The sequence below is a fragment of the Osmerus mordax genome, chromosome 26, assembly GCF_038355195.1.
Source record: "Osmerus mordax isolate fOsmMor3 chromosome 26, fOsmMor3.pri, whole genome shotgun sequence".
NCBI classification, from domain to species: Eukaryota; Metazoa; Chordata; class Actinopteri; order Osmeriformes; family Osmeridae; genus Osmerus; species Osmerus mordax.
In genome coordinates, this window is record NC_090075.1 from 2674952 (window position 1) to 2744798 (window position 69847).

The following is a 69847-nucleotide window of genomic DNA, read 5'->3' on the forward strand; positions in this document are numbered from 1 at the left end:
ATGCTTTGGATTCCGGTGGTGAAAGTTGTCGTGGTGAAATCCTATCATTGTCTTTCGAGCCAATTGAATGGCTTACACCGTAGGGATAGAACCCCACAATCCAGCTCCGGTAATCAGCGTGCAACTACTTTCTCACGTCGCAAACCTTTGCTAGACTGTTCACCTTTAACAGCTTTCAGTATGACCACCAGTTTATCAATTGCAATGCAGAACAAGTCTAACGGGTGCCCAATCACATCGTTCTCACCTTCTTGGTGGAAGTGACACGCTCCGGTGTCTCTCTGGAGTCCACAGGAATGTAGCAATGTCTCCTAGGATGAAATTCGGTTTGTAGAAATCAGTGCAGGTGTTCCGATAACCGGAGATCACTAGATCTAAACCATACGCGAAAACAAAACTATCTAAGAAAATATAGTAAAATAAAAAGCTTAACGTGTTTTGGAGAGCCCCCAAAACAGCAAGTAAATCTGTCCGTCTTGCCGATATAGTCTTGCGTTCCTTCTAGGTAGGCTAGCAGCCGAGAACTGAGGAGCGCGCGAGAGTGCTCACCTCCCCAGCAGCCAAGTGATACTGAACAATAGAGCGCAGATGCGCGCGGGGTGCTCGGGTCTCTGCAGACTCGCTCTCTATTCAAATTAGCGGTGAGCAGCAACGGAAAGGGGGAGTCGGGAACTGAAGTGGCCACGGATGGTGTTGGGGGGGAGGGGGTCCTCTAGCGAGGGAGATTCGGGAGAGGAGGGGGGGGGGGGCTGCTGATAATATTTGGCACATTTGCTTTGGGTGTTATATCTTATAATCTCGTTTGTGCCGTTAAAAGCAAAAACAATTATAGCCTGAAGTACAGTGTTAGGCCTACCTTGCATTGCAAATTTGCTTTGACGTCGAATATTTAGTTTCAGGTGCACATAGTTCGCTACGAAGTTAGATTCATTAAAAGTCCCGATGGGTTTATGAAGGATTTCATTAAAAAAATTCAAGAAACGCTGAGTAGGCCTATAAATCAACTAATAGTTCTTATGCATAGACTCCGTACATTTCGGTCACCATGGGTCACTAAATGTTACTGCGCCTCATAATTCTATAGACGCAAAACACATGATAAAAAATCCAAGATCCTGATCGGTAATTGCAATTATGCTTTCATTACCGTACTACGCATAAAATGATAAACGGCCCCACCAATAATAATTGCCCCCCATGAGACTCTACCAGAGCCACGCGGGAGAAATTAACGCTGCATCGTCCTACTAATTGACGGCCCGCACACAATATTGGTCTGAAGAAAAATAATAACTTTATTATTATCACCATTAAACCTTTTGGGTGGTCTTTATCATCTTAACGTTAAAATTATTAAACAAATGTAGGCCTTTGTGAAGATAATTGATATTTCAAATAATGTGCGCCTATGGCTTGCAGTCTACTATCAGTAGTGGTTAACGCGCTGTCCATGGTGCTGGAAACTGCTCGGTTCGCCTCGCTTTCGCAAAGTTCTAACGCGAAGCAAAGTTTGTTGCCTGGACGCAGGGTCTAACTCAGGGAGCGCTTTCAAATCTAACTTAAGACAATAATATAATATTTTGAGCATTTACAGTAACAGTCAAAAGTATATGACTATAAAATGGTCCACTTGGCCAACTTTCACCTTCACCGGGAATCAAACACACGACCTCCAACATCTTACACGGGATAACTACCAGTTACGCCAACGGAAATGTTGCTAGTCACTGGCGCTTCAACCGATCTACATCTGCTCACAAGAGGTCCATATTGATGTCATCAGAATATGTGACCGTCAGAATATGTGACCTCTCTGTTACATGTCTGAAAAGGTCTGACACACCAACCAACGTACAAACAAAAGACAGTCACTGATCTGGTCAACAGCTAGACCGGTGCATAAGAGGTCACATACTTCATGCCAACGGCATAGGCCTAATAGCAGTATTTGACTTCCAGATAATCGGCGCCATTCTAATGTTTGTTTTGGCTGCTTCAGAGCCCTTTTGTCTGAAAGAGTCCCCTCTCTGTGTGCCCTGCTAGAGGCTTTGAACCCAGAAGTACTCAAGCACCCTCAGCCTGATCAGATCACTTCACAGCCAGACACTTCAAAAGACAAGGTCCTTATGCACGATGGCGAGAAACACAGATTCACCCCCCCACTCTCTCACTCTCTCGCTCCGCCCTCTCTCTCTCCCCCTCTCTCCCGTCTCTTTCCTGTGCCAGCCAAACTGGCATCCATGACAGTGAGGCAGTGAGTACATCGAGTCAACACGGAGGCAGTGTGTATTGATCCCCAGGTCACACAGCCAAGGGTAAATGTGTTTGTCTATCTCCAAGCTCCAGTACATAGTAAGAGTAAATCTAGCGCGGTGATGGCTAAGTCAAAGACACAATCGGAGTGTTCAGTACTGCGAGGCCTATTCTCCACCGCGATGACCAATACTGTTGGTTAATACCTTAATTAGGCTGCGGAGTCTACGGTCACTGTTGGAGAACAGTCTCAAAGGAGAGAATTTAGAAGAAAACCGTCTTACCAATTCTAAATCTCAAAGGAATGATTACAGTAGTGGGTAATGTTCCCCAAAGAGGATTGTAAAATAACGTTAGGTCTGTAGGGGATTGGGGAAAGCAGAAAGAAGCATTAAGCTGTGCTTTGTCCAAACACATCCCATTCTGCAGGCATTACAATCAAATGTGTTAGCACCAATGACAACCATGCAGGCTTTTCGCGTTCTCCCAAAAATCCTCTGGATAAAAAAAATGGCAGCTGCAAAGAAGCCCATCCACAAGAAGAACAACACAAACAACAACGACACAACACGGCAGGCTGATATCTGGACAGAAATATCGACGTAAACAAATAAATTGGCAGTTCCTTGTCCCCCAGTAGACAGAGTCAAGACACAGGAGGCCGGTGGACTCGCAGACACCCAGTCTGACCTACACTGCGATATTAAACTCTTCTATTTTTCTCATATCACTCAGAAGATCCATCACCCCCTGAGCAGGCTATCAAATATGATATATGCCTCTCAGGGTCTGACAGTCCGAAGCTGAGCCGATTGATTTCCTTCTCAGAATGCAAACTGTCGTTTCGCCCTCAAGTTTTCCCAGAATATTGGACTTGGTAACTTGTGTGCTATGACTGAGTAATCATAACAGGTTTTATTTTCCTTCCCTTTTAGTTCAAGACAGGCCTACAAGCTTGTACTTTTCAAATGACTCTGACCTTTGATGAAAATGAATCGAGTTTTGATCCTGAGTTGATAATTTTTTTATGAGGAGACAGAGTTGGCTTTGTTGGATTTTGTCTTTTGAAATCTTTTAATTAACGCAAATAATCCTCGCTTACTAATCACTGAGGAAAAAGTAAGCTTCAGAAAAACAAGATTAAGTGGATGTTTTTAAGATATTGTGGAGATTCCCTCCAGTGTCTCTCATCGGTGATACATGAAACAGCATGAGTATGTACCATACCATATCTTGCCGGTACTGTCTGACTGCCTGCCAAAACACATGTTTGAGTCTCTAAACGACTGCAAATTTGGGTGTTAAAGTCAGCATGACAAACACAGGACTACAATGTACAATTCCAAAACATCACTGAATTAGCCAGTTGCAGATGTATGTCAGAACATAGGGGTTAGGGGTTTTGGCATCTGCACTTGTCAAGGACGGGGGTAAGAGAAAGGTCCTTGGAGAAATGACCCTGACTGATTGCGATCCATACATTTCCACATAATCCATTTATCAATTACCACAGTCAGGGGGGGGATGTAGGACCATGTCTTGGAGAGACAATGGGATGGAGGCACGGAGAATAAAGAGAAACATAACAAAAGAAATAGAAGGAGCGAACAGACAGTCTGCACAGATCCTGTTGTGTGTATTAATGTCAACTATTTACAAAAACGAAGAAACTACAGGGTTTTTTTTTTGGGGGGGGGGGCGGAGGAGAATGGAACGGGGGGGGGGGGGGGGGGGGAGAGAATGATAAGACAAGAGAAGACAGCATGGAAAATATAAGTCAGATTTAAACAAAAGGGCACGCGACACAGGAGAGAGCAAAGGACCGGAGAGGAGATGAGAGAGGTGAAGAAGAGGAGAGGGGAAGAAAGGAGAGGAGAGGAAAGAGCAGGACATAAAGGGCAATGCCAGAAGAGGAACAGTATTGTGTACCATCTGTGGAAGGATAGGAGAGGGTCTCTGTGTGTGTATATGTGTGTGTGTGTGTGGGGGAGGGGGGGTGGGTGGGTTCTGGCATAAATCCAGCCACCACAACTCATTGACCCAGAAACGACTGACACAAGCACTTAGAGGCAATCAACAGACCGCACTTGGTCACTCGCCATCACTGTGAATGCGTGAGGGGGTTAAATTACGCTGGAGTGAAAATGAGAGGGAAGGATGGGAGGGGGGGGGAGCAGAGAGAGAGAGGGGGAGGAGGAGGACAAAAGCGTGGGAGGACTTGGCTGGGGTTTGTCTGTTTGGCTGGCCGGTGACAGGCATTGTGGGAGCACTGCGGGGCCCTGAAGCGCCAGAGAAAAGCGAGGAGTCAGCAGGCGGCGACCGACGCCGTAAACGAGGGCGAAATGAAGCTGTGCAGGTGGGGGCAGGTGATCCATAACGAATGAGAAAAGGGACAGCAAGGTGAGGCACAGTAGTGGGGCCCCTACCCAGCCCGGCTCCTGGTAAACAACCCCTGCGAACCCCATGCGGCCGTCTGCTTAGGAGGTCTTTAGTTGTCCATAACGTTTTGCTGATCGGGTCTGGGTGGAGGAACAGGTCTGTGTGGCGTCTGCAGTGGGAGGTTGTTCCCTTGCCTCGCAGACCAGGGCAGAAACAGGGCCGTCTTTGGCATTAGTGGATCTCTAAGCAAATCCATCCCAACCGAGCTCTCGCTCACCCTGACAACCGAGTCAATGAGGAGAACGGTGAGCTGAGAGACAAAGAGACAGAGAGGGATCGAGAAAGACAGAAAGAATGTTACTGTGCACTTAAGGGAGATGATGTTTTACCAGGAGTCAGCCAAACAACCCAATCAGATAACTGGAGCACAGATTACCGCCAAGATTACCTGGACAAGATAGGGGCCGAGAAGATACGTGTGTGTCTCTCCAGACGTTCCACTTTCCCTGTGTGTCTTTAAATTTAAAGAACACTAATTAGGTCGCTAATTAGATATGAACTACCAGCGCCAAGCAGACAGGCACTAGCCACTGCAGATGTGCATGTTCCAGTTTAGCAGGACAGAGGGCAAACAGAAAAAAAGATTGCTAGATGCCGCATATTGCTTTATGTCTTTTTACATGGGGAAAATACAGTTGCCATATTTATATTATTTATTTGGTTGGTAATGGAAGTTTTGTGTTTAAGCAGCAAGCCACAAACATCATCTCCTGGTGGGATACCTAGTCCAAGGTCCTATTTGATGCTAAAACTTCCTGTTTACTTTTATGTTTTATTGTCTCCCTTAGTTTGTGTCTTATTAACAGGCTAATGGAATGTAGAATATGAAGAATAGCCTCAGTATAGTCAAGCCGCTCAGGTAAAAACAAACAATTATGTGAAATGCAAGACATGTGAAGATATATCCCAAAAGCCAAACACTGACACACCAAGATTGGTGCAGAAGCTGCCCCGGGACTAAACCTGTGCGCCAGTTATGTTGTAACTACTGCAGACTCACCTTGAAATGCTGCAGTCCCTGGTCATAGTACCAGTTTCATAACACGAGCACAGCCAGCAGAGCCAGCAGAGCCAGCAGAGCCAGCAGAGCCAGCAGAGCCAGCACAGCCAGCAGAGCCAGCAGAGCCAGCAGAGCCAGCAGAGCCAGCACAGCCAGCAGAGCCAGCAGAGCCAGCAGAGCCAGCAGAGCCAGCAGAGCCCAGCAGAGCCAGCAGAGCCAGCAGAGCCAAGCCAAGAGCCAGCCAAGAGCCAGCAGAGCCAGCAGGAGACCAGCAGAGCCAGCAGAGCCAGCAGAGCCAGCAGAGCCAGCACAGCAGCAGAGCCAGCAGAGCAGCACAGCCAGCAGAGCCAGCAGAGCCAGCAGAGCCAGCAGAGCCAGCAGAGCCAGCAGAGCGTGGAGCTGGTTAGGGGAAGATGACACTGTAGGTCCCAGCTGTGCTGAGTGACTGGCCAGAGCCTCATCTCACCCACTGTCAGATAGCCAAACCCTAATTGACAGACCCGTGCCCCTTGCTGCAGTCAAAACTTGATTCTCAACAATGGCCCCGAGGCTGAGGCCGTGTCAGGATTTATAGCCGGCGTCCTTGGGTCAGGCTGCATTACAAGCGGAAATGTGGGGGAGTGTGGGAGGGTGTGGGGGAATCAGCACTGACATTGGACACCCTGGCAAGACGGGTATCACCACCTAGGTGGAAGTGAAAGAGATTGAGAGAGGGAAGGAGGGCGGAGGGGGGGGGGGTAGTGTGGGAGAAGGAGATAAAGACAGGTGTAAGGACAGAGAAAGAGAAACCGAAAGAGAGACAGAAAGACGGGCCGGAGAGAGGTGACGAAAGTGAGAGAATGGGAGAGACTGCGATTGAGAGGGAGAAGGAGGAGAGAGCAGGAGGGGGGGCAAGAGATATGATAGACTCAGATAAGCTCTGCCCCGGACACAGCGTAACGGTGAGGGAGTCAGGTGGCTGAGCGGTGAGGAATCGGGCTAGTAATCCGAAGGTTGCCAGTTCGATTCCCGGTCATGCCAACTGACGTTGTGTCCTTGGGCAAGGCACTTCACCCTACTTGCCTCGGGGGAATGTCCCTGTATTTACTGTAAGTCGCTCTGGATAAGAGCGTCTGCTAAATGACTAAATGTAAATGTAAATAGCGTTTAGGTATCATTTCATAGCAACATCTCCTCTTTAGCAGGCCGTTTAGAGAGAGTTAAACAAACGGCCGTTTGAGCTGCACAGTCATTCCGCTGCAGCGTGAAGGCTGAAGCCTTACTGTAGCCCATAAATGTTAAGAGGAAACCCCCCCACTGGGCTGAGTGGTCCGCCATCCCTAGGTAGAGAGAGAGAGAGAGAGAGAGAGAGAGAGAGAGAGAGAGAGGAGGGGTGAATGGAGAGGGATAGAGAGAATAAGAGAGAGAGAGAGAGAGAGAGAGAGAGAGGAGGGGTGAATGGAGAGGGATAGAGAGAATAAGAGAGAGAGAGAGAGAGAGAGAGAGGAGGGGTGAATGGAGAGGGATAGAGAGAATAAGAGAGAGAGAGAGAGAGAGAGAGCAGGGCAGAAAAGTCGGAGTCCAGCTGCGCCTTGATAGCTGGACAACATCCACAAAAGCACATTGATAAACATTGCTCTGCACCTGGTACACTGTTACCTTGAAGACAGAAAACCACTTTTGACAACCACTAAACACTAGAAGGCCAAACTCTGTATAGGTGTTCCACAGTAATACAATGCACCAATCCTACATTTTAACCTTGAGGGTTGACATTTTCAATGTATCGATGTATGTAATGAACATCTATTTTTAGATTTCTTTTTTTGGGGGGGGGGGGGGGGGGGGGGGGGGGTTCCATAAATAGTGTGATTCATGTAACAAACAGAAGAGGACTAATTAATGAAATTGTGCTCTCCCACCTCCACCTCTACAGTTCAGTCACTGTTAGCCACACCATCCATCCCCGTAACGAGCCACGATTCAGTCCTAATCAGCACATGTGGAGGCCGTCCACTGGCAGGGCACAACTGTTAACGCAGTGGCACATAACGTATATAATCCATAATCCACATACTGTGGTGCTAACCACAGTATTCTCTCTCTATCTCTCTCTATCTCTCTCTCTCTCCCTCTCTCTCCTTCTCTCTCGGTCTCTCCCTCTCTCTCTCTCTTGATCTCTCCCTTTTCCTCTCTCTCTCTCTCTCTACCTCCCTCTCCCTCTCTCTGTTCGTCTGCTTCCCTCGTTCTTGGTGGGAACCATTATTGGGTCTGTCTGTCTCTGCACTGTGACTTTTACAAATGCCAGAGGCCGTCGCCACCACAGACAGATGACGGATGGCTGTCGGTCTTGGACGGTCCTCCTCCTCAGCCATGTCACTGGGGGGCGCGGGAGGGGAGAGGGAGGAGTGGTTAGGTGTGTGACGAACACCATCTGATGAATGGGCCTCTTTAGGGAACACCGGTTATTATAGTGCACTTCTCAGTGCAATGCAGAGACTGGAAAATATCCAGAGGTTGCACTCAGTCATCCCCCCCCCCCCCCCCCCCCCCCCCCCCATCTCTTCCCACCAAAGAGGGTTGTGGTCTTGATGCCAGATGCTTTTACTGGCGTCCATGAAAAGTGGTTTACACAACGGTCTTCAGACGAAGCGACGAGCTCTCATCATTTCAATCGCCCGGGTACACTGTGGTAGGGTGCTCACCATTAACACGGTGTGCCAGACAATCGTCATCCTTGCCCAGATTCTGTGTGTGCGTGCGTGCGTGCGTTCGCGCACACATTCACGACGCTTGGCTCAGTGAACAAACAAGCCATTCATTCTCTCTCTCTCTCTCCCTCTCTCCCTCTCTCCCTCTCTCCCTCTCTCCCTCTCTCCCTCTCCTCCAAGAGACTCCCCAATGGACGCCTGACTGACAGACAGCCAGGCTGGGGTCAGAGTCCAGCTAGTGGATGAGGAGGCTCTGCTGTCAGTGATGCTTGGCCACTAGACAACAAATACTCGGCAACGAGGCACCAGAAGTGATCTGCTGGCCGACAGGCAGCCCTCCACACTCTTATTTTACGGACAGTTTTAGGGCAGGGAGGAGGTGATGCTTTTCAACCTACAGAACACGAGTCCAGCTGTGACCTCGTTAAGACGACAAACTTTCCCTCCGCTTTTCGTCCGTTTCTTTTTAGAATCTGCAATTATCTCATCCATGTAATTTAGCTTGAGTTCCCTTTCTCTCTCCTCTCTCGTGCGCTCTCTCTCCCGCTTTCAACATCCTCTGACTCACACTGCTTTTCTTTGACTACATTCAACATCTTTAGCTTTTCACAAACTGCCTTTTGCATATATTCACGCCATAGTTTTAGGACAGGACTATTATTTATGACAATTTGTGAATTCAAGAAGTCTTGAGAACACTAATAAAAAAGAGTGAAAGTGTCTACTCTGGGGAAAACTCTGCCATTAATATAACATGTTTTGAGGGCTTTGGATATTCACATTCACGACAAATGTCAGATTCAAGGTTGAATAGATAGGCGGCAAATTGCACCACTTAGGAACTTATGAAGCCTATGCGATTCAAAAATAAATACTAACCCGCATACAAAATCATATGAATTCTTAGACCAAACGTTCAGAATAGGTTCCTGACACTGTAGGTGTTGGTGGTTATCCAACAGTTTTGTGCTCTTACCTCTGAGACATCTGGGTGCTTGTGTTCAGATGGTTATTGTGACTGTGCAGTTCCTCAGTGGAGGCCCACGGGACAAACGAGACAATAACGTGTTGTCTTCTCCTGTTCTTTCGTTTTCTTCCTCCGGATTAAGGCCTCTGATCCACACGCACCCGGGTACACAGGAACACTTCCAGGCTGGGAGGATCACAACAGCGGGTAAACAGTGACAGCTCAGACCTGTCAGGCTTGAGCGAGCGCAACAGATCCTCCACTCAAACTCGGGGGATGACCGGACCATTCAGCTCATTCACATCGCACAGATAATCGCCCAGGTGACAAATCTCTTCAGGGAAACTGTAGCGCACAATAGAGTGGTCTTCCCTCTCCTGTGCCTTCCCCACCACCCCCACCCAACCACCCCCACCCCACCACCCCCACCCAATCACCCCCACCCGACCCTCCCTACCTGCATGTCACACATGCATCCCACAGGGTAAACAGCTAAATTATGCGGATTTGTGTGTGTGTGATTGTAATGTGTATGGATGAGGGCGTCTCACACTGTCATGACTAATGTAGAGAGTGATATATTTGACGGACGAAAAGGGGAGGGATGATGGGGGGGGCAGTGCAAGGAGGATGTATCAATCTAGTAAGTTACACATGAGTCGAGCTCAATTGTTCTGGCAGTGTATATTAGTCCCCTCAGTGCTCCTTCCTGGCAGATCTGGAGTTGACAGAAGAGGCTGAGGGGGGAGGAGCCTGTGTGTAGGAGTCAGGTGGCTGAGTGGTTAGGGAATTGGGCTAATAATCCGAAGGTTGCTAGTTTGATTCCCGGCCAGGCCAAATGATGTTGTGTCCTTTGGCAAAGCACTTCACCCTACTTGCCTCGGGGAGAATGTCCCTGTACTTACTGCAAGTCGCTCTGGATAAGAACGTCTGCTAAATGACTAAAAGTAAATGTAAATGTAATGTGTAGGGGGAGGAGTCAGAGGAAAGATAAGGTATAAGGGAGAAAGCAGCTGGGGGAAGGTGAGGGGGAAGGGGTGGTTGAGAATGGGGGGGAGACAAGGGAGGCAGAGGCAGGTTGAAAATGAGGCGATGGAGAAAGCTGCGGAAGGCGGGCGAGGATGGAGGCTTGGACAGGGAGAAAAGGCTTACGGGGGGGGGGGGGGGGGGGGGGGGGGAGGGTAGGATGGGAGGAGGGAGGGGAGGATGGGAGAGGGAGGAAAGGGTGTCTGTGGAGGGAGGGCTGCAGTGTGGAGATTGGGCTGAGAATCCCAGGTCCTGTGGGACCAGCCTGGGCTCTGAGCAGCTCCCAGGGGCCCTGTGGGGCTGAGGCTGATTCCTGGTGCATGGAGTAGACCAATCCCAGCCTGGTGCATGGAGTAGACCAATCCCAGCCTGCCTGGTCTTCTTCAAATCCACATTCCTGTCAAAAACAGACCTCTGATTCGGTACATTCAACATCATGTCTTTTAATTCAACATATCATCAACACTATGTTATTTTCGTGGTTTAAACCTGAGCTTAAATCGTAAATTATAGTCCAAGCAGCACAACATCCAATCTGTTGTCGTGCAAAGCCCTGTGCAGTTTCCTTAACCATTTTTTATGACATAAAAGAAAATCCTAATTGGATCTTAGCACTTTGAATAAAACTTTATATCTTGCTCCAGGGGCATTAATTTAATTGAATCCAAACATCAAATGACCAATTCAAGTTTTTGTGACTCTGTGTGGGCGATCAGTACAGAACTGTACAGGGTGTTCAAAACAGAGTAGGGGCCTCCACCACACGTAATGTTGTCTGTTCCTTCACATTCTCTCATCCTACTTTCTTTTCTGTCTTTGTCCACCTATACATCCATCCACCTACCCCTCCTTTCCTCCATCTATACTCCTATCCCTCCATCCATCCAACTATACATCCATCCATCCCTCCCTCCATCCATCTATACTCCTACCCATCCCTCCCTCCCTCCATCTATACTCCTACCCATCCCTCCCTCCATCTATACTCCTACCCATCCCTCCCTCCATCTATACTCCTACCCCTCCCTCCATCCATCCATCCATCCATCTATACTCCTACCCATCCCTCCATCCATCCATCTATACTCCTATCCCTCCATCCATCCAACTATCCCTCCCTCCCTCCATCTATACTCCTACCCCTCCCTCCCTCCCTCCATGCCTCCACCCTGTGAGGATAATTATACAAAGAAGCATTCATGCTTCCATCAGACATGCTTTACTCCCTGCAGGGAGTCTCTTGTCAGTGCCGCAGCATCACAAGACTTTAACTTGACAAAAAAACTCCCCACCAACAACTTAATTGAGTTTGAATTCTTAATTGGCTTCACCGCTGGGGGTAATTAAACCGATGATTCCTTTGAACAAAACGCTGTCTGGCGAGCCAAATAGGACAACAATTTATTTTTCAAAGGTGCCGAATATCATTTAGAGCTTCCTTCTTTGCAATGCTTTCTGGGAAGAATAAGTGAGCAGGGAAAATCCGGGGCCCGACTTGATTGTCTTCCTCCGTCGTTTGTATACCTCCTTGGCAGCAACTTGCTGACTTGACTGCACTAATTGCAACCGTCGATGGCCCTCTTAAGCAGACTAGCTTCTCCTTCTCCCCTGCTCATCAGATTACCTCTCTGGGTTTCTTTACTTGTACACAGCTTATTGTCGGACGTGATTCGAAAGTTATGGATGAATTCTCTTTCAAGACGCCGTCTCACATCTCACGGACGCCGTGCCGTTTGAAGCTGCGGAGGGAGATGATTAAGGATGTACAAGACGTGACTCTCTCTCTGTCTCTCTCTCCCTCTCTCTCGTGACCTCTCCCTCCCTCCCTCTCTCTCCCTCCCTCTCTCCCCCTCTCTCTCTCTCTCCCTCTCTCTGTCTCTCTCCCTCTCTCTCTTCCTCTCACTAACCTCACGTGTCATCCCCTTTTCTCTTCCGATCTTTCTCTCTGTTTCCCTCTCACACAATTTTTTTTTACCCCCCACCGCCCTCCCTCCCTCCCTCCCTCCCACCCACCCACCCTCCCACCCTCCCACCCTGGTCTACAGGCTGGATTTGTGCTAATCAAAAAGACACCAGAGGAGGAGGGCGGTGCAGGGGGGGTGGGGCAGAAGCAGGGGGTTGGTGCTGTCCTTAAAAGCGTGCAGAGGCAGACTGAAGCTCTCTGCCTCAGCGTTTCGCGGGCTCCGAATCCCGTTCCTGAAGACGAGGTGCGACTCTCCGCCAAAGTTCAGAGTCGAACCAACGGGCTAATAACCGCCTCGCTCACACCGCATACATGTTCTGTCAGGATACCCCGTCTGGAAGCCTTCCACACCTAGCCCATTTGTTCCTGTCAGGAGAAATGCATTTATGGATGAAGGGTTACGCGGATGCAACATGACAGGCAAGCACACACCCACACTGATGTTTACACACATACATGCACATAGCAACACACACACACTGATGTTTACACACATACATGCACATAGCAACACACACACAATGATGTTTACACACTTACATGCACATAGCAACACACACACCCACACTGATGTTTACACACATACATGCACATAGCAACACACACACAATGATGTTTACACACTTACATGCACATAGCAAGACACACACCCACACTGATGTTTACACACATACATGCACATAGCAACACACACACCCACACTGATGTTTACACACATACATGCACATAGCAACACACACACCATGATGTTTACACACATACATGCACATAGCAACACACACACACACCCACACTGATGTTGACACACATACATGCACATAGCAACAGACACACACACAATGATGTTGACACACATACATGCACATAGCAACAGACACACACACACTGTACGCTCAAACAGGCCTGCCCGCACCCCCAGAGATCATTTTCACCGTGTTCATGATGACATGATCAGTTTGTGAGTGTCTGAGTGTGTGTGTGCGTCTCTGTGTGTGGATATGCGTGTTCATGCATGTGGATGTAATCCTCCTCAGTAAAACTACAGGGAACAGCATGAAAGGCTGTCAAAGCCAGCGCTGTGTGCCAGCCCAGCCCAGCCCAGCTGATTATCCTCCAAGCCCTGATTTAAACCCTCTTTATAATCTATATTCTTGAACCAGACTGGGAAGTGAGCTAGCATGAAAGCCAGCGTGATATAGTAGTTCCAATAAAAGCTCAATCTGCTGATTGGGTGGTGATCTACATGGCAGTGTGAACGAGGTCCGCACCAATGGGATCCGCTAGAGCACGGGAGAGTCAGAGACGAGGAAAGGCAGGGGGGAGAAATTGGAAAAGAGAGGCAGGAGAGGAGAGGCAGGAGAAGCAGGAGAGAGGAGAGGCAGGAGAGAGGAGAGGCAGGAGAGGCGGGGGAGAGGAGAGGCAGGAGAAGCAGGAGAGAGGAGAGGCAGGAGAAGCAGGAGAGAGGAGAGGCAGGAGAGAGGAGAGGCAGGGGAGAGGCAGGAGAGAGAAGAGGCAGGGGAGAGGAGAGGCAGGAGAAGCAGGGGAGAGGAGAAGCAGGAGAGGAGAGGCAGGGGAGAGGAGAGGCAGGGGAGAGGCAGGAGAGAGGAGAGGCAGGAGAAGCAGGGGAGAGGAGAAGCAGGAGAGAGGAGAGGCAGGAGAGGCAGGGGAGAGGAGAGGCAGGAGAGAGCAGAGGCAGGGGAGAGGAGAGGCAGGAGAGGGGAGAGGCAGGAGAGGGGAGAGGCAGGAGAGAGGAGAGGCAGGGGAGAGGAGAGGCAGGAGAGAGGAGAGGCAGGAGAGGCAGGGGAGAGGAGAGGCAGGAGACGGGAGAGGCAGGAGAAGGGAGAGGCAGGGGAGGGGAGAGCAGGAGAGAGGAACGGGGCTCCTATGTTAATGGGAGGTTCTGTTTCATTTACCCAGCCAAAGCCCACTCGAGATAAGAGGCGTGATAGGTTGGACCTTGAAAGCTCATTCTCACAGTGGGGACGCCCAAAGGTGCAAACAAGCATTTGCAGTGATGGTGCCAATATGCTGCTCACTGATGAATGAGCCACTGTGCACGTCTTTGAGGAAATAGCGAGACACTGTGTAATTCTTTTTTTCCCCTCTCCTTCTTTTGGTTAATCTTCGACGAGACAATGTGTGAACTCATTAAAGTTTAGGAGAATTTTCATTCCTGAGGGAAGGACATAGTACGGTGGTCTGAATCTCAGATAATCCAGATGAATCCGTCTCAGCAGGGACTTGCAGGGTGTAAATTAAATCCTTTTTGGTAATCTTATTCACAACCATCACCTAGATAGACCTGAAATGCACAAAGTTAATCCACCTCAATCTAATTACCCTGCTGTGTATAAAGGACCAGGTTGAGAATTTAACATAAAGTTCTCTCTATTTGACAAATTGTGTGTCAAGACGCATTTTTGGGACATTTCTGTAAAGCCTAGAGTTTGCTAACTCACATGAAATGGAATAAAGGGATTCTACACCACTTTATGTTATGCTTGGTAACATGTTTCTGCAGAGGAACCAAATCATATTTCCACTATACTTGAGTCCAGGCTGACAGTGATGTATTACTGTGCTAGGTTTCCTACCTATTAAAAGTTAAGGTAATCCCATCGAGCCCTGTACCTGCAGGGGTGGTAGAATAAAGGCACTAAACAAGCAAACAAAGCAGACGTCCATTACAACCCTCTGACTGAGGAGAAACAGCACAGGTACTGACAACGTTTGTGAAGATTGAGACACAGCCGATGATACAACTGGGAACCCCAGGCTACCAACCCTACTGTTCAATGTGCACAAACATTCAGAATAGGTTTGCAAATGTAATCTCCCACTTTTCAACAAGCGAGCTTATTAGAATATGAACGCGAAAAAGATGTGATACCAGAGAGGCGAGCTCTAACAACACAGATATCCCATGCCAAAATGCATCGCTTGTGTCAACTGTCGCCAGATAACAAGTCAATTCATTATCATTTCCAACACAGGGCCGTTCTGTGGGCTGGAGAAGAGAAGTGCACACAGGAATCATCCAATCTCCTCACATCATGGAAATCCCACTGAATGTGTGTCCAAAGGAGCATAATCGCGGTCTAATCAGGAGATACACGTCGCTAAGCTACAGAGAGATGAGGAGTCTGGTATCAGAGAAACAAGCAGGGAAGCAAAAGAATAGGTCACGCTTTCATGGCTAGACACACACGCCTGGACATACATGCGCAACCGCACACACACACACACACACACACACGCACCAAGCACTCAGGCGCCAGACAAGTACACAGGCACACACACACACACTCACAGAAATACACACACACAGACAAACAGCCCGGCGCCCTGCACACTCACCCGTGCTTTAACGCAGCACAGATTAAGGCCTGGGTTTCCGAATCATTTCCCTCATTCCACATCACAGTATTCCGCAACACAACCTTTTCAGACCCACTGATCCGACTACTGTTGAGGAACCCTTATCCAACCCCAAAATGTGCATACCAGACTAAATGGCCTAGTTCAAACACACACCAAACACAAACTCGCGCAGCAAAACCATCCACACAGAGCTGTTGGTGTATATCACAGGATACTGTGTGTAAGAGTACGACAAAATCCCAACCTCAGCTATTTACATTCAATCAAATAGTTTACAGGCAATACAAATTTGAGACGCTATTTCAATGTTGACAAACGAAAAGTAGTTGGGGATAAGTATGTCAATTGTGTAATGATTGGGCTTAATCCATCTCGTAATATTAACCTTAACGTACTTCACCGTGTCATGAAAGTCAGGTGGCTGAGCGGTGAGGGAATCGGGCTAGTAATCCGAAGGTTGCCAGTTCGATTCCCGGTCATGCCAACTGACGTTGTGTCCTTGGGCAAGGCACTTCACCCTACTTGCCTCGGGGGAATGTCCCTGTACTTACTGTAAGTCGCTCTGGATAAGAGCGTCTGCTAAATGACTAAATGTAAAGTAAATCAGGATCTGATGTACATTCCAGTACTATTCTACATCAGGTCTGCCCCTCTCTAGCCTGGAACTAGGTGAGTGGAGTGGGCAGCAGACTGCCCTCAGAGTGGAGGACCAGAGATGAATGGTCGTGGAAGACCACTTCCTCGGACGGATCGTTCATTGGCCCGCTGACAGAGGAAGTTAATTAGGGCTTGCCGAAGGTAGGGCTCTGATGGAGCCTCTGTGTTCTGTAAAACCTTTTTCCCTGCCTGAATAATGTCCCCTGTTCATCCCTGCTGAAGGGTGGGAATGTGAGCACGATGATTTACACACTGAGGGTTAACATGTTATTATAGGTGTTTGAGCGATTCTCCTTTTTTCTTTCCTTCTTTGTGAAAAAGCTGCAGCAGGGAGACGAGTGATGGCTCTCTTCCCCCGGGCGCAGGAGCCACAGGAACAGGGCTTATTCCGGAGTCGACTCCACAAAGGAAGAAGCCAGAGTCCGCAGAGCATTTACACAAGAGGGGTGACACAACTCAGATCTCAAACGCGCTGACAGCTTCCCCCACCGCTCCACCCAATGTCGTCTGTGAGAATCAACTGAAAAATGCTTTCCAACTTACTTCGTAAACACAACATAATACTCAATGTAACTATTTGTTACATTTACATTTAGTCATTTAGCAGACGCTCTTATCCAGAGCGACTTACAGTAAGTACAGGGACATTCCCCCCAGGCAAGTAGGGTGAAGTGCCTTGCCCAAGGACACAACGTCATTTGGCACGGCCAGGAATCGAACTGGCAACCTTCAGATTACTAGCCCGCTTCCCTCACCGCTCAGCCACCTGACTCCATTTGTTATTATTGTTTGTTGTATCGCCTAAAGCTTCACATGTCTTGGCTCTGCAGCGGTGTTTTGGCATCGTAGAGAGACATTATAGCATTGTAGAGAGAGAGGCATTATAGCATCATAGAGAGAGAGGCATTATAGCACCATAGAGAGAGAGGCATTATAGCATCATAGAGAGAGAGGCATTATAGCATCATAGAGAGAGAGACAGCAGCCAACAGAAATGGTTCTGTGACAGGCCAACTCCATTTGACAAGACACAATCACAAGTCTTAAATTTCCGAGGGACAGATTGACATTGAGAGCAGTAGAGGCACCTGGCGGGAGGGTTGATCTCCCAGAGCTGACAGGAAGCAGGCAGGGGAGGGGGGGTCAGGGGGATTGCAGGGGGACCACATTATGAGTCTGAGGCTCTGGGATGGGATTTAAAGTAAAAGTGTTTGAACTTCATTTGAATGGAAATTGGGAGCACTTATGGCAGTGATTGGAACCCATTCAGACCCCAGCACAATTGGATTTGACCAGATTGAGTGCATGAATAGGTGGGAGACCCGGTGAATCGACCCAGACAATGACGTCGCCATTCTGGCTGACTGTGGAGCCCCCCAAGCCCCCCCTCTAACCCCCCCCTGGCCCCCCCACTAGACTGTGTCATCACAATCCCTTCACCATGCACACGTACACACACACCACCAGTGGGCCTTATATACATTCACCTTCCCCCATCCCACGCTCCCAACACACACACATACACACTCCCAAAACACACACACACACACACTCCCAACACACACACTCCCAACACACACACACATACACACTCCCAAAACACACACACACACATACACACTCCCAACACACACATACACACTCCCAACACACACACACATACACACTCCCAACACACACACACACACTCCCAACACACACACACATACACACTCCCAAAACACACACACACACACATACACACTCCAAACACACACATACACACTCCCAACACACACACACACTCTCTCTCACACACACACTCTCTCTCTCTCCCCTGCAGCCTCATGCTAGTGTTATCAGACGTTCCCTTCACACCAGCCCCCAATTACTGAGCTGCCTGGACAGATTAAAGAGCCAGCCTGCCTGCCCCCCCAAACACTGCAGCTCCAGCATAATACACTCGACCCTGTCAACACCAGACCCTCAACACACCAATCATACACACAAAACACATATACACACACAACACACACATACATACACCACATACAAAACACACACATACCACACACACACACCACATCCATACACACATAAATACACCACACACACACCGATACACACCACACACACATACACACACATCCATATATTCACACACACACAATGCGCACAATGCAGAAGTAGGAGGGGCCTGATTAAGTGGCCATCACACGCTTTCTTGCCACCCTGGAGGTCTAAAGGAGAGTTTTTGTTACGGTGGCCTGCCTGGGCCAATTAGGGCCAATTAGGTGGAGTGGAGCACTTGAACACCTGGCAGCAATCAAGGTCAACCTGCAGCTATGGCTGCTTACATGAGAGAAACAAGCTGTGGAGGGGTCAGCTACGGACTACAAGTACCGTACAACTACAAAATAGGGAGGGATCAAAATTGAAACCGATTGAAAACATTAGCCTGACATTTAAAAATGCTCCTCTCTGCTCCTCTCTCTCACCAACCGTCTCTGGAGGAGGGGATCCCTCTCTGAATTGCTCCTCCCAAGGTTTCTTCCTTTTTTTTTTTCTCCTGTTGAGAGTTTTTTGGGAGTTTTTCCTTGTGTTCCTTGAGGGTTTAGGTTGGTTGAGGGGAAGTTCTATGGGCGTATGTGAAGCCCTCTGTGACATGCTTGCGTGTAAAAAGGGCTATACAAATACATTTGATTTGATAAAAATGGGTCATATGTAATGTATGTCAAATAAGTTGTGGTTGGTCCATTGCCAAATAATCAGTTACTTGCATTGTGCGGTGAATAATAAATGATGTTCTGTTTCTGGTTTGATGGTCACATACACACTCACAGACACACACATGGCTACACACACACGGCTACACACACACACACACACACACACCTATTTGCAGACACACATCGCACAGGAAGCGAGGCAGGTGCCTGCTACTTGCAGTCTGCAGAGCTAATGAGACCGAGGTCTCCTAATTGGAGGTGTTATTTGTAGAACTACATATTGCCGGGGTTAAGCTAAGGTGCCCGGTTCAGATTTCCAGACAAAATTATGCGTGCTGTTTTGTCTCCAGCGAGCATCTTTGACCTCCCTGGAGACAAGCACTGCAGCGCTGAAACACCAAGAGGAGAAACTAGCGGTCTAAAGAATATGACAAGCACCTGTCTTCTCTTTCCCCTCTCTCTTTCTCTCTCGTTTTGCAGTTGTGGACCAATAGCGGATGTTCAGTATAATTGGACGGTGCCCTATTAGAGGTCAGTCCACTTGTGACTGACCAAACACAGCCAGGGTATGGTGAAGCAGAGTGCTTTGTCTGAATAGCTTCTGAAAATCGGTCTGGTCAGAGTCATTGGAGATCACAGCAGACCAGTCTGCTGCTCAGGGTTGAGCAGTTCTAATGTCTTTCAAGCATCACAGTAATGATCTTCCATGCTGACAAAGAACCGACAACACATCGTCACACTAACCTCTCTCCAGAGGAGATGCATTCCTTCTAAACTCGGTACGAGTATTACAGTCAATGGTAAAAGGCTTTAGAGGGAATTGATCCCGCGTTGGCAGATAAAACATGCTGTATGAATGGAGACAGTGAGAAAGTGTGAAGAGAGAGAGAGGGAGAGTCACTACAGTGAAAGGCTCCATGGCGTTGTATGTTTGGCTGAGAAGAGGGCATTGGGGGCACATAGGAGGGGTGAATCTTTCTAAAGAGATACAGACTGTCTGGACTACAGAGGACATGGGTACATGATTCTTCTGTCATTCTCAAACGGCAGAATATTTGGTGAGAGGGGGGAGGAGGGATTAACTGTGATGAAGGACCTTCTAGGACAAAACAGGATAGGAGGTTTAAACGCTGACTGGCTCAGCTTGACGCAACTGGGCAACACACACACACACACCTTCAGTGACTCTCAAATCCGCCCCCCCTCCAGCTGGCTGAGCTAAGGGTGGAACACAGCCAATAGATTTACGGTCAATTCAATGAGCCTTGTGGACCTTGTTCCCTTGTGTAAGCCCTCAGTGACCCAGCATTGATATGACATGCTGTAGGTATACTGGACATGCTTGTCTCTCTCATGAGCCTACACCCTGAGGAGAACCCAGCTCCTGTCTTTACCTCAGACCCTGCTACTCCCTGCTCCTCAAGCCCTGGTCTGGCCCTGCTTGGGGAGGGGACAAGGAGCAGGGGAAGGAAGAGGAATAGGTGGAAGAGGAGTGGGAGATCGCGGGGGGGAAGAACGAGAAAAGGAAGGTTAGAAGGAGGAGGATGAGGAAAGGGGGGAGGGAGTGGAGGAGCAGGAGAGGAAGGAAATGTGCAGGGGGGGAGGGGGAGGGGAGAAAGAGGGGGCTCGTCTGATTGGTCTCACTCCCGTCGTAGGCGCAGTGGGGATTCCGTTCGCTGGAGCGCAGGATCGGCTGGACTTCCATCATTCCTCCAGCTGCAGCCCCTCAGCACATCCATGCAGTAGAGGGCTGCACCCTGTACCAGACAACGCACAAGGGCAAACAGACACATTCAGCTCCATGCCTCCTTCATGCTTTCACTCCTCCTTGGCATAGCCACATAGCCACAGCATACTAAACCAAATAATGTGTTGATATTTCTCCCTGATTGATTCCAATGCGGTCAGCAGCATATAAAACATATTTACAGCTCAGCAGGTGGGTGTTATTCAGAGGAAAGAAGAGGAAGAAATTACAGTCTACGCTGGATCTAATAATCAATCTCCTGCACCAGCAATACACCTATTTCCATTCAGTTCAGTGGCCATATTGTGTTGCCCAGTTCTCTCTTGTGTCTGGTGTAGACTGCATCCACAGGGGACTGTATTCCTCTCTGCTGCCTTGTAGTCTTCAATAGGCAATTAGAGAACACTGTGAAGCCTTACCTGTCCATCAATCTCACTCTGTAATTTAGAGCTGCGAATGCAGGCATTTGCCTGCCTGGAGGAAGAATGGATGGCTGTTCCTATGAAAGGGAGGGCACATAATCATAAACATTCCATGGGGGGGGGGGAGAACCCAGTCAAAAACTGACATCCATGGATTGTTGTTGTAATCGAATGAATGACAAGTGATTGCGCTTTGTAATGAAGGCAGCAGAGCATATTGTGAAAATGCTTTGCTTCTTAATGGCTTTATTAAGGAACCTCACTCAAATTGCAGCGTAGAAAATTCAACCACCGAAATGAGAGAGAGCTCCTTGCCAAGAAACGGAACGGATTCTCCAAGCCACCGCTAATTGCTCCAACAGCGGGCAGATGTGCCTCGCTCGCCTGCCCAGTTTCAACGTTATTAAAATGAAAGGAGCCTCAAAGCGCATGAAATGTTGTCACTAAACCGAATTGATTTACGACCGCATTTACAACATGATCTCACTCACGTTTCCGTCGTTTCTCCCCGGTGTAATAAAGATGTATCTATGGCTCTGAGAAATTAGGCTGTCGTTGTAGCATTAACGACAGCTTTCCCCCAAAACTAACTTCAGCTAAAAGGAATCGGCTAGAGAAAGCTGAGCCTAATCAAATCAACAAGGGCAGACTGTCTACAATCCATTTCAACAGCTTCACAGTGTTACCAAAACCAGCCCAGCAGACCATAAAATGCCTCTGCCATCCTCTTCAGGGTTCATGTCTCCAGGCAGAGTTTTATGTAGCACGTCCGCAAACAAGGTTAGTTCATTCAAACTGTCAGTGTGGTGAGTTACTCTGGCGTTTATGGAGGCAGGGTGAAGACTTAGATATGTTTCCTGCTGTCCTGGCTCCTGTATTCCTCATCCAGCATCCAGGATTAATGACCTCCCTCATCAGGGCAATCTGCAAAAGTGCCCACTGCTCATAACCCCTGGAATAGATGACCGTCGGCCCAAAGGCCAGGCCTTGCTTGTTTCCCTCTTGAATGACAGTCAGCAGACCTAGAGCTTTCATCTCTGCCTCAACACCATGTTTTTCTGTGCATCTGTCAGTATATATCTGCCTCCCCTCATTTTCCTCTTTCCCTGCAAATCTTTTGTCCATCTGTTTTTGAAAGCTACAGAAAAGGTAGCCTATTACACACCTTTCCCTTCTCCGTCTCTCATTCTGTTGCCTGCATTGTGCTTTTCCCTACCACTAATGTCGCTTACTTCTGAAAAAAAAGAACAACAACACATTGCAGAATGTATTTTCTTTTTCTATCCATTCTTGCACTCTACAGCATCTTCTGTTCTATAACAACTAATCCCCCATCCACTCCATCTCTCTCTCTCTTCCACACACACCTCTCTCTCACACACACACACAAGACAATTGCGCACCATCAATCACACGTTACCCTTTAACTGACCAAATGCTTTGACCACACACCTGGCGTTTCAGTCACTGCAGTGATGCTGTGAAACAGAGGCTAGGGGTGGAGGACCCTGTGAGAACAGCTGTTTGAACCCCAAACCACCCACTTCCAAACTGCAATTTTCACAGAGGGCCGTTCCATCAGGTTCTGTAATTCAGACGTATTGATCTCAGCATGAGGTCCATCTGAAATGAGCGAGATCTCCTACAAAAACATCCCACTCCCCCCTCTCCTTACCCGGCAGAAAGCTAGACAAAAGAAAGGCTGCTGTTGACTGACCCTATATCTGTGGCCTGTGGCATATATGGTTATCTAGAAATGTAAATGTTACTCGCGTTTTGTCCTTTTTACTTAGCTATATGACCATGGACATTCTCTACATTCTAGTTCGGTTGTTTACATTATGACTACAATGTGTGTTAACGGATCAATGCTTATCTAGTACGTTGCTACCGCCTACTTTCCTTCTCGTTTAGACGTCCAAACGGTTGCATGAATTCAGCTCAGATTTGACATGACTTTACTTTATTTGGCCCGAGGACAACTCCTTTCAGAGGCAGAAGGTCCCTACTTAATATAGCATGTGAACACAATACCACCGTTATGTAGGCTAATATAACAACAAAAATAGGCATAAGCTAACATTGCCAAATAGGGTGAAATAGAGTATGTTTGGGTATTCAGGTCAGAACATTTAGTTGGCTGTAGGATTTTTAAAAGCACTTGTTGGACGTCTGGTCTTACCTCTTATCTTCATGAAACAATGTTTGTTGTGCCCAGAGCTGATCAAACTGCAAAAAATATTTCCAGGAGAAGGGAAAGTACTTAATAAATTAACAACATTGCCATCTAGTGGACAAAAGGATAGAATAAACACCTGCCATTTCTGTCGTAAAATGTTTTACTTCTTCTGTAGTTAAATACGTCTACTTGCCCTCACTGCAAACATCAGACATGGCTTCCTCGTTGATCTGCGGGGAAACACAGAGCAGGTTTGGAAATGTAGTCGGCTAAATGTAAACACACGTGGTCGTAAGAATTAAACTTCGAGTACCTTTGTGCATGACATTTTTGTATCTATAAACAAAATACATGACTAGCTTTAGGCTACATTTGTCTTGGTAGCATCTCTTGAAAAGCCCACATTTTGACAGTGTTTATAAACTGGACAATTATCATTCACTGTCCCTGTTGTCTACAGAGTGAGTTCGGTTTTGAACAGAGACGTTAAGCAGTTCGGGAAGAAATACATGTTCGACAATAACGAGGAAACATGTTGGAATTCTGATCAGGTAATATGCCCGCTAAAGTTGACGTTGGTGTTCCTCATCTGGCCAGTAACAGTGACACGGCATTTGAATGGCATGCTTTTGCAGGGGGACACCCAGTGGGTTGCCTTAGAATTTCCACAGCCGGTCCAGGTGTCCGAACTGAGGTTGCAGTTTCAAGGGGGCTTTTCCGGAAAAACATGTAGAATGGAAGGTAGTCCTACATTACTGGGTCATAAGGGTTATACCGTTATCCCTTTTACACAGTGGGCTATAATGACCCCTTTCTCGCTGGAGTGCGTCCATGTAGAACCACTACAAAACATACAATGGCTTCTGTTTTCACAGGATCACCGAAAGATGGAAGCTTTTCAAAAATCGGTGATTTTTATCCAGAAGACGACAATTCAGCACAGATATCCTTTACAGTACTGAGCTCACAGGAGATTAAATACTCATTTAAACGATTAACAATTCTGCCAATTCAGGTTGTCATCATGTGTACTTAGTCTGAGTCATAACATATATGTTAGTATGAGGGGGGGGGGAGGGGGGCGCCCACACACTACACTCTTCAAACAATATTTTCCTGAGCACTTCTGTCATTACTGCCATGCTTATCCAGTTCTTAACTCCACACCCACAGCTTTCCCATTCGTGAAGCCCCTGTGGTGCACAAGCTAAAAATAGTGTTTGAGAACAGTGCTGACTTTTTTGGGAGAATTATTGTTTATTCCTTAGATGTCCTCGGGGAGAAAGCTTCGTGACGTTCTTGGATGAGAGAGGAGACAGAACCAGAGGACCATGTAGGGTGGGAGGTGATGGAGAGGAACAGAGGAACAGGGGTTTATGGTGGCACTACCCATAAACTGAGACACAGGAGAGGAATGTGGAACCAACATGACCTGGTTAAGATTGTTACTTTTTTCATTTCTTAAACAAGAGGACTTCTGCACAGACTCAATGTCAGGATTTTTTTATTGGTGTTGAGTGTAAATACATTTTTGAATTTGGAAAGATTATGAAGCAGAGATTGTGCCTTGCAAATGGCATGCCTTCCCAGACAAATATAAAAATGCATGGTTTGGTTTTCAAGCTTGATTACTATTCATTTGTGCTTTTGTTTACAAAATAAAACATTGCAGCTGCAGATTCACTTGAATTAACAAATGTTTGGCCCTCAGAACAGTCAAATGCTGTATAATGAATTGAGTTGGACACAAAAAGTAACAGTATAAACTTCACTGTAATGTTCCATGAATGTTCAGCGCTGACTGTGCACGTACCACATACTATACATTATTATGGAATGCAACGCAACCATGGAACCACTGTTCATAACTGTAATAAATACGTGTTTGATCCTTGTCAACTCCTGGTCCACTCACAGTCTGACAGAAATGTCTGTGGAGCTCCAAGTCCCTGAGAACATCTTGACTTGCTTGGTGTCCCAATACTTTTTACAGGATCTTCAGAATATGATCACCCAACACCTTCTGAACTACAAAAACACACATGAACAAGATTAAGAACAGTGTTTTTTTAATGCAACTATCCCCCTACACTGTTATCCAAATCTGTAGGGATACCAACCTTTTTTGTGTCCCAATGCAACAGCTAGAGCCATGGGACTGTACCCAGAGTCTGCTTCCATGGTCAGGTCTGCACCTTTATCTGACAAAGGATTATGTATAATATTAGCCCATGTCATGAAAGCCATTTAGCCTATTAGTGTAGATAGTAGTAAATAGTTAAAGTGTTACCTACCCAAGAGTGCCTCCACACACCGAACATGGTTACCTCTTACAGCATAGAGCAGAGGAGTACCACCGTTCTGGAATAATGCAACGAGTGTCAAACAGCATATTTCCATGAAATACATTAAGCCATTTTACTTTAGGAATATTAACGCTAGATCCTTTACTCATACATGTCGACAAGTACATTGTCGACATGTGTTTAGTGACCATATATGTGCTATAAATGACAGTTATAACACAAGGGAGTCAGGTGGCTGAGCGGTGAGGGAATCGGGCTAGTAATCCGAAGGTTGCCAGTTCGATTCCCGGTCATGCCAACTGATGTTGTGTCCTTGGGCAAGGCACTTCACCCTACTTGCCTCGGGGGGAATGTCCCTGTACTTACTGTAAGTCGCTCTGGATAAGAGCGTCTTTTAAATGACTAAATGTAAATGTAATGTATAACCCTACCCAGTCATAAGCATTGACGTCTACACCGTATTCCAGAAGACATTTGACAATGTCGGCGTAACCTCCAGAGCTTGCCAGGGTCAGGGCACTCTCTCTCTCCAAAGCCATGGTTCTGGGATCTGCCCCCTGTGGCACAACATCAAAAACACAAGCACTACACTGAAACCACTGGTCAAGGTCATGTATAGGGAGCTTACCAGCACCCCAAGAGATTAAACCGATAAATTCTATAGTTCAAGATGTTCTTCGAAAATAGTCACCGCAGTGATGCTGTGTAACAGCGGCTGCGGGTGGAAGACCCTCTGAGAACAGCTGTTTGAATCCCAAACCACCCACTTCCAAACGTCCGTTCTCTGACCTTCTCCAGGAGGAAGTCCACCATGGTTTTCTCTCCAAACGCCGCCGCCCACATGAGAGGAGTGTAGCCCCGTTCATCCTGACTGTTCAGGAGAGAGAGATCTGCAACGCACCGCAAACACTGTGTTCAGGAACCTCCGAGCCTGTTCCTGAGGAGCTAGCTCTGCTGGTTTCTGCTTGATCCTTTACCTAACGTTCTGTGATCGATGAGAGTAGTCATGTTGATTACAATTCTGGTTGGATGAACACTTTTAGGATGGTAGCTACAAGGATCAGAGACGGAGTGCCTTGGTCTAGTCAGTATGCTTGAGGCAACACCTAGTGAGTCAGGTGGCTGAGCGGTGAGGGAGTCGGACTAGTAATCCGAAGGTTGCCAGTTCGATTCCCGGTCATGCCAACTGATGTTGTGTCCTTGGGCAAGGCACTTCACCCTACTTGCCTCGGGGGATTGTCCCTGTACTTACTGTAAGTCGCTCTGGATAAGAGCGTCTGCTAAATGACTAAATGTAAATGTAACACCTGTCTACATGGACTGTAATGGTCTGACTGATTCACCTCTGTTTAGATGTGTGACCACCTGTGAGACTTCTCCCTGGGCGGCCAGTTGGTGAACAGACAAAGCTGGCGACAAGACAAGTCTCTTGTTAATATGAATAAACCGATTAATAAAATATTGCATTTACATAAATCAAATCCTAACAGTGTCAGAGAAAGGTGTTTGGGCTTGAGCCAGTTTACCATCCAAAGTAGCTGGTCGGACTGTGACCTCGTTCCCTCGCTGCCTGTTGGTTAGTGTGGTGGCGTATTTCAGCAAACTCTCCTCATCCATGTCAGGGTTTTCTGCCACTAGACAAGAATTGGGAGAAAATACATTTTTTGCACAGCTTTCCTGTGTGAATTTTTGGAGGGCATAAATGCATTGCTATACTATTTGCAAAATGTGATTCAGATCACTGGTTAATATTAAGAAAGATTACTGTCTATCAATGTTTTGGAAATATTATTTTGTACTGCTAAATTACAGCAGTGGGGGTTAAACGTAATCAAAAGTCATCATTTTAACTAACTGTTTGGTCGAGGCCGAAATGTAAATATGATAGTTGTCATACCATAGGGCACGCATGGTTCAACAGGTACTGCAAGCTTGTCGTCAGCTTCTTTGTCCTCCATTGTCTCTGTGATCTAAAGAAATAATACATTATCAGCCTACATTAATAGTTTGTAAAATGTAAAAACCTATAAACAGTAATTGCACGCATGCATTATAATCTAATTCATCAAAAATGTGTCACATTTGACAGTAGGCTACTTAAGATATATATTTACTGAAACTAAGCAATAAATAATTAAGTAATCCCTCACTTAATTCGCCATGAATTCAAGTATATTCAGTTACAAATGTAAGCAAATAACGCAAGCACAATTTCCTCTAACTTCCTGAGATCAAACTGAAAGTAATTTTATATAAATTCCCATGATGCAATTCACTTTTTATATTATTATTTTTCAGTTCAATCACATTCAAAAATCCTCTCCGTAGACTTAAAGTGAAGTTTGATACATCTATCCCATTAAACCACAACATTAACGTGATAATATAATATGAGTACGTATCGTTCAAGTGCAATCGTGTAGGAACTATTAATCCCAAACACCGTTTAACCCGGTTTGTGGTAGGTGTACCAGATTAATAACAGGGAAGTCATTCTTAATAGCATTTCCGCTTTTGCTAGTTTGGCCGTAAAATAAGAGTATGTCCAGAGAATGTCTAGAACGTGCCATAACTTGTGAATTCAGTTTAAATTATTTTCTTTACGTATTTATTCATCTAGTAATCTCAATTTTTTTATTATTCCGTTAAAACCACAGAAATAAAGTTTACTTCTGAAGTTCAAATAATAAAAATAATGTTATGACTTTTATGTTGAAGTTTGGAATAAGACAACCGGAACTTAGATTTCTTATTGCAGCCAGTTTTACCCGACCCTGCGAGATGACTACAGTGGTAGGCTGTATCTAGAATCAAAACCTAAATAAAAAGAAGGCTGTATTTAGCCATCGCGTACATTAGCAACAACGCTTTGAGTAGCAACATATTACAATATTAATAAGTGCCGTTTTGTGTATAATATGGAGGACCAGGAGATGCAAGTGAAAGTCAAACGAGGTAAACGAATATGAACGAATCTTAAACATTTAATCTGGTACTGTATCGCTGTCAGACCGATTTGTAGCTAGCACCAGTTAACAAAGCTATCTGTGAGAACGTAGGTTCAGTCAGTTAGCAGCTTACTTGTCATCAGGATCAAGATACAGCTAACCCACATCTGCTGTGTGTTTTTGTCTGCAGTGACTGACAAGTTTACTGAGAGTATGTACGTTTTAGCCAACGAACCATCAGTGGCTCTTTATCGTCTGCAAGAACACGTCAGAAGGTCGCTGCCTGAACTAGTGCAACACAAAGTAAGTATTGAATAGGTCTAAACAAACGGTCACATAGGTGTCTGTTTGCAGCTCGGTCGCTGTTAGCAAATACATTATCTTGTCCTGTAATGATTCAGAAGAATGATATGGTACGTTGTTACAGCTAGAGGCCTCTTACCAGTGATATAGGTTGTGGTAATATGTTTAATCAATGAAGTAATTTCTGTTGATATGCAGACAGATATGCAAAGCTGGGAAGAGCAAAGTCAAGGAGCAATATACACTGTGGAATATGCATGCAGGTAAAGCAAACACAATTTTTATGAGGGTCCATTTCGGAAATAATTCAGACTGTGAATGCGTTTCATATGTGTCTATGCGAGCATTTCACATATGTGGGTGTGAGTTTGCAGTAGTATGGATGTGTGTGTGAACGTTTCATATGTTTATGTGTTTCATGTGTTTGTGTAAGGACAGTCTGAATTATTTCCTAAAAGTCCCCTAATACATTTTCTTCACATATATTATTCAAATAATTCAGTTTTCATTGTATTATTTGCAAAACAATAACACGTGTTTGTCAATCTATTTCTAGTGCTGTGAAAAGCATGACAAATAGCAGCTTGTACTTTAAAAGCATAGAAGGCCTCCTTCGTCAAGCCATCAGCATGAAGGAGCAGATCAGCAACACCCAAGGACGCAGGTAGGAGGCAGTAGAAACTCTGTTTCAAACAAGTGCACCTACTGCAAACGGCACATTTCAAACACATCCGCTATCCACATGTTCCACCACTGCGGACTAAACAATAGTCTTTTTGCAAGGAATGGGCTTCAATTTCCACATTTTGTCATCTTTCGATTTTTTGGTGTTATTTTGTGTGTTGTGTGCTGTATACAACCTATTCCTTGCACTCACTTCCATCATGTTTATGAGATCCCATCAACCAATCCAGCTATTTAACACATCTGGGCAAAATCATCCCAGATTTAACCTAGCACCAACACTTACTGTACATGTCCATTTTATGCTTAAACATTCTTACATCAACCCTGAGAGACTTGGGATTTTAATTTCTCATTTTTGTTCTGTCTTTTCTTTTCCCACCCCCCCTCCCTTTCCTTTATTACCTTTCACCCACTCGTGCATGCAGCATGCACGATGCAACCCTCTCTCCAAGTCCTCACGCAGTCCCACCACATCCCCATGCCACTTCCTCATGACCTTTGGCTGCATTTCTCCAAGGTTAGTAGTTCCGCAGCCAAAGGCACCCAAAGCTATTCTTAGACAGGAGGAGTGATCCATATTTGATGGAAATTCAAGAAAGATGAACGAAAATGACCTTGTCATATGACCGTAGCTTTCGCTCAGGAATTAGGCAACTTTTTTGGTCTGTTGTTTCACACTCGCCTCACATTTATTTTCTTTTTCTTTTAACAATATCTTAATTCAAAAGTTCAGAACAAGTATGCAGACTACATGTTACAGTACACACATTAACTAGGCTTAAACAATGTGAAACCAACACTTTTGACAATGTCTTTCTAGTGTGTTTCAACAACCACCCTTAGTCTTTTATAGCATTGATTGGTAATTTACAGTGGATAATCACCTTGTGTAGCATCACTAATATTCAATACAAACTAAGTCCATATTTGTGTGTGTGCCTCACACTCTACACATAATAATCTACAAATAACTTCATCATTTTAAGTTTTATATTTTCTAAAAGTGTTTGCCTGTAACAAGTGTAGTGATATAAACAATTGAAATCGTTTAAAAAATAATAATATCAGAAACAAGACAGTGTTTAATCCACCACATACTACAGATATGAGCCTATAGAAGTTGCCGATGGTTACCAGGGTGACCACTGTCACAGAGTCTGAGGATGCATTGTCTTACTGAGGCAACCCCGTCAGTAAGCTGTCGTACTCGGCCCAGCTCAGCCTGCATATCCATATCCAAGCCCTGGCCAACCCACTCCTCTCACACTGTCGAGTTACACCAGCGTAGAGTCTTTACTGGAGGCGCCCGACTTGCGAGCCAGCACACTTCTCATCTCGTTGTTGATGCCGTTCCAGGGTTTAGTCTGAGCCTGCAGCAGGCCTGACTCTGTGGACAGGGTCCTGTGCATGCGTGGGACACTGCCCCCACTGCTGTAGCCGTCCTTGTCGCTGCCGTGGCTCTGGGACCCGCCTTGGGGGGAGTACTGCTGCTGCTGCTTGGGGTCAGTGCAGGGCGGGTAGGAGAACTGCCGGTGGAGGTAGGACTCTCCGCGGGGCCTACGAGGCTTGTCCCCCGCGCTGAGCACCTCACAGGGCCGGGCGTCAGAGGGGCTGCCGCCGTGGTCGTTCCGGTACAGGGTGTCGGGGTGGTCTCCGGGGTAGTGTTTGGTGGCGTGGCAAGCTTTGACCAGGGAGTGGGTCACGATCACCAGCAGAACCAGCACCCCCGAGGACAGGACGCAGACGCTGGCTATGCCTGTCTCGACCTCAAACACCAGGAGCATGTATATGGACATAGCTGCAGGAGAGAGACACAGACAGGTATATAGATAGGTCAACAGCCGAGATCGCTCTCCTTGTCTGAATTTTTTTGTGTATTTCTAAATGGCGGGTCAGAAAAAGCCATTGCGTCAGTTGAGCGCATTGTTTTAGTCCATGTGATGAATGGAAACCATGTGTGCAATCTGAAGAGGTTTTATTGGTGTGACTTTTCTTGACTCATCATTGTTTTGGTGTTTAGGAGGCGGGTTGTGGACCAGCCCGCGCTGAAGGAAGGCGGAGAGAGGCACAGCTCTGGGACGTGATCTGCTGCCCTTTGTTCCCCCCTGAGGGTCAGGAGAGGGTTCAGAGGTCAACACCTCCTCCATCACAGTGGAGCTCTGCCCCCACCTTCGTACCCACTCAGTGGAATGGAGGCCCAGCCAGCCTGCCAGGTCCTGCATTAAGACTTCTCAGTCGTACTGCCACTTATCAAAGACGGTATTGTTCGGTCTCGTGAATCGCTTAGTTTGAACGGGACTTGCTCCAAATGGACTTTGGATACTGATCAATCTTCAGCTTGTATTTCACTTTGGTCATTGAAAATTAAATTCTACAAACGTTTTTTTTTGTTTTTTTGGCCAGAGTCTGAATGGAGGTGACGACGAATAAATTAATCAGCTTTTGTCAAAATAAAAGTACTTACACGTGTTCAAACAGTATGAGGGTTTAACATTTATTTTGTACCATTTACGCCTGTTGTACCATTTACGCCTGTTATCTTTCTCATCATGAATGACCTCTTACCTGCCAAGTACACTGAAATCCCAAGGCAGAACAGACCAATGGCCACATGACGGACAGCTCTGCTATCCAATAGGAACCAGTCTGCCCTGTCAAAGAAAATGGGAGAGGGTGCAATTGGATCAGTAACAAATACAACTTGTAAGGTGACCCTATTGCATATAGTTGATGGCTCCTTAATGGTCTTCGATTCTTTATGCCTGTGTCTTTTTGTTGTGAAATATGGTCTTAATCTAATACACTATTAGCTTTATAAACGTGAACTATCCTGCCCACAAACCTTACTGGAGCACATTTGCAACAAACAAAAAAGTTTAACATTCTTGGCTGTGTGCCAATATAAAATGTGTGCAAAACTAAACATGTCGAAAACCATGAATTGTTGATCCCCGCGACCGCGAGTTAAGGAATGTCCTGTCTAAAGCAGGGGCTTTGAGAGGTCCTGAAGCGGGCAGCTAGCTTTCTAAAACAACGTGGGAAAGGGCCAGCCTGGGGCCGTGGACTGGGTGCATAATGAGCGGTGGCCATTGTTTAGGAGTTTAGTGACGGGTGGGGGGTCGACCAGCTAACGACGCAGTTCCCCATCACTCTGAACCAAATATTATGAATGATGAACTTTTAGTTGGATCATCAATAGATAATATTAACCTATTTGTTATGAATGCCATATATTATTTTGAGCTACCTTTTAAGTTCACTGTAGGCTACATGCCGATGGCCTAAAGCTATGACAGGTGTATCAAGAAAGAAATATTATTTTTAATGGTAGCCGGCCAATGATTAATAGATTATGAATGTACCTCTCCGTGTCTTCCTCTCCTCGACATATCTCCGTTGTAAAATAACTGTGTAGAAGGCATACCACGACTGAGCTCAGATTCAGAGTGAGGGACAGAGCGGAGAGGACCGTAGACACTGGTAACAGCATAACCCAAACATGAGTTGGCACAATAGATAAAGGGGGAGAGTCCTTCACGGCAGTTTGTTGTGACTGTAGCTGAAAAATCAAAATGACCGATAGCACAGACATAATCGCAGATAGAATCCCCAGTAGCGATAGGACCATTAGAGAGCGCTGGCTGTATTTGTACGTCATGTTTTGGTCGTAAATCACCCGTTTCGGGACGCTTGTGTTCCTCCAGGAAAAGTTGTCCCAGCGTGGAATCCACTTTATCTTGCTAACTCTGGAAAACTTTACTGAAGTCCTGCGTCAAGTCAAAAAACGTCCGAAGTTTTTTTAATGTTGGAATTCAGGGATCTTATCCCGGATCAAGAACTATGCTAGTTATTTGCCTGTTGCGGGAGCGCACCCGCTACCCTGAATGAACATGTGATGTTCCTTAAATCCCCAGATTAAAAACTTCGCAATAACAAAAGGCTTTCACTCAGATTCTCCTAAACAATACGTTGATGTTCTCCTCCAATGCCGCACAAGCGAATAGAAAACGTAGCCTATTTGCCAATATCGCTCTCATTTCCAAACATGATTGATGAATTAACATTGCTTGAGTTTTTTTTATGTAACCACAGAATTGCCTATATTGACCACAATAAAAAAAAGGGTTATAAAAATAAACTTTGAACTTTTAAGTAAGTATAGCCTTAATAACACGAATTTGATAGTCTGCACACAACTTCATGTGTTTTCATAGCCTATACGTAGGATTAGGCCTATTATTTTATGAACCAATTCTAAAGTTTTAGGCTATAGAAAACATTTAAATGTTCTAGATCTAGGATAATCGTTTATCTGTTGGATTACTTGAAGCCTATAATCAGCTACTCAACACAACCAAAGCCGATTTGATAACCTGACATCATTGGTGTTTTGTCACTTTAGAAAAGGCAATATATTTCTAGACATGTGATTACAAATGTGTAAACAGTCCATTAAAGCCTATAGATTTGTCTTTGTTATTTGATTCAAAAAATGAAAGCAGTAGCTTTTACAACTGTTGTGGTTCTAACGATACACACATTCAACATCATATCCCCAAATGACCACTAAAACCAGTTGATTTTAGGTAGAGTACTATTTTTGTAAACATTCGTAGTCCACTTTACCTGCCGTGTTAGTGGATATAATGTGGCTGCAAGGCCTTCGGGCTAGAGGGGTGGGCTGTCGATGCAGCAGAAGGTGGAGGGTTTGGGGGAAAGGTCTCTCTCGGTGCTGTCACAATAGAGATAAGCATGTGGCTATAAAAGTACACGCAAAAGAATTGCTCTCACACATACACACTGACCATGAAGGTTATTTCTGAATTCGACAGCTTCACCACATGTACTAAAATGGCAGTCGCTGATGTTGTCGAAAGCAGAAGTGAGCAGTTTCAGGAAAACAAAAAATAAGTCTAAATATGAACACTTTCCAAGGTCTCCTTCGTGTGACTTAGGCCTACAATGCACTCAGTTTTAATATTTGGGGTTAACACTTTGGCATCACTAATTCCTGTGGAGCCATTGACAATCAGCTATGTACAACTATACAACATGCATAGACATAGGCTTGTCAGTAGTGTATTGTTCGGGAGTGTAACCAGGTGATTTACCCGGTTAATCTACAGGTAAGGGCTGCGTCTAAACCAATCATTCTCTTCTGGAGTAAACAAGCTACTCCCATTCTGGAAGGCCACCAATAGGAAGGGATATAACAATCCTCTGGGTTGTTGCTAAGTCTTGCATCAGCGTAGCATTTTGCATGCAGTTATAGCATGGACTCCTTACAGTGTGTGAGTGAGTGAGTGTGTGTGTGAGTTTGTGTGCGAGTGCATATGTGTGTGTGTGAATGTGTGTGTGTGCGTGCGTGCGTGTGTGTGCGTGCCCTGGACATCTCCCATGGTTGATTGTTCTATGTTAATAACACTTGTCCTTATATTATTTTTAGGAGTGATGAAAGCAATGTGCCACGTCCCAAGAATAGGCAAGAATAATGTAGCTCATATAAGTGATTGAGTTATTACCTCTAAAAATATCTATTAAGCTAACAGTATGTGGAATATCCTTTGAACCATCTTGTTGATGGGCACATTTATTCTGAACTATATTTGTACGTTGATTGGAGTTTTAGGAAAGTTTAAAAAGTGTATAGGGAATATGCATGAGAAAGTCCATGAGTTTAAACACAATTTACATTTACATTTAGTCATTTACATTTAGTCATTTAGCAGATGCACAATTTAAGTTCAAAATGTCAGTCTAACATTACTAGGACAAGTGAGATATTTGGAAGCTCTTATCGAGACTCAGATAGGAACCGGAAGAGGAAGAGAAGACAAATTTATTCTTCCCATATTTAAAATATTATAGATTTGATGTACCCATCTTGTTTTCATTTTGATTGATTCACCTGCATAGCCTATATTATTGACATTAGGCTTCCAGTCCCAAAGCCAAAATGAGGGAGGCAACGTTCAAGACTATTAGAGCTAATAATCAATCTCATGGTTATAAATAAAACTATTCAGAGAAAATAAGTAAAAATCTGTAAACCCAATTGGTTGGACGCTGCGGTTATTAGGCGCATGTGTTCTTTTGGAAACAAAGCATAGAGACAACAATGGTCAGAAATAGACCAACATACATGTAACAGTCCAAGGCCTGGCCTACGGCGAGTGTGTTGTGTGTGGGTGTGGGTGTGTGTGTGTGTGTTAGCGAAAGAGCGAGAGAGAGAACAAGAATGACAAAAGAGAAGCTTCAATACAGTGTATAATAGTTAAATGAACTGTAGCTATGATAATTTATTATTATAGAGTCATGTATCTCCAAAGCAACTAAGATCACATGGGCTAACAAGACACTGAAAACAAAAAAAATTCTGCATATCCTAGGTCAGTTTGGCCTAAAATGGCTATAGGAACTCACTAGATCACGATTTATAATAACTCTGTTGAAGACTCAGTTCCTGCATGGTGTAAAGATTTGGTTTAGTCGCTCCATCATCTGTATCATTGAACCGGACAGTTGTCAGAAAGATTTAATCGTAATTCGGCTTGCATCATGCCATGAACCTCTATCAATTACAAAGACCAACCCTCCGTGAATGGTAGCCAGAATGATATGAGGGAATGTGAGTTTATAACGGTCGATCTGGTTTATTTTTAAATCACAAATATGTCCTAATAGTAGCCAAAGGCTTTACAACTGTTGTTGGCAAATGTTTTAACATACTGCAATTGCCTTGCCATCTAGCCTACAGTAAATGGTGATCTAACAATAACATAAATTAGGAACGAACATATCAGTGTGGCATATCGCTATTTAAAGGTACTGTTGTGACAGACTTCATTGAATGGTAGCTTACTTCTGGAGCGTTGTCTCCTGAAATGATCGCTGGCACGGAGGCGGATGACTGTGTCGTCGCCGTAAACCAATAGCACCGATGAGAGGGCGGTTTATGCTAATTTAGAGGTGGGCTGAAGCCAGCTGCTGCTGGTGATGTTGAGCGCGGTCGGAGGCAGCGGTCCTGAATCAGCTTCGAGCATCAGGTGGACGTCTCTCTAAACCAAGGCTGGCAAGATTTACTCTAGAGACAGCGACAACGCACCCTGATTTAAAACACAAGATATCATATTAACTGTATCAGTTGCCATATTTGTAATAACCGTATCAAACATAGCAGTCAAGGGGGGAAAGAAACCGGAGAAACATTAGACAACAGGTGAGCATGAGATTCATTTGTTTTTTTCCCTTTGATTGGAATCCTGTGGTCTCATAATATTCATTCTTCGCCGTCTTTCTAACATTTGAAAACCGAAGGAGGGTAACATGTTACTTACGCGGTGTAACTGTATTATTTTGCCTTTACGGAGGCAAACAGCCTCCCCAAATTAGATGGGATGCTTGGTAACTTAGAGACAGACCAGTCTAATATTAACTCGAGTATTTTGAATGACGTCAGTAAATTAGTAATTATTTTGAAGTCTTTGGGCCACTTATTCTTAGCAAGGACAGTCACAGAGGCTTTATTTTTAGTGCTGAAGCTTGTCCTCGTGTATCTTTACAGATATGGGATGTTAGTCGTACTGGTACTGTACGGGCCTTTTTCTAACGGATCAAATCACAAGCTATAGCATTAAGTATTTTGTTCACAAGTTCCAGTTGTTTTCAACGTCTGAAAGGAAAAAAAAAGTAGCCCATTTGGAGAATGTTTGGCTTCAATGAGACTGATATACTGACCTATAGATTCAATTCATTATTGAGCTGTTGAGGAGCCATTTGTAATTCACATCATTATACTGACAGTAGAGCTCAGCAGTAATTTTAAACTAGTTAATATTCAAATTGTGATTCCCCACAACATAACCAGTTAAGGACAAATACTCAAAAGACAGACTGAAATTGAAGCCTTGTTAATACCATAAATCGTATTTGATTCTTAGCGTGTAGATGTAGCCATCATACCAAGGTCTTGACTATCTCTGGTCTTCAAAAATCCCATGACCTTTTTAAAACGATCAGATGTCCTCAATCCAGCCTCCACCCTCTCTATTCTTACCCTATCAGAAATATCCAGGCAATTCGATTATCTCCTGTTAAAATAAGCAAAATATTTCTTCACCTCCGCTTTGCAAATGCCTGGCCAGTGCAGGGACCTGGTGTAAATAAGCCCACATGCTTTCTTACCGATTGACTTTCTGGACTTAAAATACACAAGAGACATATAAATGAAGACATATTAAGGTTTCACAGCTTAGTTATAGTTTGCCTACAAATGCTACCGCTTACCACAGATAGTATGAAAGACTCAGTGACAAATTAAGTGTAAAATTTGTGGGGGAAGTTTTGCTAAACAACAACACTTCCCCTTCTATCATCCAAAGTTACAGATTACGGGTATACAAGTCATTCATTAGACCCTTCAGAGTGTCCGTCTTGACTTTGGGTTTTTCTTGCGAGTCAAGGATATGCAAATAGGATTCCAACTTTCTATTTCAGGCAACGGTTTTAGGCCCATTTTCTCATCTTGCCATTGAGACGGAATGACTGACATGAGAAAACAGACCCCTGGGATGTTTTCTCAGGTGTTATCAACTCTACTGCATGGTTTCGAATGAGCGCTATTTTACTCGAGTGCAAACTGTGCCTTGCCTTCTACTTAGGGCAACAATTCGCAAATCGAAATCATCGTGTGGGTTGGACGGCAAAACAGTATTGTTCATTATACGTGTGTTTGTTTACCAGACGCTTTTATCCTAAGGGACGTGCAAAAGTGCAAATGACACAAAGCAAACATTGTACATGAATCTCATTTAAAAATTCAGTAGTTAAAGGTATTACCTGTGTGTCAGGGTCAACGCCGTTCACATCAAGATGTTGTTGATGCCGTGTTGTTATAGCATCGACATGGTTCGTGAAGGACAAAGCTGTTTGTTGTTGGATATCACGCTGTGTTGTCCCTGTGAGACATCCAGCAATTAGTCTGGTCCTCAAACCCCAGGGGGCAGTTAGTCTATGAGAGAGTGGGCCTGGGTTACAGTAAGAAGCCTGCCGTGTTTGTGTGTGTGTTTGGTCTTTTCCATTGTCTGACCTCTGGGAAGGCGTCAGAGGAAGCTGGGCTCCCCCCGGGAGCTGAGAGCCCTAGGGTGGCCGTGCGAGTGCAATGATTGCACAATTACAGGGTCCTCTCCCCGGGTGCTAGCCTTATTATAGTGCGTCGATCAAGCGGCGTTTACGTTCATCAAGGATTCTGGGTTTATTTCTGGAAGGCCAGACTTTCTCCCCCTGACTTGAGACACATTTTCACATTTCACAAACCAGTCAGCAGAATGTAAAACTTGACAATCCATTTTTCACTGGACTCCCCAAGACTGTGTGTAAAACACAGCTACAACCTTAAAAACCTCAACTGGTAGTGCTACTGTCTTATAGGACCTCACTACATCCCATAATGATCTGATATGAGGAGTGAGTGTTCTCGGTGTACCAGCTCTTTGGAGAAGGTTTGAAAGAGCTCCACAACCACAACGAGGTCCCCTTATCCTTGCTGTTAGAGTGGAGGTGACATTGGCCCCCTGAGAGCGACTGGTTTTGTCTGTGGTGAGTTGGTTATTAACTGAGTGACAGGAACATTCTGATAATGATCTTTTTCCCTCCCCTGAACCTCACATCTCCCCACTTGCCTCTATTCTCGGCACACTGGCTGAAGATACTCTGCTTTAGTATAGTCTTCACTCCAAGGCTCAATGAGTCAATCAAACTTTTCAGTGGATTTTAAGTCCTGTTAAACCTTAAACTTCATTGTACTTGTACATTTTCTTAGTTTGACAGACGATTGGGTCCAAAACAACATACAAAATGATCCCAGTTTGAATCCAAATCAATTGCGATTAATGTGAGTAATTCTAACTAATTGAGTGCTGTGTAAGGGGCCAAATATGAGATGTCGTTGACAAGTATAGCTAAAAACCTTCCGATATCGTGAGGCGTGCGTGTACAATATCCTGTCCTACAAACGCCGTCACTGCAGTGAACACAGCGCTTTATAAGGTAATGACGGAGGTCGAGAGGTGGATTCCTCCGAAATGCCCCAAATGCCTGTGTGCCAAGCGTGGGCTTGGGGGCAGCGGGCACTGAGGGGGTCGTGGGAACACATCATCATATCCGCTCGCCATTCAGAGGACCGGGCTCCAAATTTAGATGAGGTCACATGTCCAGTATGAGGGGAAAACCAGGGGAAGCTCCTCTGGGCTTTACACCAGCAGAGACAGGCACAGGAGAATGCGGTGGTTCAGGGTGGTTCATGTCACTGAGCAAAGCAGGGAGAAGGCCCGTCGAGGCTGGCGATGCTGCGGAACAACCGCTGCAGTGAGGTGGCTGCAGTGAGGTGGCTGCAGTGTGGGGGCTGCAGTGAGGTGGCTGCAGTGTGGGGGCTGCAGTGTGGGGGCTGCAGTGAGGTGGCTGCAGTGAGGTGGCTGCAGTGTGGGGGCTGCAGTGAGGTGGCTGCATTGAGGTGGCTGCAGTGTGGGGGCTGCAGTGTGGGGGCTGCAGTGTGGGGGCTGCAGTGAGGTGGCTGCAGTGAGGTGGGCTGCAGTGAGGTGGCTGCAGTGAGGTGGCTGCAGTGAGGGGGCTGCAGTGAGGTGGCTGCAGTGTGGGGGCTGCAGTGAGGTGGCTGCAGTGAGGGGGCTGCAGTGAGGTGGCTGCAGTGTGGGGGCTGCAGTGAGGTGGCTGCAGTGAGGGGGCTGCAGTGAGGGGGCTGCAGTGTGGGGGCTGCAGTGTGGGGGCTGCAGTGTGGGGGCTGCAGTGAGGTGGCTGCAGTGAGGTGGCTGCAGTGTGGGGGCTGCAGTGAGGTGGCTGCAGTGAGGTGGCTGCAGTGAGGGGGCTGCAGTGAGGTGGCTGCAGTGAGGTGGCTGCAGTGTGGGGGCTGCAGTGTGGGGGCTGCAGTGAGGTGGCTGCAGTTAGGTGGCTGCAGTGAGGTGGCTGCAGTGAGGTGGCTGCAGTGAGGTGGCTGCAGTTAGGTGGCGGCAGTGAGGGGGCTGCAGTGAGGTGGCTGCAGTGAGGTGGCTGCAGTGAGGTGGCTGCAGTGAGGGGGCTGCAGTGAGGTGGCTGCAGTGTGTTGGAGCATGGACCTGGAGGTTCTGTTCACTACAATGTGCAAGCTCGCGAAGAGAGAGATAAATAGCTGGAATTGCAGCCAACTGTATCGAGGTCATAGTTTTTTGGGGTTAGGGTTAAGGATCACAAGCTCATTCAGTATAACTCCGGATGTGTTCTGAATCCCAGTTCAATCAAATCATCTTCCCTGTATGATGATCCGAGTCCTGCGCCCCGCCCCCTCTCCTTTATTGGGGAAGCAGACATCTTGAATCCTGAGCCTGTCCATACACCTCTTTTTTCAGCCTACCAGAACCTGGGAGAGGAGGGGGTGGTTTAAAGCTAACTTTCCCTTCTCTGAAACACACTATTTTTCTTCTGCTGGCTTTCACCATGACAGGGAGATGTGCTATTTTTAACCCTGTCCATTCTCTCTCTCTCTCTCTCTCTCTCTCTCTCTCTCTCTCTCTCTCTCTCTCTCTCTCTCTCTCTCTCTCTCTCTCTCTCTCTCTCTCTCTCTCTCTCTCTCTCTCTCTCTCTCTCTCTCTCTCTCTCTCTCTCTCTCTCTCTCTCTCTCTCTCTCTGTCTCTCTCTCTCTCTCTTTCTCTCTCTTTCTCTCTCTCTCTCTGTTCTCTCTCTCTCTCTCCTTTTCAATACCTCTATCTGTTCTCTATTTGTCTCTCACTCTCCCTCCCTCCCTCAGTTTGTAGATGTGTTCTTGGGGTAACCCAGACTGAGGGGGTGTCAGTGCGGACAGTGAGCACAGTCTAACTTTAGCCCCCATCGCGTAATGGTGATATAAATAAACAGGACGCCATCATGAGGGGGAAGGGTGGGACCGAGGTCACTTAAAGAAAATGGAAGATGATTTTCCCATCAGTATCATACAAAGGTTAAGAGCCATGCACTGTACAATTTTCAGCAACAGTCTATCCTCTTTGTATTGCGATTAAGGCAGTCACTTCAACTATTACATTTCCTGGATGATAATAAATGCAACGAGGACAGACTCGTTTTTTTTTACTGTGAAATATACCAGTTCACATAATTCTAGAGGTACATTGTACATTTGACATGACATGCATTTTGGTGATGATTTCAAACAGGACATCTCAGCTACGAGGATCTTTAAATCTTTTGGTTTTGCAGGTTCAGCCACGTGTTTAGAGCCATAGAACAAGACCATAATGGGCCGGAAGAAGATCCAGATTTCTCGTATTCTGGACCAGAGAAATCGACAGGTATAAGTGCTTTACCTCACCTTACGCCAATGCAACGCTAATGTCTTAATAGACTCCAGTAGAATCTCTAAATGTCGTCTAATTCCTCCTCTCAGGTGACATTCACCAAGCGTAAGTTTGGTTTGATGAAGAAGGCGTACGAGCTGAGCGTGCTCTGTGACTGTGAGATCGCCCTCATCATCTTCAACAGCACCAACCGCCTGTTCCAGTACGCCAGCACCGACATGGACAAGGTGCTGCTCAAGTACACCGAGTACAGCGAGCCCCACGAGAGCAGAACCAACACGGACATCCTGGAGGTGTGCAGAGCTCTTAGAGAAAGATAGAGAGACAGAGAGACAAAGAGAGAGAGACAGAGAGACAGAGAGACAGAGAGACAAAGAGAGAGAGAGAGAGAGAGAGAGAGAGAGAGAGAGAGAGAGAGAGAGAGAGAGAGAGAGAGAGCTGTGTTCTACAGCATGGCTTCGTTTCCATTTGTATATCTGTTTTTATTTATTTTTCTACTTCCTTCTTTCGCGCTCTTTCTCTCTCTCTTACTCTCTCTCTTTCTCAAAATGTAAAGCTTCCTCTCTGTCTCTTTTCCTCTCCTTTTCTACATCTCTCTGTTTCCCGCTCTCGAGTTCTCCCTTCCTCTCTTTGTCTCTGTCTTTCTCTGTCTCTCTGTCTCTCTCTCTCTCTCTGTCTCTCTCTCTCTCTCTCTCTCTCTGTCTCTCTCCTTTCCTGTCTCTCTCCGTCCAGTTGTGTTTCTGCCGTGCGTGTCTGTCGCTGTGCGTGTGTGTGACCCGTGTGTTGTCTGTCCCTGCCGGGTGCAGACCCTGCGCAGGAAGGGCCTGGGTCTGGACGCGGCCGAGCTGGAGACGGACGAGAGCGTCCAGGAGGGGGTGGACAAGCTTCCCCTCAGTGAGGGCATGGATCTCTCTGTCGCCAGGCAGCGCTACTACGTTAGTAACACCTTTTCTCTTGTTCTTCAGATCGCACACCCAGGTCAGAGCTGTGAGTGGGCCCAAACTGGCCATTGATTTATGGTGAAAAGTGGAAAATTGGCGTGACTCATTTTCGGGGGGAAATGTTTTTTTTTGTGTGTGTGTGTGTTAGATAATATTTTAGACAAAGGGGGTATTTACTGTAATAGAGGAACAGAGGCTTTGACGGATAAAGTTGACCTAATTTCTCAAAAATGTTTTATATCATAGAGCTGTGCAGTGTTTCTTGTTTAGCCAGGATTCAAGTCTTATGAAATCCGTGTCTTTTGTCGACACCCTTATCGATCACCTATCTGCGACTGAATTATATTTCAAAACTGCACCTGATCCTTATCAGATAGAGAAGTAAGCGATGTGTCATCTCCATCAGACCAACGTTCTGTGCTCTTCCTCAGGCTCCCTCCCTCCTCTCCCCAGAAGCCCAGTACTTGGTGTCTGCAGGCTGTGAGAACGGCTTCTCCAACCCCGGCTTGGCCGCCCACAGACCTCAGGCCTTCAAGCCCCTGGGCACCAGGCCTGTGTCAGCTGGCCCCACCAGCCCACACGCTCACGCTGCCTTCATGTCACCACACTCAGGTGTGTGACAATTCCACTTAGTATTGCTAGTTATGTACCCCTAGTATAGTTAGTCCTCATATTTAAATGTTAGATTCCTATATGTTTAATGTTTGCACCTTCCTGCCAAAACAAATTCCTTGTCTGTGCAAACTTTCATGGCGAGTAAAACCCATTCTGATTCTGAGTAGGGCCCCTTGCATGACAGCACCTCTATGACCGCCCTCCGTAACCCGCGCTAAATAATTCTGTAGCTTCATTCAGAATCAGAATCAGAATTGGTTTTTATTCGCCATGTAAGTTAACACAAACACAGAATTTACTGTGGCAGGAAGGTGCATACAAGAGACATATACGGATCTTAATTAAAAAAAAGTAGAAAAAGCAGAATGTTTCAATACAATTTAAAAGTCTAATACTAAAGAGCTAAACATATCCGAAAGAGCTAAACAATATACTAAAGAGCTAAACATTGTAGATATAAAATAGATATCAATAGATTCTATATGTCTTTTCCTTTCTGTCTGTAAGTTCATTTTGGATTCAGAATCAGAATCAGAATTTGGTTTATTCGCCATGTATGTTATACAAACACGGAATTTACTGTGGCAGGGAGGTGCAAAACACTAAACATATACAGATCTTAAATTAAGTAAAAGTACAAAAGTTTATAGAATACAACAATTTAAATATTAAATAAAATATATATATATTAAAAAAAATATATATAAAAACCATTCCTGTCAAATTGTGGTTTATCTTGGTAACTGTAGTCATATGGGGTATTTCTCCAGAAAGTTTCTCTCTGTTCTCAACAAGCATTTTGGGATTGGTTAGTCTGCTGTCCCACACCCATGAACCTCCTGGTCCAGGTTCCCAGATAGGCCCACCGTACCTCAGCAGTGGTGGAGCTTCCACTGAAGGCCCCGACTAGCCAGGGAGAGTTTGTCTCTGCCATGGACGTGTGTATGACTGTAGGCCTGCCTCAGTGCTGCGCTGCCAGCTGTGGGAACACACAGGAAGAGAGTGAGGGTGTGTGTGTCTGTACTTATCTGGGTGTGGGTGTGTGTCTGTGAGAGTGAAACTAGTCCCCTCAGTGAAACAGGGGCTGGAGACAGCTCTGTGGTTTCTTTGCAGAATATTTGGCAGCTGCTGGTCAGCTTTGCCTCTTCCCCCACACTGTGTAGCTATTAGTACACACTCACATGAATTACCTTACTGTGCACTTATAGCCCAACGGGTGCAGTTCCCCGCATCTTGAGTGGTTTCTGGCTTCTTATGGTACTCAAATGAGCTCACAGGAAAACGCAGAGAGAGAGAGAGAGAGAGAGAGAGAGAGAGAGAGAGAGAGAGAGAGAGAGAGAGAGAGAGAGAGAGAGAGAGAGAGAGAGAGAGAGAGAGAGAGAGAGAGAGAGAGAGAGAGAGAGAGAGGAGAGAGAGAGAGAGAGAGAGAGAGAGAGAGAGAGAGAGAGAGAGAGAGAGAGAGAGAGAGAGAGAGAGAGAGAGAGAGAGAGAGAGAGAGAGAGAGAGAGAGAGAGAGAGAGAGAGAGAGAGAGAGAGAGAGAGAGAGAGAGAGAGAGAGAGAGAGAGAGAGAGAGAGAGAGAGAGAGAGAGAGAGAGAGAGAGAGAGAGAGAGAGAGAGAGAGAGAGAGTGTGAATGAATTCTGGGTTGCGAGTAACAACTTGAATATCACTTCCTGCTTCTCCTGGCTAGGTATTGGCTACTCGATGTTCTCCCATGGCAACCTGAGTCGGGCCTTGGAGATGAAGAGTTCGCCCCCGCTGAATCTGGGTAGTGAGAACCGGAGGGAGAGACCCACCCTGGGACGGTGGCCTCCCGTACCAACCTCAACACCGCTGTAAGGAACTACTGTGCTGCACACAGTAAAAGTCAAATCATGTAGTTCAGCTGAAATACCTGCATACTCTCACCTGATGAGCAACAAGGAAGAGGGGGGAGGGGGGTCACAGATGTAAACCAGATCAACATAACTTCACAGACATATTCTAACATTATTATAACATATCATATTATGTTACTCTACTCTATCGGAATTTATAACTCATCGTAAGCGTACTCTAACCAGTTATTATTCTTGAAAGTAAACTGACGTGATATGACTGGATGTGATCCTCTTTGCCCTGACCAGAGAGGCCTGCTTTACCAGAGCATGCACCCAGGGAGCCCCATGGTGACCATGGGCAAATCAGGCCTGCTGGGACACAACCTGGGATACAACCTGCCCTCCGCCGGACCCCCAGGTAAGTCCACTGGAGGGACCTTGGATGATGGAATTACTGTCGTTCTAATAGTTTCCACCAGCAGGTGTCGCTAAAGAGGCTGTATCACTAAGCACTAAATTATCAAACATTTTACATCTGTTGCTACTCCCCTGTGAAAATGTTTAAGTTTAGTATTTGGGAATAAAACATTTAAATTGTGCCGCTAAACAGTCACAGGTGTGTTGTTTTATGGTGGAATGGGTGATGAAGGAGGTTTCTCCTGTACTTCCAGAGTACAGTCCTGCAGGTTTCTTACAGCGGACCCCGGCCAACCCCTGGCAGCAGACCCAGCAGCTCCAGGATCAGCACGGAGCTCACCTCAGCCCAGCGTAAGATCCCTCAGGTCCCTGTGTGGACCATCCCTCTTCCTGTGGGTACCTCTCCTGCAGGCTTTCTCGCTCTCACTTACTCTCTCTCTATCGCGCGATATGTCTCTCTTTCTATTTCTCTTTCTTTCACTCACTCTTTCTCCTTCTTTCTTTTTCATGTTTCACTCTCTATTTCTTTCAGTTTGTTCTCTCTCTCCCCGCCAGCTGAAATATATAACATGCTCCGTCTCTGTTCACCTGCTGATCACAGAATGTCCAGCAGAGGGTGCTCCTTCCCCTCCCAGACTTCCACCCCCACCCCTCCACCTCACCCCTCCCTCAACCTCACCATCAAATCCGAACGGGCCTCGCCCGAGCACATCTGCTCCCCAGCATCCCCGCCCCGGCACCACCTGAGGCAGCATTCTCCAATGAGCAACTCCGATTCCACTCACCACTCCCCCCTGGAACCTTATACTGCCAATGAGCTGGAGGACTTCTCCAAGGGGGGCTACCCGCCTGCCCAGCACACCTTGGAGGCGAAAGGGGGGTTGCCACTGAGGCAATTAGAGATCAGCGATGGGTGGCAGAGATAGCCGGCGGGGCCGTACCAACACCACGTGCCTGGCCACCCATACCCGTTGCCAACCAATCAACAAGCCACTGACCCACAATCCACCAGCCCGGCCAATCACGTGGCTGCCCCACACAGCCAGGGGAGGAAGAGGAGGGCTCCCTAATCCCGACACTTCTACAGAGAGCCTCCCTTCCCTCTCCTGCTACATTAAGAGCTGGTCTCCCCTTTTTTGTGATGAACGTGTGCCTCTGCATCTCTCCTATGACGACATTTTGTCACGTGTAAATACCAACCCTACTTTTCCCGGGGTATGTTTCTGTCTGTGTGCAGACGGGCGAGTCAGCCTTGGTTTAATCCACAAGCCCCTTGCTTGTGGGCAGAATAGTCTGATTCATTTAGCCATGTGCTGTGGCTTCAGCTCCAGAGTAGTCTTTCACACTCAGAGGCCCAGTTACTGTACATATATAACTTTAATGCTTTAGCCTTTAGCCCAAAAATCAATGAAGTGGTCGTCTCACACGAGAGCGATTAGGGATCGTCCATCATTCGGCCGCAGCCTCCCCAGGAGGCCCTCCGTACTGAAACCTGCTTCACACAAAGTCTTTCTCAGGGATTTGGACCCTTTGAAACTGAGATAGTTAGAGAGCAAAGGTTGATGTTTTTTTTTTTTTGTTTTTTTTTGCGTTTAGCATTCTGTACTTTCTGTACTGAACGTTTTCGTCATGTCTCTGCGGAACACAATCACTTCAATCAGGCTAAGGACAGAATGTCATGTGTGCTTTATCTACTTAAACGCCGTCACAGTTGTGTTAGTACTACCTTGTTGAGCGGTTAGGGAAGCGGGCTTGTAATCAGAAGGTTGCCAGTTCGATTCCCGGCCGTGCCAGATGACGTTGTGTCCTTGGGCAAGGCTTCACCCTGCTTGCCTCGGGGAGAATGTCCCTGTACTTACTGTAAGTCGCTCTGGATAAGAGCGTCTGCTAAATGACTAAAATGTAAAATGTAAATGTTGGTATTGTCTTTCTTAATTGATACACAATGTCATAAACATGCCAAAGCATAGAATACTCTAGAGCAGGGGTTCTCAAACCTTTTGGGGCCCAGGGACCCCTTACAGGGGAGTACACCATCCAAGGACCCCCCCATAATCATAATACCCATTCAGCATACCCTTTGTGCTCTTGAATGGACACAATATTATTGTTTTATTGGTGCAAATGGTCCCCACCTGTAGATTATGATATATTTTGTCACTTTTTAATGATACAGCCTCAATTTTACAATTTTATAATTTATGGCAAATTATTTCGCAGGACCGCACTTTGAGAACCACTGTTGTAGTGTTTTGGTTTGTATATACCTGAAAGAAAGCCTTACCTGACCTGGTTTATCATGCTTGGTGAGGGATGAAGAGGCTGTGAGTTTGTTTAGTGTGGCGCTTACCTGCTGTTATTCATTCATGCTTTTGAATAAGATAAGTGTCATGAATAACAATGATAATTTGTTATTTAAACAGGATACATAAAGTACATGAACTTGTTTCAAATATGTTGTTGCTTCAAAAGAAAACATACGTTGTAGGTTCTGCGGTAATCTTTCGTTTGTGTCGTGCACTGGATTTTAGCCATGATTTTGTGTCATGCATTCTTTTGTGTTTATAATTTGGCTGAGAAATATGTATTAAAATGAGCTTTATTTGGCAATATTAGTTGTTTCTGCTTATTTATGTTCCTCTTCTCTGTTTCGTAAAGACAGTTACTTTTTGGACCACAAGAGGTCAGTATGTCTTACACTATCAATTCTGCAAGAGTCGTCAAATAGTTTCGGAATAATTCAGCCATTGCTTAGGGTCATTCATTCTCTAACTTTCTGTGTCAATTGTCAAGTTCAGCAGTGAACTGTGATGGAATCCAGCTGATTGCGTAATTAGACGACAGCGGACATGTAACATCCAGACAGTGAGGAGCTTTGAGTGCATTATGGCTCTATAGCTGCCATGTGGTTTTATGAAGCTTGAAAAATAATCCGTTTATATTTATCATGCTGATATACAGAGGTAAAATTTGAACAAAAAGTGAATGGTAACTGGTAGTTCCACACATAATTTATGAAGGAGACAATTTGTCCATCATTGGTGTAATCAATGTAGCCTGTCTCTAATGACAGTACTGCGTTTGAAAGGATGATTTGATTTGGGCATGAATTTGTCATCCTGGTTCCCACTGAGGTCTGAGCATCTAATTCAGTGTCATTATATGAAGAAGAAAAAAAATATGGGATACGGAATACTAAATGTTTCCTTTCATCTGTGGACAGCTAAAATGCTGTCTGCCAATGCATCTATCTTACGGTATCTTTTATGTGTCTGTTTATTTAGCCTCATTCATGTTCCGTCCTTTGAACACATCCACTCACTCATTATCATGTCGCCTTTCCTTTCCAACCACTTACCGGCACCTTCCCACTGCGCGTGGGGGGAGAAGAATGGAACACTTAAAAGCCATAGAACCTTTTCTGTAAAATCTTCAAAAACACATATGCAGCTGCAAATGGCTCCCTGTCACAGCTGGGGAGCGCGTTCTACAGCAGGCGCTCGAAGGTCTTTCTGAAACCACGTGAGGCGTTTCTCTCTCTCCGCCATTTCTTTCGAAACACGGATTGAAATTGGCCGGAATTTTCCCCTCCCACACTGGCGAGAACACCCCTCTTTCCTGCCTAAATGAAAAGAGAGTAACAGGGGTCATGTCTGGTCGCCTCCCCAGAGAGAAGGCCCAGGCTGCGCGTCTTGTCTAGATCCTCCACCGGCCAGCCCGCCCGCCTGCCTACCGTCCCTATAGCAACAGCTATGAACGCTGCTGGCGCAGGGGCCTCCAAACAGATGCACATAATCAACGTGATTATATAGATATGTCAACCCTGTCACCTTCCAGTTCATTAAGCCAGACTCCCAGCTTCAGATCTGACCATGGCGGGAGAATAAAACACTGGACTGGAGAATGGGTGTGAAGCAGTATTTGGGCTTTACTCAAGGAAATAAAATGGTGTGAGAGTGGGAGGAGAGAGATAATGCGTTCTGCAGAGGACAAGTCTGAATGGCTGCTCTCAGAGCTTGCCATTCATTAAAGTTTGGTTGCTTTCCGTAACAGTAAAACAAAGAAAGAACCCTAAAATGTTACCACACATCATAATGTTTTAAGTCCAAGTCATAAAACGAGGCATTATTTCAATGATACGGAAAATGTATTGCAGTGTTTTGTCTAGCCACAGAACGGTGAGGTTTGTGTGAAGGCGTCGGTTGGGACTGGCTTCCACATCTTCAGGAACAGGAGCAGATCCGTCACTGAGGCACACGACACAGGGCTGCCCCACCCTAAATCGAATGGTCTTTGTGGGTTTTGACTGGATGCGGATGTCAAATAATATCACCAATTAATCATGTCAGCTCTCAGACGAGCGCTCCACAGGCCCCAGTCTAGCGGTGACTGAGACCAGAGGGAAGAAAGAGACTGAAGTACGTTTCAAAGCACCTTATATCACAGTCATACCATAGATGGATTCTTTACTGGCTTTTACACAAACATTTTTTATATCTGTAATCCAAAAATCTTTAATATAATCTTTTTGGTATTGTTCCTAAAAAGATCAAAGGGATGTATATAGCAGCACATTAAATAGGTACCTGGTGACTAAACACATGAACAAAATCCCCTTTTTCTGTTCTCGGTGTCTGAGTCTGGTTGTTCAGCAGCTTCAGGGTAATTATGACTGATCATGAGACAGCCCACATGAGCTTTGGGGACAGAGGTGTCAGAGCGATGTCAGTGGCTAGACACACCAGTCATACATGACCTCTTTGGTCTAATAGAGAACCGAAAATAAAAGGGGGCCGTTTTTTATCATCATTGATCTCCAACGGTACAAGACAATGTGAGAAAAGTAGAGGCTGGGATTAAAAAATGAATAAAATGAAGCACATCAAATGTAAGAATCAAATGCACTTTACTTACTGATGAATTAAAAGGTCAAACTAATGTTTTTAATTTAAAGGATTCCATTTCTGTTTGATCTAAGACACACAAGAATCAAACGTTTTACTAAAAACTAAAAAGATCACACCATGCATTCAAACTTTCTCTCGACCTGGATCGTCACACCAACCTCACAACATGACATTACTGAAATGACAACAAATCCCACTCATGTTCCACAAAGGAACCCCCCAATTTACAATACAGATATAATCCTCAAACATTTCAAATAAAGAAGTCATTAGTGGCAATGGGAAATAAATAAATAAATACAAAACACACCGTTGACACAAACGTGAAAGCAAGACTTGTTTTAGAATGACACCTAATTTTAACATGATTGTTTGGCAGCAAATAAAAATGGCTTTCTAACTAAATGTTAACAAAACCATACAGTAACTAGGGCTCATTTGAGAACGAAAGATGGTTCGAAAATCCTGTCAGGCCAAAACCACATAAAGCGGCCTAAGCTACAACTGCAGTTTCTACTCAAGTCTAAAAACCCCAAAACACTGCAAGAAAATTGATATTTTAGCATCGACTCATAATCCCTGAGTTCCCAGGCACTTAAAAATTCTTTAACTGAACGCTTTCAACACGTAAATCCCATAACTCCTTATCAGTGCTTTGGAGTCAGATGAGTATAAATGATGCAGGACTGTGAGGAGGTCAGGACTCGGTTAAATCGATGTGTGAACATCTTTCTCGACAGACTGGAGCTCAGCTCCACTCGCTTCACTACAATCAGGGCAGAGAACAAAAGATACAATAATACACCAAAAACAAGGCATTAAGGACTCCTTTGTCTGACGAGAGAAAAACAAACACAAACTTCTTCTAAATGAAAGGCTGAATTGAGTACTGGATGAGAATAGAGGTGCCCTTCTTTAGAGCGACGTCTTATCTGCAGCATTCAGTGTTGTGTGTTTAAACTGAAAAGGTTAACACTGGTGTTTAAGTTTCCTGAGGCACCGTCTAACAGGAGACCAGTCCCCAGTGCAAGTCACAGCGCTCCAATAATGACCAGCTACAGGTAGACACCCTGCTCCCCTGGTCAAGATGAAACCGACCATCAGGGCCTACAGGGGAAAACGGGTGCAAACCAGGTTGGAAAGAGCAAAGTAATGAAGGTCACCTCTCTGCTCACAGAACCGAGAGACGCCCTCATCCGATTCACCCACGCCGCCTCGTGTCTCTTCCGGTTTGAACTTCGACCTGCGTGTGCCGTTTGAAATCTGTCCAGGCCCTGTGCTGGTTGGTGAGGTTTTTTTCTTCTTCCAAGAGACTTAAGCAGCTGGCTCCACCTGTCCTCCTGTCCTCCTCCGCCTCACCCCTCAGTTCTGCATGAGGTACTGGTGGAAGTAGATGCCGAAGAGGCTGCTGATGACCTGGCATGCAGCCACCCACCAGGTGAGGAAGGCGAAGATGCCCCTGAAGAAGATGGGCGTGAGGAGCGCGCGCAGCGCCCCGAAAGCCTCGGTCAGGTGGGCCACGGTGGCCTGCACCTCCTCCTCCATGTCCTCCACGCCCTCCTCGTCCTCCTCCAGGCCCGGCAGCACGGGCGAGGGGGCGGGGATCACGACGGCGGGGGTCACCCCGGGGACGTCCTCACCCAGGCCCCAGGAGAAGTCGCCTGAGGAGAGGAGACCACACACACACACACACACAGAGAGAACGACGGAAACACTAGTTTAATGACCAGGGTAGAAAGCTGTGGGTCATTTCCATGCGTGACTGAGCATCGGTCGATTTTCCAAGGCTATACGGACAGACAGTATTTCTGGATTATTAACTTGGGGTTTTGGAGAGATGGGTAAGCTGGCTTCTTTGAGAAAGTGGTTTTGTGAATTACAGGCTGTAGGGATGTCTTGTGAGTGTGTGTGTGTGTGTGTGTGTGTGTGTGTGTGTGTGTGTGTGTGTGTCTGACCTAGAGCCTTGAGGGCCAGTGTGGAGAAGAGGACCAGCAGAATGGGCACCAGGTACTGCAGGGTGACCACGGTCAGGTAACAGAATACCCGAGTCACCTGGAGGGAAAACAACAGACGCTTCCCTGAGTCAGAAAACATCAAAATAACTTAAACTTAACTTCTTTGAACTTTCTGTTGAGCTGCTCTGCTTGGATTTGTACCCCGGAGAGACGCAGCCATCAGCAACTCACAAAGTTTGCACTCGGTGACAGAAATCAGCTAAAAGATTAAGTCATGTTCCGGACCTTTCTCTGGATGTCGATGGCGGCGATGCGGCCCGCCTCCTTCTTCATCTGCTCCACCCACTTCTGGGAGATGTTGAGGTAGGCCTGCAGGTGGTAGCGTGTGAGGGCCAGCCTCAACACGCACAGCACCACCACCGTCCAGAGACGCACAGAGTCAAAGGCAGCGCTGGGGATGCTGAGATACACACACAGACACACACACGGGGAAGAGGGAGGGGATGTTAAGACGATGTTGTTTACAACTGGAGGCAACAGGTAATTGGGGATCAGAGACAGAGCCCACTCACAGGGTGACTGAGGTCTTCCCCATGGGGGCGTTTGCCAGGAAGTCACGACAGATTGGTTTGATCCACAGGACCACTACGACGACCGGAGCCAGAAAGCCAGTGTGCAGCAGAATCCTTCATGACGCAGGAAACACCATGTCAGTAATCAACAGTAAACGCTGAAGACACAAGCTAGGGCATCACAATGGTATCTCAGTAACATTGTAACCTGCCACATATCATTATTTCCAATTATTATTATTATTATAAGTGATCTTACTGGATGAGGGGGCGATCAGAGTTAATCTGGATGGCATCCAGGTGGGTCTGAGCCAATCGCAGTCCGGGGAAGGCCAGCAGTGCACCAATAAAAGCACAGATGGCAGCCAAACCAAACTTCAGCGTCAGCTTAGTCACTGGGATTCTGAGTGGGAGTCAAAACCAATCCGTTTTAGAAGACATGCCAGCCACATCTTTCTATAAAAGGCATTAAATCAATTAAAGGCTATGTATAAGGTCCAAAAGATAAGTATTCCGAAAAGCAATTAATAAAATTCTGAAAGGCAACTTACGACCACTCGGCGTAGCCCTGCTGTTTGGCGAAGACCTCCAGGTTGTCGAAGAGGCTGGTGAACCCAGGCTCCAGACCGAACTCCAGGTAGTCCTCTCGGACCACCAGCACCAGCATGGCCACCAGCAGGGACAGGAAGCCAAAGGCCAGGCACACGGAGCGCTCGCCCCCCTCGTCGGACCGGAAGTAGTGGCTCATCAGGGTGTGGAGGGTCTTCCTGGGGGGGTGGGGGTTAAGGAGAAGGGACTGCCGTTCTGGTGGAATCAGGTGAGGTCGAGTCACCAGCTGCCCTCCTAAAGAACGAGAGCGCTGACAGCATATCACAACATCTATGTCCATTTCCCTTGCTGGTTTCCGAAATGAAAACGAAGAACCTCCAAAATGACTGTCACAGTCCAGAGAGCACAGCACGATAAGAAACGATAGAAAACACAGGAAAAACTATTTTTTGATCAAATAAATAAAAAGTCACAGTGGGTTTCAAGGTGCAGGTACCCGTTAAGGTGTGTTTAGGATACAGACAAAAAAAGATGGTCAGCACACACCAGATGACCCCGATGTTGACCTCCTTGCTGCCGTCCACCATGCAGTAGTAGCCCTCAGTGAACAGGTAGACTCCTGTGGCGTACACCGCAAAGTCTATCAACCACTGGTACTCCAGGAAGAACCTCAGCACTGAGAGCACAGACCGGGACACAGACAGGGACACAAGACAGGGACACAGACAGTGTCAGTTGGGGGGGGGGGGTGTCATTGTAGTGCACAGTGTCAGCTCAGATTGCCTCTCCTTTGTTTGTTTACCAAGCGCGTCAAGGACGTTGACAGGAGCTGTTTCCAGGTGAAGGTCGATGTCCTTAGGCACTGTAAGAGGCTTGTTTTCCCCATTCTGTCTCCTGGTAAGAACAGGTATACTATTTTTACAAAAGGAAATCCTTACACATATTTGATATTTTATTACGGTTGTCAAAACGAGAGAGAGCCGTGGCCTGGACAAGCAGACATGTCATATGACAAGGAAGTGTCTTCGCACCAACGCAAACATCGTGAATGACAAACGTAACAAAACGGTGTATTGAAATGTTATGTGTAGGCTGCTTCACTGGAAGCCGAGGGTGAACATATGAAGTGTGATATGAGGACTGAACCCAGCAGCTCCCCCGCCCCCCCGTCCCCGTCCCCTCCCCCTCCCCTCCCCCCAGCTCTCACACCTGTCTCTCCTATTCGGCTTTGGCATCTGTTTCCCTGCCAACGCACACAGCTCTCCTTCGGAAGGGTGTTTGAACCGGAACAGACTGGAAAGGGACGATGCACACTGAATTACTTTGGATGAAACCTGCATCAAAAGGTGGGATATACTGTGCTGGGCGCTTCAATAGTGAAGTGATCTGACGACATGGGTGGAAAACTGTAACATGACTCCTTAGTATTAGCAACCAGGATCCAAGGTTTGAAAGGGCTGTGTGTGTGTCAATACCTGCCGTTGCACAGAAGCCAGCGTGCAAAAGAGCAATGGGGGGCCATCCTCTGCATTATGCTAGCAGCCAGCAAGCTGACTACCAGCTGAATTCCCATCAGCGCCTTTTAAAAAGAAACAGACATATTTGGGCCAAATTAGATTTCTCTCTCTGCAGCTGCTGTTGTGTGTACGCTTGTGGATGGGGGCGCACAACTGCGTCAGTCATTCAACTTTTCAAGGAACCAAGAACGATCCCAAGATAGCTTTGGCTAGTAGTGGAAAGTGCTTGTAGGTTGACGCTAACCGTGCATGGCAGATAAGGTAGTCATCTACCAGCCTGAAAGCTATCAGTTTGTTGTTAAGCATGCAAGCGACAAGTCTATGTTACTTTGTCTAACTAGCTGGATGCATGAATACAGCAAAGTTTCTTTATTTCTAAAGTGGAGCTGTCAACTTGTGCACCAGCTAGCTACGTAAACTCTAGCGCTTAAGGAAAACTTGTTCATTGTGGCTTGCTCGCTAGCTAGCTCTAACATTAGCATGCTAGCAAACTGCTAGCATGCTAAGAAGCAAGCATTTTATTCAAAACCTGCTACGGATTTCACTTGTAACAAGCGCAGAGAACATACTCACCATCTTTCTTCACTGAACTGATTTTTGATACTATGTGGTAGCCAGTAAAAGGCTCTCGTGTACCGTACAGTAGCTTGAGATTCTTGACAGCTGTCAGCTGGCATGTGAAACCGTAGCCTAGCATGGATTTAGGGTCGAACAACCGCACACCAGCCAACGTTTCCATTGGCTATAACTCAAACCTGCAATTTCATTGGTTCCTAGTTTTCATGCTCGAAGCTGCGAGGTTGATGGAACTATAAACCTCTCTTCTGGTCAACCTAATCTGAAACGACACAAGAACATATTCAGCAAAACGTATTCATTAGCCTATGTTTATCACTGTATCAATTATTTTCTTCTATTTAAACATTTTAAGACTCATGTAGAGCTAATACGTTTTTTCTTTTTCCGACTCTTCCACGTGTCCTACATTCTAAATGTCGTTTTTTTTCTCTCCACAAGTCTTGGTTTTATGCCACGCTTCCTCAACGCCATTGAAGACCTTGCTTAGGGTCTCCCTAATGATAATCTCCCTTTCGAATGCTTTGAACACAGCGGGTCTACCGTCTGAAAGCCCACAGCGCTGAATTATGCAAATTATCAAGATTAAAGTCTCAGATATGCATGCATCCGTTTTAGTTGTTGGTGGGCTGTTTTACTTAAACTACGCAATGTGTCGTAAATTATAGAGTTTAATTCTTTAACCCACGAGTGGTATTATTTTTCAAACACTTTGATGGTCACTTAGACTGTAGACTACAACAGCGACATTGTTATATTGTCGTTTATATGGAATCACTCACACAAACATGATCTCAAAATGTCAGGCACACACACCCGCACGCACGCACACAGAGACACACACATTACCCCTGGACATGCATTGAAATTACAGATCATCTTATTTCTTTAAAGCAGTAGTTTGTATTCCTCCACTGATGCAAAGAGGATCCAGGAGGATCTGGGACCTAACCATTCATGGCAGTCAAATCTGGTTTTAGCATGTGTGTTCACTTGTTTAGGGAGTGGTCGTCTTGTTATCCAAAATATTGATTGAACTTCAACTTTCTGCTAATTGCCATCTCCTCAAGCCTTCGGCGAGAGCACAACCTTTGTTCTCTCACATATATATTTATTATTGTTTATTTTCGCCCCCCTAAAACTCAGTCAATATTTGGCCTACATAGACAATCTAGGTGTCAAAAGTTTCGTCTTGGTAGCGATTGAGTTGCTTCTATTGGTATTTACGTTCCGTTGCATGGTTTAGGCTCAAGTTAAGTTTTTGTGGCGAAAAGTGAAGCTAACGGTGGCTAATTTGCTAGCCACAGTCACTGACATTACTAACGTCACTACGTCACTAACGTCACGAAAACACGCGTGACTACCTGTAGCAGAACAGTCGTTTCGCATCAACTTGGGGGATAGCTAGGCTAACTATAGCTTTACTGCAAGGCAGCTGGAGAAACGCCACAGGTAAAGAGGCCAGGGTGATAACTATTTACTCATTTTACTTTGTGATGTGAAACAAAATTGTGAAATGTAATGTACAATATTAGCTGATATTATTAAGGAAGTAGGCCCACATCTACTTTCGGAAACGGTAGTCTACTATTTCACTGAAGCATTAGCATCATGACATTAGCCTCTGTTGCCCGGGCAACACTACAGTGGTCTATTTCAATCGTTAAAATATACATTACTCACAAATACATTTTCGTTGTAGGATTTATTATGACATTACATTACAAGTAAACGATTTGTTGGTGACATTATCATTACCTGTGGTTTCAAACCAGTGTTGCTCACTGCAATGCTGTAGCCTACGCGAGACACACTACAAAAACATCTACACAGCTGTTTTGGAAGTCAAACGGCGACAGAACATGTTCGGCACTCCCCTTACTTAAATCAAGTCTTTCAATAGGTGAAACTATCTGACTACTAACCTGAACTTAAAACTTAAAAGGACGTTTAAGTCATAGAGATTAGGTCAATTTTTACACCGGTCTGCCAAATGTATTCGTTGATTCAGCTATGATGCTGCCTCTTGCAGAAGACATATGAGAAGACATCATATTTCATTCTACACTTGACTCGTATTTTGAGTTGTAAATAATCAATCAGAAAACAAAAGAATACGCTCACACGTCGAATTGATAGGCTCCCAATTTGATAGGAGCTCTGAAAAAGAGCAGTTCTGAGCATCAAAAAAAGATGCTTTTAAATCTATGTAATCGTTATAAATTATAAGTAGGCCCTATGCATTTTTATATAAAATATACCAAATATCAGTTGTAAAAATGTCATTAAAAAACGGACCCCTGTGCAACTGACGCAAGCAAGCACACCCTACAGTTTCCCCAGAAATTGTACCCTCTATAGTTCTAATATGAATTACAGATGAAAAAGTGCATTGCAAAGCCACAATCTCAACATTGTACGTGTGCCATAAAATGTATTATGTTACTACTGACAAATAGTATATGCACATGCGGTTTACTTGTCTGTTTTAGTCAATGCGTTGACTTACAATTTGCAATGCAACCAGAATATTCCATAGCAGCCACTGTAGACTCTTTTTGGACCACTTAAATCAATGACAGTGGAAATGTGTTCAGATTTGATTTCCCATTAATAAATTATGCATTCACACATTGATCATTATACATTCACACATTCACACATTCATCATTGCACATTTCTGGCACGTTCTCTGTAGTCTCTCAAATTAAATTTTTAAGCACTAAAATTAGTCAGTGAGAAAAAGATGGCTAAGAAAGAAAAAGAAAAAACGTTCATCATTATCATCGTTGATACAGATGGTAATCCCTCCGTCATATTAGCCATCTGTGTTCAGAAATTACTGGGAAGTGGACACAAATAAAATGCTAATTCACATGGGGCCACAAGTGGCTCTCTCCGGGCACCGTCCTGGAGGCCTGTCTGTTCCCACACTACCCAGTCTTCCTCCCAGGGTGCTGCTGGGAATGCTGTGGACTTCTGGGGCCACAGGAAACGAGGCCTCCCATTGGCTGCCCTTTGTTTGCTGCATGCACAGTTTTCATGCTTTATTTGAATATATGCAAATGAAGGCAGTACGGACTGTCAATGGACACTCCCACCTCTCTCCTTCCCTCTCTCTCTCCTTCCCTCTCTCCTTCCCTCTCTCTCTCTAGCTCCTTTTTCACTCCACTTACAGGAGCCCTGATCTGCTCTGCATGTCTAGCTGTGGCAACCAGCGACAGAGAGCTGGGTCGGTTTGTCAAGGGGATGCAAAAGAGGACTGAGATTCATGACTATGACATTCTAGACACCGCCATCTTTCATGGAGGGGTGCATGTGTGTGTGTGTCTGTGTTGGAGGCAGGGTGGGAACGAGGGAGAGACAGAGGACACACACACACACACACCCTTTCATCTTCTGTATTGTACAGTACGGAAGAGGATCAGATCCTCAGAAGGTGCTGGATAGCCAGGTGCCAGATGCAGGTTTTTTTAATTTAAAACAGGCCTTGTGGCGAGCTAGTAACAAGTGCAAGTGGAAAGCACTAGAAGGCCCCTGTGACCATGTGATCTGTCTTCACACCGGCATCGATCATACTGTATGTGGTTTCTTATTCCCTGCAATCGTTGTCAGACTCATGCCTTTCGTTCAGGACATTTAGAAGCAAAATATCAAGTGATCATCTGGCGTAACGTGGAGGTTAAAATCAGGCTGTTCGTCACGGCAACGCTGTGTGTTGTCTTCTTCCTGTGTGAGAAGGCCATTATCCAGCCTTACGTGTAATGATCTTGTAATTGTAATTGAATAACTTTCTACACTCGCAGCACCATCATTCATATTCAGACGGTTAAACTTTTGTCTCCAGATTAGAGACGGTCTAGTTTGATGTATGGACGGCTTCCAGTAAAAAAGATGTTCATCAGGGTGATGAACTGGGACGCTCTCTATTCTCTAGTGCAATATGATGAGGGATTTGTTAATAATGTTCATTATATTTACAAATAACATTGACAATATCCCTAAACAATAACGAAAATGTATTCACTGACAGTATTTTGTCAGTGAGATGTGTTTGTCATTTAGCAGATGTGTTTCTAGAATCCATATGTTAAAATCCATAATGCTTGTGTTTATGTCCATATATGACCATTTACTATATTCAGTCATTGTGATGCAGATCATCCATGATAAGTGGTTTACACATGTGTATCCACCTAATTCTACTAAACCGGTCTAAATTGGATTGGCATGGTGGTGCAAAATGCTGAGCTTTTGTTCTGGCTGTCGCACAAACAGGGACAGGATTTGGACCGCATGAATGAGTGTTGCATGCATAATTACTCACATGTACACTAGTAATTCTATTAAACTGAGTGGCTCTTGGTCTTCATAGCATCCCATAGGTGATCTCCTGGCCAACCGGCCACGGATGTGTGTGTGTGTGTGTGTGTGTGTGTGTATGTGTGTGTGTGTGTGTGTGTGTGTGTGTGTGTGTGTGAGTAAGTGTTCAAAGCACTTTCAACATTTGTTCTATAAGATGAATTGCGATTGAAATGTTTGACCAATAAAATTAATATGGATTTCTTGGTACCTATTTTGAATTATGCTAAGACACCTTGTCAGACATCTTACAAAGCATAAACTGTTTAATAATAGTATATTCATAAAATGGGTCAAATTACTACATTACGGTATTGCAGTGATAACTCAATTTCCCCAGTAGTTTATACCCTACTTAACGATCTCTGAATATCATAGCTTAAATTTGAACTGGTATCGCAGCTACACTAGGGTATTGTTACTCACTACTACAAATCATTGATTTTATTTCTGTTGTATTTGTTTTCTCTTGATATTACTGTAAAAAATATCTGCATTTTTTATCTTCAATGCTGCAATTAGGCTTTTCAAAATGTATATTGGCACAACTCGATTTTTACATTGTCAACCATACCTTTAAAATGTAACCTTCACTGAAAATGTGAAATAATAAAAGATACATTCATAGTTCTACTTCCCGATATCATTTTAGACTCCTTAAATCGAGATGATGATTGTATGCCTTAATTGCTACATAGTTGGATTGTATGCAATGAGAGGTCCAGGAAATATTATAATAAAATGTATAGAAACGTTTCAATCACACCACCCCCAACGAATTTTTCACATGTCCCTATGCATATACGTGTTTTGAATGACAATTGTCTGCACAGGCCTCGCGCTTGAACTTGACCGTCGGAATTGCCTGGGAAAGCAGTTGCGGTTTTGCCCTCTTGCTCCCGTCTTTTATTCTGCGCAGGTTGTTCAGACTGATGTCAGCGCTCATTAGCATAAAATTCAGCCCTCTTCTAATTAAAGCACGAGAGCAGTTAGAAACCAGTCTTTTTCACATGGCAGGGAAAGATTCAACACCTCGGCAGTATCTGACTACAGGACTAAGGAAACCCAACATGTAAGTTTCATTTCCCTATATTCTACTTGAATGATGGGCCTACTATTTCGCAGTGGAGTAAAGTGCCTCCTACTCATGAATTATGTTAATAACTTAAATGTAATTATAATGAGGGAAGTAGGTTGTACATATGAAAGATGAAACTATGCATTGCTGCTCCGTTTGTCATAGCGCTAGCTGGATGTCATGATCATTTTTGTGATACAAACGCAAAATAACTCAAATGTTGGGTACACAATTCTTGAATTAAACAAAATAGCCATCACCAAAGCAATGTTCCCTTCTGTGAAGGGAGAGAGACAGCTACATGGATGTTATAGATTTACAAAGTGGTGTTGAAAGATGATATTGTGCTGTTTGATTAATTCTATTTTGTATGTAAGATATTGAGCAAACAGCATATTTTATGATTTGAAGCTGTTTTGAGTGGTGATTGGAGGGAGTGTCATTCTTTCACAGAATAAATAGATGGCATTGTTCCGCTCATAAGCCCTGCTTCATTTGATATGTGTGCTCTATCAGTTCTAAGTGTCAGATTTCCCACCAAAAAGACCTGACTCATATATTGTCTAGGTGGATCCTATTGCTTTGAAAGCCTTTGCATGAACTGAAATTGAAATTTATGCTGACTCTCGCTGCTGATGTTGCCGACACTGTAGGGTGTTTCCCAATTGTCCATTCTATGCTCAGGCCCATGTCTGGCGAGACATGGAAGAGTATAGCACTTCACACAGGAAGTACAGGAAGTGCTCCCAGACTTTGGTGGTGCTGGCACATGGTTAGCATTGTCAAAATAGATGCTAGCCCGTTTGGCTTCAAATCTCTATTCACATCTGTTAGGGGTGTGTTGAGTGTATTTCTGTCTAGGCCTGCGAGGCACAGGTCTTGCTGGTGGAGGTTCCGGTAGTGTAAGCATGGATCCACACGGGAGGAACTTCAAGCAGCACAAACTGTATGCTAGATATTCTGTTGTGACGATGCTACAGTAAGGAAAATGCTCATATACTATGGAAGCAGTATTTTAATGACACTACAGACTCTGCCTTGTAAAAGGTGGCACTTCTCACCATTTAAAAAGGTAAGGAGAGGAATGGACATATATATTGACAGAAATTGATATTGACAGTCTCCCTCAATCAATTGCAAAATGCGGTTCTGATCTGATTGGTGACATTTAGGGTCCAAAATGTCACAAAGGGGCGTCCTGCCAGAGGAGACAGGTTTCTAACCACCTCTACTACATTCAGCTGGGTTTGACCTCAGTGTGACCAACTTGACCATAACCTCAAATGTCTACTATTAGGCCAAATTAAAGACTTCTAGGCTCGTTTGAAACCATAATGCCACACAGTCTTTTCGTCTTCTCACAATTGTTGTTCTCAGGTGCGATTAAGTCATCAAATTATTCGCTAATGTGTTTCATTCTAATTATTTAGAAAAATATCTTCTAGATTAGAATAAGAATATATTGGTAGTGCTATGGTCCTTAATTAAGATTGTGTTACTCTGAAGTTGACAGTCAATCACACTAGGGAGAGAGACTCCATCCTAAGTATTTGACTTAACGAATGACCTTTGAACCTTGTTGTCCTAATGTGAGGTCGGTCCCTTTGAAGCACAGTTATCACAATTCCCCAAGGTAGGACACTTGAATCGGTCAGTTGTAGCCTAGCACATATCCCACACAGTGATGTAGGTTATTGTAAATGGCTGAAGAGATATAGCTCATGTTTTCCTTTGTGACATGAGCATTGCTAGCTTGTAGTGTTGTGGTTGTTGGTATAATTTTTATTCTTTAAATGTTCACCTTGTTTTCAGCCTTGTAGGCCTTGAATGATAAGGACATTTTACAGTGACTAGGCCATGTTTTATATTAAACAACACATTTAAGCAGTTGAACAACAAAACATTTACAATGCAATACAATGCAAAAATAATAAACATTTAGAAAAAGTATATTTATTGAGGTCAGAATTTCAATTTAATACTGTATCATGAAACACATATTTTGGGAAATGTTGTGTAAGGAAAAAGCCCTCAATTTCAAATGGGTTCCTTAGTGAGATAGCTAACTGACTGACTAGTTTGTTTTTTCTTTCCTAATGAATAGATTAAATAATTAATTGATTATATTATATTTTTTATTTTCATCTCATAGAACAAGCATAGATCAAACATCAGCTTTAATTAAATCTCTTCAAAAGACAGTGGGAGAATAGACCTTGATTGCTTCTTCATTATAAATATACTTTCATTTTATTCATATAACTCATCAAAATATATTCATGTGTGTATTTTACTATTGCAATAGTTAGTGCAACCATTTACTCTAAAGAATCTGGAACCTTCTAAATATCATCATCATTTACTGTGTGGATATTTTTGATCCTTTCAAGGGCCTAACATTGTTTTTATGTTCTTTTGCAGAAATTGTATTTTATAAGGACAAATTATTTGATTGTACATACTGTATGTCCAATAACCAGGATGCCAGACAATCATTTGAATGTTCATGTCAATGAAGAAGTATTCATCAAATCTAAAATACTCGAGAACTAATTCCAGAAATCGTCCAGTTTCAGGTATTGAACCCTTTTGGGTCACACGTTCCTAATCGTAAATTCAAGCCGATCCTTATAGGGATCCAAAAAGGTTCTATCAGGAACCCGGTTGTTAAATAAATGGTTCCATAGCACCCATCTAAGATGTTCTTCCTGTCTGCCGCCATATTTAGTATGACTTGAATAACCGAAGCCAGACCTATCATCGCAACAGTAAAATATGATTTTTTTTCAATGATGTAAAGTATTTAATGGTGGATCATTTACATTAAATTCGTTAACTTACATTTCAGATTAAACTTTTAGATCAGTTCTACGTAACATCTAGGCTATAGGCCTATATAGCCTTTTGTTGACTGTTTTGTTGTCATGTAGCTTTAAAATAAAAGGCCACACCTATTACATTTAAAAAGGATATAGGGTATCGATATCATTATAGGCATATTATTTTGGCAACTTTGTTATTCTTTGCCAAAAACTTGGGGACTGTAAAATTGTGAATAACACGCTCATGAAGCGTGCCTATTTACAGTAAGCCAACATTCATGGAGGCGAACCAACCATTTATCAAATATGTGTAGCCTATAATTTCATGTTAGAAAAGTAGGTTACGAGCTAGCAAAAGTCACTGCATTCGTAATCAAGGTCTATCATTTCTTCACACACCTTTGTTCTGGTTTAGCAAATTATTCCCTCTCTGAATTCAGTTAAGTTTGAAGTGAGTGTTTTTGTAGGCCTGACTACATAGTTTCACCACCTATTATTACAAGAAAATGCTAAAGAATTTACGCCAGACGTAAAATAATGGATTAGCCCTACTCTAATAAAGCTGATTTTCGACAATAAATATGGTAACCAATGCCTCAACAGCTCCAGTTGGTGTCAAAAGTTATTTTTAATGTTAGAACCTGTTCAGTCTTACTTTCCCATCCAATAAGCTATAGGCCTACTTTAATAAGTACACAACTATATTGTAAATGGAATTAGACATTAAATGGTAGCCTACAATATGATCTTCCCTTTCGATGTTGGAAGCCTTTAAATTGAGTTGAACTACTGTGTGTCAATAGTTTATTAGGGTACCTGTTGCAGGTCGTGGCACCATTCTCATAGAGAGACTGATACTTAATGGCAATTTTTTTACTGACAGACTCTCTTTCTCTCTTTAACATTCACATGAAAGCCTACACATATCAAACTTAATGAATAAAATAGAACAAAGAATAGTTTACTTTTCAATAAGCAACCAATAGATTTTGGCCTCATTGTGGTAAAAAAATAAAAAAATATGTTAAATATAACATATGAACTACATATGCTTTTGTATTGAACCACGATGTCACAATGTATTTATTTCAGATTAAACGTTTTGCTGACACTTCTTGCTTCCGAAATCGAACCTAAAACGGTAACATCTCTGGGAAGACTCTCAGTTTCTGACGTCAGCACGCATTCACTCACGTAGTAAAATTTGAACAGCTCGGAAAACCAACTAGGCGTCTCAAATATAGAATCCACCTACAGCCTTGCTGTCTATTTTCGTAAATGAAGCGTACTGTGTACAATATCAAGAGGGAACTGCTGATTTCAGACGATAATAGGCTCTTACATGCGCGGCGTTATACGCTCGGTCAGAAGATGGAGACATAGCCACCGCGCGCACCACATAAAGGCAACGTGACCCAGAACCTCTGTTTGCAGACTTCGATTCGGTAGCTGCACCAAGCTCATGTGTTCGTCTTGGTTCGTCTCCTCTCCTACTTGCGTCAGTTCTTAAATCTGCTGCTTTTCCATCGCCTGCATCATCCGTATGCTGCGCTATACTCTTCTTCTACCGCTGGTTCGTAGTCTGCTATCGTTTCTGTGTCCTGTGTTGACTCGGTACGTCGCAAGTAGCCTAGGTTCAAGTAACCTCAATCAAGACTCAGGCACTGGGACTAGTTAGGGAACGTGACTGTACATCTCTGGTCATGCTGCTATGTGTAAATTATGAATAGCCTATACTATACCTTCACCATGACAACATTAAGGACATTGTGAATATGAGGAAAATATATGACTCGGGACTGTAAGATGATATATCAATAGCATGTATCACAGTTAAGTGTGTTAGAAAATGTGTCTAAAATGCGCAGCCTGTAACCTTACGGTTGCTGAGTGATGCACGTCGTATGCTTGCAGTTTGCTGATTGCGACTTGATTGTGATAGGCAATCGACTTTCAAACATTAGCCTCTCCCCATGGATCTGAGCTTTGCGTCTGCGGTCCGGGGCTCATGGGTGCCCGCTACCCCTCTCTCCTTCCCACAGCCGCCTATCCCTCTGTCAATTGCTTATGTCTACCGAATGATTCAGAGAAAAAAAAAATTCTGGGCGTAACTAAAGGGGAGAAGGACCATTCACACAGAGTTGGAACAATGGACATCACTTCACAATGGACAATGAATAGGGGAGAAAAACTGTTTGAGTTTCTGTTCACGTCCTCATCAGCAGCGCCCGTAAAGGGGACCAACGACCAGATCTCCTTCCGAAGCTGTGAGAACAGAGATGCTGGACTGGATAAGACTCGCAGAAACCAGCGAGTATGTGTTGCTGTCCCTCTGCTCACTCAGGCTAAAGTAATGCCAGTGTTATTCATAAACCGCTTTGGGTCGCGGGACTGCTCAAGGCATATAGGCTATGCAGTGGGAAGTGTTGTCGTTCAGTATAGCTTCAGACGGGGTTAAATTCAGAGCATCTTTTCAGAAGATTTTCAGAAGTAATTAAATTCAAGATGGACTTCGGTGTTTGATTTGACTGGATTACCAAACATTCTGAACATGTAAGTATGCATGGCGTTATTTCAGGGGGCACATATAGCTACTATTGACCTATGGCATTGCCATAACAAAATGTCTGTGAATTTAGCAAATATTAAAATTCTTAATAGGCTAATGACAACAGTGACAATAATAGCTTAAACACTACAGAAACAATAATATCCTAACTATAGCCTACATAGGCTAAGTCATTGGTGCAAATGATTTTACATAGTGATTTTCCTTAAATATAGGCCTACCCTACTATATTTTAAAATCTCTTAAACGAGAAACGCAAAACAAAAATTCGAGTTTGGCAGTATCGTATGTCTTAACGGAATCGTCCTTTTGTGCAGTCTCACAAAGTTGCCTAATGATGAGGCGAACTTAGGGGCCTCAAACCCGGCGCAAAGCAAACAGTTGTGCGATTGTTAGGAGAGCCTGGGAAACTGTCTCGAGGTCTGGGAGGCGGTGTCTTGACGCCAGCGCCTCTTGTTAAGAATACTTGTGTGCTCCCAGACACCATTGTCATGATAATGAGCATCAGCACGTTGTTGAACTTGATGTTGACTTAATTCTGTGTAGCTTCATTTTTCTCGGTCACTTGTTTGTGGGAATATCTGCTCCGGGACTACACTGTGAAATTAATTAACCGACCTTTTGCTATAGCAGAGACAGTAACAGGCACGATTTTTTTTTATTTTATTCTAATGGATAAACTTTATTTTAACGAATGTCAAAGCAAGGGAAATACTAAGACTATTCTGAAAAGCCATACGTAGGTAATCAGCATCTGATTTCATCATAATTATTCTGTAAAATATGCCGTAGGCCTATACTTAGTTTAACGGTTGTAACGGAGTATCCCAACTCAAGTCAAAGTTCATTTCAAAAGCAGAAGCAGAAACAGGAGCACAGACAGCTGCAGGGGTGCATGGTGTGTGTGTCTGTGTGTCTGTGGGAGAAAAGGTGTCCTCCTATTTTTCTTTTAATATGAACTTGTGAACTTCCAATGTGATTATCAGAACTGCTGTCTACTGGCGTTATTTGTAAGTGTCAGATGTCCAAATATTATTTTACTGGACCACTGTCATTCCACTGCAATTCACGATCCCCGCCGGGTTATTAGACGCTTTTTTTTAAATTGCTAATTGGAATTTGCACCATGCATCATTTTATTTAGTGAGACACAGTTTTACATAGGCTATAAACTGGCAACAGGTAGGGATATGTGAAATCAACTTTCAGTCAAGGAAGTAAACATATTTTCCTCCACCTCTTTTGCTTCAATTAGTGAATTCTAAATCGAATGTATTACAGTGTGATATTCATTGTGTTGCATTGTATTTCTTAGAGATGCAAGATTAGTAGCCGGTGGTTCAAACTCTGTTGATTAAATTAATTTTAATTTCGATGCAATTTTAAGTGCCTCTAAATAACGTTGAGGTTGCTAACTAAAACAGTGTTATTTGAGCTTTGTAAGCTTTTTGAACCGTATTAAAAGATAAAACTCGACAAATCGACCTTAACTCACCTTCTAGGTCAGTCATGGAGGCCTGGTTCATTCCTTTCTAGAAAAAAACAATTTCACAATAATTTTTCAAACCCATATCTATATCATCGTTCAAGGATGGAAGAGTTTTTATTGTGTGATATAGTTTACTTTTCTCTGTATTGTTTTATGTAACTGGGAGCACGAAAATCACAACGTGTTGCCTTTCAGAACCAAGGACAGGGCCTAAGGCATGCATTTCGTTATTTTAATGTTCACACTGCTACAAACTATAGACTGAAATAATAGGTTTGAGGAATCTATTCATGTTATTGTTGCTTTCTTACCGTTTTTCAAAAAAGCTTTTCAAATAGGCCTAGCGTGTTTTGAGAAAACGATAACCATTGCATATTTACTTTCATTCTCAATGGGAAGAAATTCCTCGCATTAAAAATAGAAATCTATCATAACAATAGAAAGGTATCATTATAATAGAAAGTTATCATTAAAATTGCAAACTAAATAACATGAGTGCTCATCAGCTGTAAGTGGAAAGACACGTTTTATTTTTTCACCGATAATATACAAAAGCATCTTAATACAATACTAAACAATCCCATTAAAACCACGCGTTCAAAAACATTTGATTGAAACATCCCATGTACTTTAATAAACCATTGATAGAGTTAAATATGGATTCATCTGTATATCTCAATTAAATGTAATATATAATTAATATGACCAAAAGTCATTGAGTAAATTACACATTTTTGGTGGGACTAATGAATTATGAGAATATGAGAAAATTACATTTAGATGTATAAACTACATTGGAGCTAGGATGGGTTATACCATGTGGACAGTAAATCCATTATCATATTTCTGAACAGGACATGACGCAGGATGGGGGAGTGTCTTGTCTTTGGAATCCAATATCTGTGGAAGAACTGCAGGGAATAAATCTGCCATCACCAGCACACACACACACACATTTTAATATTGAATGTAATACTAATATACACATATTGCTGAGAAATTAAAAAAAACTATTGTCTATGTACACATATACACTTACACATGTACATAGTCCCATAGCACTTTGGGGGTTTATAGGCATGTAAGTCCAGACTAGTCTAGATCAAACACATCTGTTTACATAGTTGTTAGTTTTTTTTTTCAAATTTGGCCGAACTTTGCTGGATTCTCAACTATAGCTGACTAACTCTCTAACTACAACTTCCATAGTGTAGTTAAAAGTATCGTGGCTGATTTTATTTGATTCTTTGGGCCAAATTGCATATAGTGCTCATCACACTCACCTATGGTGCAAGTCTTGCAGGTATTTATATTTTTTATTCTGCTTTTAATAAGTGATGGATCATATACAAGTAGCCTATTTATTTGCATCATATTGAATCAAACATTATTCACACACACACACACACACACACTCACACGTACACACACACTATCACAGAACGGTTCATGGCTAATTGAAGAAATACAGTATATTGCTAAGACTCCCACCTACAATTGGAATGACCCACCTTTTGATAAAAATACGAAATCATTTCATATTTTAACAATCTAAATGTAAATTATCCAGCCAGATTGAAACATTGAGTTATTTGTGCGTTCCTGTTGTTTTTTTAAAGGTTTAAGAGAATGTCAAGATCACAA

The 69847-nt window shown here is 44.6% G+C and overlaps 6 protein-coding genes across 10 annotated transcripts; 3 read left to right on the forward strand and 3 right to left on the reverse strand.

Annotated features, from left to right (window-relative positions):
* The first annotated feature begins 23637 nt into the window (after positions 1–23637).
* Positions 23638–24946, forward strand: nr2c2ap (nuclear receptor 2C2-associated protein). The gene is made up of 5 exons (XM_067229673.1): positions 23638–23683; positions 23893–23983; positions 24068–24173; positions 24308–24375; positions 24604–24946. Exons 1-5 carry the CDS (start codon positions 23646–23648, stop codon positions 24724–24726), a joined length of 426 nt encoding a protein of 141 aa, XP_067085774.1. The 5' UTR covers positions 23638–23645; the 3' UTR covers positions 24727–24946.
* On the reverse strand, positions 24920–28134 carry rfxank (regulatory factor X-associated ankyrin-containing protein). 4 transcript variants are annotated; one of them, XM_067229671.1, is made up of 9 exons: positions 27889–28134; positions 27636–27708; positions 27265–27372; positions 27082–27147; positions 26528–26628; positions 26170–26295; positions 25727–25793; positions 25553–25633; positions 24920–25460 (listed from the first exon to the last, which is right to left on the reverse strand). In XM_067229671.1, exons 2-9 carry the CDS (start codon positions 27694–27696, stop codon positions 25420–25422), a joined length of 651 nt encoding a protein of 216 aa, XP_067085772.1. In that variant the 5' UTR covers positions 27697–27708; positions 27889–28134; the 3' UTR covers positions 24920–25419. The 4 variants fall into 4 exon arrangements, with proteins under 4 accessions (XP_067085772.1, XP_067085771.1, XP_067085770.1 ...); XM_067229670.1 differs by having other exon boundaries at positions 24920–25455; positions 28046–28130; XM_067229669.1 differs by having other exon boundaries at positions 28046–28125.
* Positions 28135–28529: 395 nt separating this feature from the next.
* borcs8 (BLOC-1 related complex subunit 8) lies at positions 28530–32146 on the forward strand. Of its 2 annotated transcripts, XM_067229864.1 has the most exons (6): positions 28530–28693; positions 28877–28989; positions 29188–29252; positions 29546–29653; positions 30102–30193; positions 31697–32146. In XM_067229864.1, exons 1-5 carry the CDS (start codon positions 28657–28659, stop codon positions 30169–30171), a joined length of 393 nt encoding a protein of 130 aa, XP_067085965.1. In that variant the 5' UTR covers positions 28530–28656; the 3' UTR covers positions 30172–30193; positions 31697–32146. The 2 variants fall into 2 exon arrangements, with proteins under 2 accessions (XP_067085965.1, XP_067085966.1); XM_067229865.1 differs by lacking the exon at positions 30102–30193.
* tmem221 (transmembrane protein 221) lies at positions 30347–33334 on the reverse strand. Its single transcript, XM_067229863.1, has 3 exons — positions 33039–33334; positions 32242–32327; positions 30347–31474 (listed from the first exon to the last, which is right to left on the reverse strand). Exons 1-3 carry the CDS (start codon positions 33332–33334, stop codon positions 30951–30953), a joined length of 906 nt encoding a protein of 301 aa, XP_067085964.1. The 3' UTR covers positions 30347–30950.
* Positions 33335–36819: 3485 nt separating this feature from the next.
* Positions 36820–48417, forward strand: mef2b (myocyte enhancer factor 2b). Its single transcript, XM_067229885.1, is given in 10 exon segments — positions 36820–36895; positions 41917–42008; positions 42104–42307; positions 42821–42949; positions 43387–43567; positions 45261–45350; positions 45353–45405; positions 45697–45808; positions 46062–46158; positions 46409–48417. Coding segments are annotated over 9 exon segments (1245 nt in total). The 5' UTR covers positions 36820–36895; positions 41917–41954; the 3' UTR covers positions 46734–48417.
* Positions 48418–50696: 2279 nt separating this feature from the next.
* tmem161a (transmembrane protein 161A) lies at positions 50697–56017 on the reverse strand. The gene is made up of 11 exons (XM_067230097.1): positions 55881–56017; positions 55266–55369; positions 55000–55083; positions 54593–54684; positions 54310–54466; positions 53793–54008; positions 53501–53644; positions 53242–53355; positions 52955–53129; positions 52670–52766; positions 50697–52375 (listed from the first exon to the last, which is right to left on the reverse strand). Exons 1-11 carry the CDS (start codon positions 55881–55883, stop codon positions 52077–52079), a joined length of 1485 nt encoding a protein of 494 aa, XP_067086198.1. The 5' UTR covers positions 55884–56017; the 3' UTR covers positions 50697–52076.
* Positions 56018–69847: the final 13830 nt, after the last annotated feature.

What these genes read in the sequence shown, in the direction of transcription:
- tmem221 (XM_067229863.1), bottom strand. Translation starts at nt 33,334, where the DNA reads ATGACGTACAAATACAGCCAGCGCTCTCTAATGGTCCTATCGCTACTG. An exon ending in GGAGAGGAAGACACGGAGAG is followed by an intron (nt 32,328 to 33,038) that starts GTACATTCATAA and finishes TTTCTTTGACAG; the next exon opens with GGCAGACTGGTTCCTATTGG. An exon ending in GATTTCAGTGTACTTGGCAG is followed by an intron (nt 31,475 to 32,241) that starts GTAAGAGGTCAT and finishes TCTCTCCTGCAG; the next exon opens with CTATGTCCATATACATGCTC.
- rfxank (XM_067229669.1), bottom strand. Translation starts at nt 28,111, where the DNA reads ATGTTGTGGTTTAATGGGATAGATGTATCAAACTTCACTTTAAGTCTA. An exon ending in CCGACCAGCTACTTTGGATG is followed by an intron (nt 27,148 to 27,264) that starts GTAAACTGGCTC and finishes TCTTGTCGCCAG; the next exon opens with CTTTGTCTGTTCACCAACTG. An exon ending in GTGTGTGGAGGCACTCTTGG is followed by an intron (nt 25,634 to 25,726) that starts GTAGGTAACACT and finishes ATCCTTTGTCAG; the next exon opens with ATAAAGGTGCAGACCTGACC.
- nr2c2ap (XM_067229673.1), top strand. Translation starts at nt 23,646, where the DNA reads ATGGCTTCCTCGTTGATCTGCGGGGAAACACAGAGCAG. An exon ending in TGCGGGGAAACACAGAGCAG is followed by an intron (nt 23,684 to 23,892) that starts GTTTGGAAATGT and finishes TGTTGTCTACAG; the next exon opens with AGTGAGTTCGGTTTTGAACA. An exon ending in CATGTTGGAATTCTGATCAG is followed by an intron (nt 23,984 to 24,067) that starts GTAATATGCCCG and finishes ATGCTTTTGCAG; the next exon opens with GGGGACACCCAGTGGGTTGC.
- tmem161a (XM_067230097.1), bottom strand. An exon ending in AAGCCGAATAGGAGAGACAG is followed by an intron (nt 54,685 to 54,999) that starts GTGTGAGAGCTG and finishes TGTTCTTACCAG; the next exon opens with GAGACAGAATGGGGAAAACA. An exon ending in CTGACCATCTTTTTTTGTCT is followed by an intron (nt 54,009 to 54,309) that starts GTATCCTAAACA and finishes CCACCCCCCCAG; the next exon opens with GAAGACCCTCCACACCCTGA.
- borcs8 (XM_067229864.1), top strand. Translation starts at nt 28,657, where the DNA reads ATGGAGGACCAGGAGATGCAAGTGAAAGTCAAACGAG. An exon ending in CTGAACTAGTGCAACACAAA is followed by an intron (nt 28,990 to 29,187) that starts GTAAGTATTGAA and finishes GTTGATATGCAG; the next exon opens with ACAGATATGCAAAGCTGGGA. An exon ending in ACTGTGGAATATGCATGCAG is followed by an intron (nt 29,253 to 29,545) that starts GTAAAGCAAACA and finishes ATCTATTTCTAG; the next exon opens with TGCTGTGAAAAGCATGACAA.